This window comes from Gossypium arboreum, chromosome 6 (assembly GCF_025698485.1).
Source record: "Gossypium arboreum isolate Shixiya-1 chromosome 6, ASM2569848v2, whole genome shotgun sequence".
NCBI classification, from domain to species: domain Eukaryota; kingdom Viridiplantae; phylum Streptophyta; class Magnoliopsida; order Malvales; family Malvaceae; genus Gossypium; species Gossypium arboreum.
This window is the reverse complement of record NC_069075.1, coordinates 104,700,312-104,772,400: the sequence shown is the minus strand read 5'-3', so window position 1 is coordinate 104,772,400 and position 72,089 is coordinate 104,700,312. Positions and strand designations below refer to the sequence as shown.

General features: G+C 33.8%; 4 protein-coding genes across 5 annotated transcripts; 1 reads left to right on the top strand and 3 right to left on the bottom strand.

Moving 5' to 3' along the window:
• Positions 1-30,407: 30,407 nt before the first annotated feature.
• On the top strand, positions 30,408-36,071 carry LOC108486667 (transcription factor MYB3R-4-like). The gene is made up of 12 exons (XM_017790837.2): positions 30,408-30,817; positions 31,135-31,349; positions 31,504-31,558; positions 31,806-31,863; positions 31,946-32,040; positions 32,159-32,262; positions 32,595-32,723; positions 32,923-34,534; positions 34,749-35,080; positions 35,239-35,353; positions 35,439-35,660; positions 35,744-36,071. The coding sequence occupies exons 2-12, from the start codon at positions 31,267-31,269 to the stop codon at positions 35,876-35,878; spliced, it is 2,940 nt and encodes a 979-aa protein (XP_017646326.1). The 5' UTR covers positions 30,408-30,817; positions 31,135-31,266; the 3' UTR covers positions 35,879-36,071.
• Positions 36,072-37,189: 1,118 nt separating this feature from the next.
• LOC108485669 (tetraspanin-19-like) lies at positions 37,190-39,829 on the bottom strand. 2 transcript variants are annotated; one of them, XM_017789523.2, is made up of 5 exons: positions 39,479-39,829; positions 39,027-39,126; positions 38,559-38,639; positions 37,816-37,920; positions 37,190-37,661 (listed from the first exon to the last, which is right to left on the bottom strand). In XM_017789523.2, the coding sequence occupies exons 1-5, from the start codon at positions 39,640-39,642 to the stop codon at positions 37,407-37,409; spliced, it is 705 nt and encodes a 234-aa protein (XP_017645012.1). In that variant the 5' UTR covers positions 39,643-39,829; the 3' UTR covers positions 37,190-37,406. The 2 variants fall into 2 exon arrangements, with proteins under 2 accessions (XP_017645012.1, XP_017645013.1); XM_017789524.2 differs by lacking the exon at positions 37,816-37,920.
• Positions 39,830-45,037: 5,208 nt separating this feature from the next.
• On the bottom strand, positions 45,038-49,234 carry LOC108486501 (uncharacterized). Its single transcript, XM_017790588.2, has 8 exons — positions 48,732-49,234; positions 47,812-47,970; positions 47,385-47,716; positions 46,907-47,246; positions 46,163-46,311; positions 45,971-46,064; positions 45,610-45,681; positions 45,038-45,381 (listed from the first exon to the last, which is right to left on the bottom strand). The coding sequence occupies exons 1-8, from the start codon at positions 49,101-49,103 to the stop codon at positions 45,337-45,339; spliced, it is 1,563 nt and encodes a 520-aa protein (XP_017646077.1). The 5' UTR covers positions 49,104-49,234; the 3' UTR covers positions 45,038-45,336.
• A 643-nt stretch (positions 49,235-49,877) lies between these two features.
• Positions 49,878-53,673, bottom strand: LOC108484197 (uncharacterized). The gene is made up of 3 exons (XM_017787897.2): positions 52,891-53,673; positions 51,450-51,530; positions 49,878-50,887 (listed from the first exon to the last, which is right to left on the bottom strand). Exons 1-3 carry the CDS (start codon positions 53,273-53,275, stop codon positions 50,469-50,471), a joined length of 885 nt encoding a protein of 294 aa, XP_017643386.1. The 5' UTR covers positions 53,276-53,673; the 3' UTR covers positions 49,878-50,468.
• Between the last annotated feature and the right edge of the window lie 18,416 nt (positions 53,674-72,089).

Below are 72,089 nucleotides of genomic sequence, written 5' to 3'. Positions count from 1 at the left end.
GCATTGAATTCTCAGTGGCGCTAATACAAATTGAATTCAAAACAACAAAGTATGGACTAATTAAACATACAATAGGTTCCATTGTTTAATTCACAAGTTAAAGTCAATATTTCATAAACAATTCAAAAATAATTTCATCAAGTAAATATTGATCCATATTTCTAATGTTTCAAATGGTCTCATAGGCATGAAATTTCCTAGAACATTTCTCATCTCATTTTATAGTATCTCCTAAGTGAACATTACATATACAGATTTCAAATTCTCATACATGAAGCATATTAATATCAATTCTTTATTATCGTTCTTTGTAATTCATTATGAACTTATAATGCTTAGTTTCAATGAATCCATTTCTTGTTCATATTAATAATTTACCCTATATAACCTTAGTAAAAATGAACTCGAACACGCGGGTGAACTACATCACACTAGGATAGCTCGAATGAGCATGAACTGTACCACGCTAAAGCATATAAGTGTAAAGCCTGAGGCAAAATATACATATACTTATACAACTACATCCTTCCACCACACCAAGGTCTTCGAAGAAATAAAATAGATGTGATGATTCACAATAAATGTTGAATTATTTGATAGCTCTTAATCTATATCAAACCCATACAGAAATGCACAAGTGACCCTATGGCATGCTAATTGTGTTCTAATCTTTCTACCAAGTTTTTTATTAATCCTTTAAAAAGTATAAAGATATAGGCTAATCAAATGGTGAAATTGTATTTTTACTATCGTAAAAATTAAAATTTAATTTCGACCCCCTAAAAAAGTTTTTTGCCTAAACCCTTGCATGCTTCATATGCAACACCTATTCATTAAGTCATGTTCAATTAGATTGCTAGCCATTAATTTGGCTATCTTTCATTACATATCATAGATTCATATCAAATGCCATTAAGGCAACCTTTTACATGTATCATTATTTTTCCATATCATGTCACTATGATCATTTTGGTTAACTCTTTCAACTAAGGTCCTTAGACCATAAAAAAAAAAAGATAACTCATTCAAATTACCATAGCCATTCAAGTTATGCTTATAATACATTTCATCATAGCTTGCTTATTCATGATATATTACACCTTGTTTTATATTGAACTTTTAACATATCATGACATGTTTACTTAGTATAGTAGCTAGTATATTTATCATTGTTTATCCCACATGACTTTTATTCATTTAATTCATACTAGACTTAACCAATTGAATACAATTAATTTTCATATTCTACATATCATTGAGTCATTTCTCTCATGAAATTAATGCATCATAGACACCAACTAAGAAATGTAATAAGTCTCAAATAGACTTACTAATTGCTTGTTAATTCATCAAGTCGTACACGCGCGTGTGCGTGCACACACATAGTTGCATATATGTTAATCACTTATTGAACTAAACATATAATGGACTTATGAAATGAAATCAAATTGAGTTAGCACAAACCAAGTTCATTGTTCGTCACTCGATTTTGCCTTACACCTCAACATCCTAGCCTCGTCATTAGCTACGGACGATAGATTTGGTTACGAAAATAATGTTAGTTCTTCATTTAATAAAGTCATACTAACAACCAAGCATATTTGCACGTCTTTACATTTAGGCCTATTTTTAACCTTAAAATCTGAAATGCTCGTATCACAAAATTCATTCGATCAAATCTATATTGAAATTTGTATTTATCCTTTAGGGACCTCATACTACCATTATATATCCAAAAAATATTCATGGTTTTCAACTCTTACAAATAGGTCACTAATTTTTCAACAATTTTTTTCTTTTAGCAACCATGAAATCAAACCTTGTACCAATACTACTCACTTCAATACTAGCTAGTTTCTTACTTAACTAACTATACAACCAATTAGTTCATAAATTCTATTTTGATTTTTCCCTGTACTTCATCAATGAAAACTTAATCAAAATTTCACAATCATGAAAATTAACTATTGGGTTGAGTACACCAAATTCATTAAACTAAGAACTCATGAAAAGATTTAAAGATGATCTTCCTTACCTCATGTAATTTTGGATAGTGAAACTTAAACTTCTTCTTCTCTTAAAGGATGGCAAGGTGACGATAAAATTTTAAATACTCTCTTTCTCTTAACCACTTTAACACATATATGGCTATCACTTTCTAATTATTTATTAATACATATATATACATTTTTCTAATAGCCATATTCACTTAAGAATTTAATTAGTGGCAATGCATGGCATCAATTGTTGCCCACAAATGCATCCTATTTGGTGGTGGTTTATTAACCACTAAGGTCCTTGGGTTAACTTTCACCCAAGCCCATGGTCAATGAAATCCATTCATTAATTTTTATCTTTCTTGATTAAATCCTATATTACTCATTAATTTGTACAATTTGATTTTGGTGTCTTTTCTGTATCATAGCTAAATAATAATTTAACGACACTTAACACGATATTCAGATCTGAAAATTTAATTCAATTGGTCACCAATGTGACACGAGTTATTATATCAGGTATTTTGGAATATTACAACTATAACTTTTATTAAGTTTATTTGCTATCCAAAATTTATCGATTATTAAATTGCACCCTAGTCCACTACTTATCATCACTTTAGGGACATATTTACTTCCTACTTACTTTTCCTCTATTTTAATTACTTTATAATTTGGTCCCTATACTACCTAATTAATAAGCTTCCAACCTAGACCTTGTACTTTTATAATATTCTATCCATTGATTACTAAATAATTTAACTATTAATATTCCTATTTTTTAGTTTCATACTTGCTTCGAAATTGCATCAATTAAAATTTTAGATGGCTCAATTTAATAAATTCGATCCCACAACTAATTTTTCAAACAAAGACAAAAATTGGGTCGTTATAGGAAAACTATCAAATCAAAATATAAATCATGTCATAATTGAATCTCCAATTCGTTTAAAACATCTAATAATATAAGGAGATTCATAATTAATATATATTCCTGACATTCATTGAATAATCATTTTATGCATTGTGATAGAGCAACTTAAACATATACTGCATATTCAAAAATTCTAAAATGGGTTGATTTGGCTCCTGACCAAAAGTCAATTGTAATGAAGAGTACTTGTCACAACTTATTGGCATGTGTAAAAGTGTTTATTCATAAAATATCATATTCCTATATTCAAAAAAGTTTTGTTCTAAAAAATAATGGTTTCGCTACTAATTAGAGGCATTTAATTCATAATTTTGCTAAACCATTTTATACATATAAATAACAGGCTTTGCAATACTTATTCACACTAACAATCTATCATAAAATAATAATTAGAAGCTTGAGAAACAAACTCACCAGCATTAGCAAGAATTGTCTCGATTGCATAATTTGAAGGTTTTGTTCATAAACAAATCATTAAACAAGTAATCTCGCAAACTATAGGTTGCAAGTTGATAACTTACATATGATTAACTTGTAGATGCATCTACCAAAATTATATCAAAACACCACTTGTCGAATAAATGGGCCCATGTTTCTTTCAAAAATGCAAGAAATTTAATCTCAACTTTTTCCAATGAGGTTTAATAAATCTCTTAGAGAATAAGCAACACTTGAAAAATGAAGAATCTTCAAGTTTCAATGAATATCCATATAAATTCACATCTTGTCGCATCATTATTGATCAGGATAGTTTAACCGATCATACCAACTAGTTAGTATATTTGGACTAGTAAACTTCTAGTTTACCATGCACGTGATTCAATAATACTAATGTAAACTTCTAGTTTACTATTGTATGTTATTTAACTATACTAATAATTGCATAGTACGAACTAGAAGAAATTATATGATAGTTTTCTAATGCAAAATTCTCACCAAGGTCTAATAAATTTAATATGTAGAAATTATTCTTCTCCTCACCCATAGCCTTAATATGATATTCATTATAATGAATATCTTCTTAAAACATAATAATTTCTTTGAGATGACTACAACTTAATGCATTAATTATCACTTTATTTCTTCAAATAACAATGTCTTAGCTCTTTACTAAAACATAATAATTTCTTTGAGACTGACTAGAACTTAATGCATTAATTATCACTTTATTTCTTCAAATAACAATGTCTTAGCTCTTCTGGAGCCTTATATTAATTCGGTACCACTAAAAAATCATTTTATTATCAAACAAGAAAAATGATTTTTATCCCTAATGATAATATGCATTGTTGTATTGTCTAGTGGACTTATGTTTCCTTCCTTTAAAGGAATATTAATTGAATAATAAAATATTCAAGTGTATGATAGGTACATCAACAATTGGTTTTCATATCATACTTGATAACAAAAGTTATCTCCACTCATTAAAGGGATCTTCTTGAGATTTTTTGTTCCTTTCTTGCTTATCTTCATTTTTTTTCATTTCTGGTGGAGGGAAAAAAATATTATGTCCATTCTCTTTGGCTATTATTATAATCCAACTGCTTCTAGATCCAAGATTATGTCATTTGAATTTATTATATATTGTTGCATTCACTTCAAGGAATGGAGCAGATCCAATATGATGGGCTCCATGGTTTTGTCAATAACTCATTGTTTTGTTCAATCACAAGTAAATATGATATTCATTTAAAATATATCTTAAAATTTTGTTTCATAATTTTGCTATTACATGAGCACATTTAAAGCATGAAAAGTTTAAAAAAAATTCTCCAAAAAAATTCTCAAATAATTTTAATTGAGAACTCATCCTAAATACTTTAGAGTTATACTCACAGTTTTAAAATCTTGTAAAGTCAAGTGCATCCAACCGTAACAAGCTTTAGATAGAATTATCATATTTCGATGCTCGTGTCTATTATTTAATTATTCCATAATTCAAGTGGACCTTTTGCAGTCAAATATTCTATTTTGAACCCTTGATGAGGATGATGACAGAGGAAGACTACGAGGATAATCACAATCAGATTCAATTTAATAAAAAAAGTGATAAATAGAATTCAATCATCAATCTTTCCCTATCCTTTTCAAAATCAAAATAGATAAATTTTCATAGAAAGAGTGATTCATACCAAATATAATCTTTTCTTCATTCACAATCTTAATATGATATCCATTATAGTGAATATCTTTTAAAACTAATGCATTAATCATCACAAATTTTGTTCTTTCAGATATTGGCCTTGTTTGGCAATTGGCTGATAGCTTATTGCTGTGGCTGGTTTGACCAACTAATTCTATTTGCTGATTTGACCAACTGTTTAATTAAAAGTGCTTGGTAAAACTTAGCTTATAGTTGAAAGTTGAAATGTGTAAAATAACAAATAAGGGCATGGCACATTTTATTGTTAAGTATTTATTTATAATACTTTAGTCTTTATTGGTGAAATTATTGAAATAGAACACTATTACCAATGAATTAAAACAACCATTATGGAAATTAATTAGTGATATTTTTGAAATTTTAAATAAACAAATTTCTTAAGTTCCTTATTTGCAAATTTCTTAAGTTGCATAAGAAATCATTTTACATAAGTAAATTGAAAATAAATTAATAGTACATAAATTAATTAGTGAATATTTTTTTAGAATAGAGGCTATTGATATCTTGTCACCCCTATTAGGTTTAAGAGCATGTGGAAAAGGGAGTAATTTTTTAGCAAGCATAGTCGAATATGTTATTCCACATATCTCATTCCCAATCAGTTGTAAAAAAAGTTGCTCCATCCCTGTGTTTTTTATTTTGAAGGTTTTAGCTCAACAAGCTCTTCCAAACCTTCATTCACCAAACACTACAATTAGAGGGTTTGACTACTCAATCTTCTATTTGTGCCCAAATCAATTAAAAAATTCTTAGAACTATGTTTACCGAACACCCTCATTAATATTAGCTCTTCTAGAGTTTTCAACTAATTTTGTACTACTAAATAATTAGCTCTTCTAGAGCTTTCAACTAATTTTGTACTGCCAAATAATTAGCTCTTCTAGAGCTTTCAGCTAATTTTGAACTACCAAATATTACATTAATATTGGTTTGTTTCAGTACCAATTAAGATAAATATTTTCTATCTGTAATGATAGTATTCATTGTTACATTGTCAATAAGACATATTTTCTTCCTCAGAAAATTAATAGATTTTGAGAAAAATATTTGGGCATACGACTAGTATGTGACCAATGATCTTTTATGTTACATTGATAACATAAGTTATCTCTACTTTTTGAAAGGATATCTTGAGAACTTTTATTGTTCTCTAATTTATTACTATGTTTCCACTTTTGTGGTTATTTTTATGTCACTTATATTATATCCCTTATTTTTTATGCTTGCATTCACTTTAGGGCATTCACTTATTTTTTATTTTTTATGTCTAATACTTTCTTCTTCTTCTTTTTGTTATGAGCACAATACTCAAGTTTTTTTTTTCACACATTCCATCCCTATTTTTTTTAACCCTTTCTTTATTTTTATTTTACAACTTATTTTATTATTTGTTTTTCACAAATCCTCTTTTGGGCAAAAGAAGAAAAAAAAAACCCTTCTTTCATTCACCTCCCAAGAATTGAACTTTTAGATTTTAGATTTTACATGCAAAGAAATCAATGTAAGCAACCTTCAATTGTGTTTCAAAATGGAAATTTGGACCTAATTGGAATCAAACCAATGTCTTTCCACCTTATCCCTATTTCCTTAATCGCTTAGTTAACCTCAAATTTTTAATGATGTACACCAAGATATTTATAAACCCAAACAATTTTCTGTTGCATAGAAGAAAAGAGTCAAAATTAACGGGAAAAGACTCGAAGTTGTGCAAAGATTCGCAAGAAGTTTTTTTTAATATTTTATTTCTAGATTAATTTTAAATTTAATTCGTGATTAATTATGATTGATTTGATTAATTTGTTTTATTTCTATCTTTTTGAGGATGGTGAAAGATTTTATCTCTAAAATTGATTTTGGTTCTTGATTCTTAAATATCTTATTAGTAATAATTCTTCTCGCCACAAGAAGTGGAAATATAAAGATAAATAAGAGAATAACAAGAATTCTTGATATAACCTTTTAAAGAAGCAAGACAACTTACGAAAGTTGTTGGTTATATACTTGTCATGCACCTGAATATCTTATTATTCAATTAATATTCCTTAAAAGGAAGAAAGCATATGTCCAGTAGAAAATACAATAGTGCATACTATTCTTAGGGATAAAAGGCATTTTTCTTATTTGGTAACGAAACAAACTAATATTTGGTGGTACAAAATTAATTTAAGGCTCCAAAAGAGCTAATATATTGTTACCCTATATTCAATGTGGTAATAGAACATGTTAATATTTCATAGTACAAAATTAATTCAAGACTCTATAAGAGTTTAATACATTGTTATCCAAAAAAATAAAGCGATGATAATTAATGCACTATATTCTAGTCATCTCAAATAAATTATTTTGTTTTAAAATGATATACATTGTAAGGACTATCACAATGAGACTATGGATGAGGAGACGATTAATTAAATCTATTATATAGGGTAAGAAGTTTGTATTGGAAAACTATTATATTTTCCTCTAATTTGTACTATGTATATATTAGTATGGTTAAATTATATGAGATGGTGAACTAGAAGCTTACATTAGTATCATTGAATCATGAGCATAGTAAACTAGAAGTTTACTAATCCAAATATACTAATTAGTTGGCATGATCAATTAGACCATCTTGATCAATAATGATGCGACAAGATAAGAATTTACATGAATATTTATTAAAGAACCTGAAGATTCTTCATTTATTAAGTGTTGCTTGTTCTCAAAGAAGATCAAGCCTCACTAGCAAAAGTTGAGATTGAATCTCTTGTATTTTTGAAAGAAATATGAGTCCATTTATCCAACAAGTGGATGTTTTGATATTATTTTGGTAAATGCATCTATAATATAATCACATGTGAGTTATCAACTCACAATATGTAGTTTGTGAGATTACTTGTTTAATGATTAGTGTAAAAACAAAATTTTGAAATTATGCAATTGAGACAATTCTTGTTAATGTTTGTGAGTTAATTTCTTAGGCTTTAAAATATATTGTATGCTAGATTATTAGTGCAAATAACTATTGCAAAGCTTGTTGCTTATGTGAATAAGATGGTTTAGCAGAATTTATGAAGTAAATGTGTATGACCTAATTTTTTTCATTGGTGTCGAACAAAGATTCGAGATCACTAAATCCGACAAATGAGTAGGAAATATTATTAATTTGGTGAGTATAAGTTAAATGTGAAGTTAGGAAAAATTTTGAAATAGTGAAATGTACAAAATATATATATATTAAAATAATTAGAATTGAAAACGAGGTATCGAGACCTCGGGAATTTTAAATCGAGCCATAAATATTTTTATAAATATTTATGGAGTGTTAATAAGTTAGTATTAAAGTTTCGTCAAGAAATTTTAAAGTACTGATAGCTAATTGAACAAAAAGGACTAAATTGTATCAAATGCAAAATTATGGGAAATGATTAAATAGCTTAAATGATAAAAGAAAGAGGATTTAAAAGGCAAATAGACCCAAGGTCTATTTGGGCTGGACGGCAAGAGCATGAAATCACCAAGAAAATAAGGGTAAAATTGGAAAATTGTAAAATTTACTTAATAAAGCTAGGACTAAAGTGGAATTATCTAGCTTTCTCTTTATTTTTCTGCATTCTCATCAGCAAAAACACCATGGAAGAGTTCCCTTAAGCTGGTTTTTCATATTTTTACTGCAAGTAAGTTCAATTCTTGATTATTTCTTGAAATTTTTGTGTTTTTGTGACTTTTACAACTAGGTCCATTTGTTGAATTCATTAGTTCTTGATTCTATGAAAGAAATTGAAAGTTTCTATGAATATGTGCTGGAAGTATATGATGATTTGACATATAATTAGAGCTTTAAATTGTTTATATGTTGATTTTATTGAAAGAATTGAATAGAAAGTGAATGTTTGGGACCTAAATTGTAAAAGAGTTTGAAGTTAGAGTTTTATGTGGAAATTCTGAATTCCAATAGTTATGAAATAACTTATAATGTCTAGGAAAAGTATTAATTGAGAAAATGAGTTTAATTGAAGGGTTAATTAAGTAAGGACTGGATTGTATGAACTGTGAAATTTGGGGCAAAATGAAAATCGACATTTTGCACTAAAACAGTTTTGGACAGCAGCAATGGTCTAACTTTGAAAAATCTCCAAAAATTTTAGAAATATAATTAGAGGATGAATAAAATACTAAATTAAAGCTTATTGAGTCTAGTTTCTTATAGAAGAAACGGTGTAAGCAATGGAATTGTAAATCATGAGATATAATAAGTTTTGTGAGACAATGTCAGAATAATTTCGGGTTCCCCTGTTCTGACTTTGGAAAATCATAAAAAATTGGATAAAAATAATTAAGGGATTAAATTTATATGTTTAAAATCCTTAGAGAGTCTATTTTCAATAGAAATAAGCGGGAACATCATCCGAATCTCGTACAATGAGATAGTTAATTCTTAGTGAAGAAGGGTCGGAACTATCAGACAGCAGAAAATGGGCAACTTTAAAGAATAAACTGTACTTATTGGCTAAACAAAAAATTCTGAAAATTTTATGGTAATAAGATAAGTAAGTCTAGTTTCAGGGAAAATTAGCGGATCTTAATTTTGATTTCTGTAGCTTAATATATAAATAATTTAGTGACTATGACGCAAATGGACAGTTTTGAATATACATAAGTAAATAGTGAAATTATTGATAATGTTACTTGTTGCATGTTATATAAATTAAGGATGTGGAATGGAGAGGAGGAGGAGGAAAATATGTATGAATATTCAGCTAGCATGGCTAATTTGTATGTTTTAAGCTCATGGACTAAACTGAATAAAAGTAAAATTTTATGGGCAATTTTGTAAAAAATGTTAGAAATGACCAATTTGCATGAAATGGATTATTTTATTATTTAAATTACAAAATTGAATGAAATTATTAATTTAGCTCAAGATCGTGGAAAAACATGTTTTAAGGATTAAATTGAAAAGTGTTGAAATTATGAAAAATTCTGACATTTTATAGAATTCATAGGTTGTTATCAATTTGTGTGAGAATAACGGCTGGAAATAAGGATTAAATTGCAATAATTTTATTTTATTTTAACCTAAGGATGAAATCGTCATTAATTAAAAATTTAGGGGTAAAATGATAATTTTGTTTAGAGCATTAGTTGAATGTATTATAACATGAAATAAATGAAAACGACGATCAAATTTCTTTATAAAGATCCGGATGACTTGAATACGAGACTTGAACGTGGAAAAGAAAAGATATCGGATTAATGAAATATCTGATAAATGAATCGATAACTCCGGTAATGCTCCGTAACTCTATTCCAGTGACGGATTCGGGTTAGGGGCATTACAAAATGCCTCCAGTTAGTAGCTAAACCATATCTATTGAGAATGAATCTTTTTGTATTTATTTATAAAAATATGATATTTTGCATGAATCGTCACTTGTACACATCATGCCAACAAGTTATGATAAATAATCCTCATTACAATTGGTTTTTGGTCACGAGTCAAATAAAACCCATTTTAGAATTTTTTTTGAATGTACAATATATGTTTAAGTTGCTCCACCACAATGCATAAAATGAGTATCCAAAGAATGTTGGAAATATATATTAATTCTAAATCTCCTTGTATTATTAGATGTTTTGAATGAAGTGAAGATTCAATTATGACATTATATTTTAATTTAATAGTTTTCCCAACATTAGGTGGAGAGAAATAATAGCTGGATGAAATAATTACTTGGAATGAATTATCATTATCTAAATCCTTATAAAGATTAAATTCAACCAAAAGTTCAAAAAAATAATTCATTTTATGGCAAGTTAGATCAGAATAACCAAGTGTCATATACCAGTTGATGTTTTGAAGTCTCACTAGGATATCCTATTAGAATAAATGAAAGTAATGCATGCCTGGAGCATGGTTGATTGATTGGTTCCAAAGATGAAAATTCCCGTAAAAGAAAATAATGAATCAAGATGGTCATAAAGTGGAGGCAGGTGCTCCTAAAAAGACCCAAAGACATAACTAATGATTAAAACTCCAAAAGAGATTCAGGTACATGAAAATGAAGAAGAAAATAATGAACATAAAGAGATCTTAATAAGTTATGTCAGTACGAGAAAATATGGAATTGCGAAATGAAAAGTTATCGACAACGATTGTGAAATATAAACATGGAACATGCAATATTATTGTTGAAATAATGAAAGCAAATGAAGATATTAAATAAGTCTATTGAGGAATATAAACATGGAAGAACTTAGCTAAAATGGAAAGACGCAATTCAAATAGAATTAAATTTGTGAAGTTTCTGTAATAGTAGTCCAAACATTTAAAGTTATAAAGCTAGTGATGGTTCAAATGAGTAATTTTGAAAAAAAATGGAATAAGAAAAATAAAGTTTTTTGCTAAGTCTTGGTATTGATTATGAAATATATAAATTTTTTTGTTGATGGATGCAATAACCTTTAGATATCTCATTGGTTTAATAGTTCATGAAAGATTTGACATGCGTATTATGATTGTGGTTACAACATTTATATGAATCACTATATGATGAAGTTTATAATAGAATCCTTGAAGGATTTAGAATGCTAGAAGTATATAACTTTTTTAGGAAATTGTTCAATATATTTACGTAAATATTTATTGATTTGATTGGAACATATGTATTATTATAGAATGATCATGATTAAAGTTTGCTATGATTATAGTTGCGACTCCTAAAGAGATCAAAATATATTTCCCCAAAATTTTTCATCACTCATGACTTCTAGAAGTATGCATATATCAAACTCGTTCAAGTGATCATTTGAAAAGTTGGTATTGATTATTGAATATGTAAAATATGAGATATTATGTGATGTTGTCATGTGGGGGAGTAAATACATCTTGTACTCTTTTTCCTTTAACCGAAGTTTTGTCCCATTAGGTTTTACTAGTAAGATTTTTAATGAAGCAAGTCATGCATATTACTGATAAGTGTACAATTTTCCTTCGTTAATAATTTTTTTCCACAGGGTTTTTGTCTTAATAAAAGTTTAACGAGGCACATTATCAACCAATGAACATCTAATGTTATGAATATTTTATTATTAAATAGATATACATCAAGATCAAGATAAATTTGATATACTTTAGGATTTTAATAGTCATTAGAAATAGATGTTTATATCATGTATATTTCTTATGTCTATAAATATAGACTTCAATAAGGTTTATGTTAGAATTAAGTGACCCAAATTCTTATTTAAATAAAATACGATGGAAAATAAAATAAAAGTAAAATCCATATAGAACTAGACTTCTTTTATTTTATTTTAGAATAAGGTTTTTAAACCTTATTAAACTCCATCTATTTTATATTGATTAGGATAAGGTGTTTCAATCCTACTAGAATATGGCTTTACAAGCCTATAATAGACATAGTCTATTCCTCTTGTATTGATTCAAATTTTCGACATAGTGAATTTTCTTCTCCTCTGCCCATGGTTTTTTCCCCGAAAGGTTTCCACGTAAAATTTGTGTGTTATTTTATTTTTTCTTTATTTTATTTTATTTTATTTTTTTCACAAATTGGTATCGGAGCTTCCGGGTTGTTTATCTCAATCACAGTAATGGCATCTTTGAAGTACGAAATTCCGCTGTTGGATCGCAACACCAGATTTACATTGTGGCAGATTAAGATGCAAGCAGTTCTTGCGCAGATGGATCTGGAGGATGCCCTGCTAGGGATAGATAAGATGCCTTCGATATTAACAGATGAAGAGAAGAAGTGTAAGGATCGAAAGGCGTTAACACAATTACATCTGCATTTGTCCAACGAAATTTTGTAAGATGTAATGAAAGAGAAGACTGCCGTTGCATTATGGAAGAGGCTAGAACAAATATGTATTTCGAAAACTCTAACAAGCAAGTTGCATATGAAGCAGCGTCTTTATGCTTATCGTTTGGAGGAAGGTGCGTCTGTACACGAACACTTAACAGTGTTTAAAGAAATTCTCTCAAACTTGGAGGCCATGGAGGTTCAGTATGATAAAGAAGATTTAGGGTTGATTCTACTTTGTTCGTTGCCCCTGTCTTATTCAACCTTTAGAGACACGATTCTATATAGCCGCGAGTCTCTCACAGTTGATGAGGTTTATGATTCTTTAACCTCGTATGATAAGATGAAACATCTTGTGGTTAAACCCGACTCTCAGGGAGAGGGTCTCATTGTTCGTGGGAGACAAGATCGGAATGCTGATAATGATCGTGGTAGGACACAGGAACGGAATCCTCGTGGTAAATCTAAGGGTAGATCGAAGTCTTCAAATAGAAGTAAAACTTGTAACTTCTACAAGAAGAAAAACTTGTAACTTCTGCAAGAAGAAAGGGCACATTAAATCTGAGTGTTATAAGCTACAAAATAAGATTAAAAGAGAGGCTGCGAATCAAAAGGGAAAACAACCAGAAAATTCCGGTGAAGCTGATGTTGTAGAAGACTACAGCGATGGTGAACTTCTAGTCGCTTCTGTCAATGATTCTAAAGTAAGTAAGGAGTAGATACTTGATTCAGGTTGCACCTTCCACATGAGTCCCAATTGGGATTGGTTTACAACTTACGAAACAGTGTCTGAAGGTATTGTTTTGATGGGAAATAATGCTTCGTGTAAAATCGCAGGTATTGGAACAATTAAAGTTAAGATGTTTGATGGAGTTGTCAGAACACTTAGCGACGTACGGCATGTTCCAGAATTGAAAAGAAATTTAATTTCGTTAAGTACTCTTGATTCAAAAGGGTACAGATACACAACTGAAAGTGGGGTTTTAAAGATTTTCAAAGGGTCCTTGTTGTGATGAAAGGCGAGAAAAATTGCCAAGTTATATGTTTTGCGGGTTCTCTCATTATCGGTGATGCAAATTGCCGCTTCCTCTTCCTTGTCAGATGATGATATTACTAAACTTTGGCATATGCTCCTAGGACATATGAGTGAGAATGGCATGGCTGAATTGAGCAAAAGAGGACTTCTTGATGGGCAAGGAATTTGCAAACTGAATTTCTGTGAGCACTGTGTTTTGGGGAAGTAAAAGAGAGTTCGATTCACTAGAGGAATCCATAACACGAAGGAAACGTTGGAGTATATTCATTTTGATCTGTGGGGGCCATCCAGAGTGCCTTCGAGAGGTGGAGCTAATTATATGCTAACCTTTATTGATGATTTTTCCAGAAAAGTTTGGGCGTTCTTCCCGAAGCGAAAAGCGATGTGTTTTCCGCATTTAAGTCTTAGAAAATTATGATTAAAAATAGACGGAAAAGCAGATAAAATACCTCCGCATGCACAATGGCTTAGAGTTACGCTCGATGAGTTTAATAGATTGTGCAAGTCGGAAGGATCATGAGACACTTGACGATTCGTCATACTCCACAAAAAAATGGCGTTGCGAACGAATGAACAGAACGATCATGGAGAAGGTTCGATGTATGTTGTCAAATGCCAACTTATCGAAGTCATTTTGGGCGTATGACCTCATCGTGCATGTTTTTTATCAACCGATCTCCATCCGTTGCCATTGAGAAAAGACTCCACAAGAGGTATGGTCCGTAATCCCGCTAATTATTCGATTTAAAGATTTTGGGTGTCTGCGATGCTCATGTTGATAATGGAAAATTGGAACCGAGATCCATTAAATGCGTTTTTCTTGGTTATAAAGTCGGTGTAAAAGGCTATAAGTTATGGTGTCCTAAAAATAGAAAAGTTGTGATTAGCGAGATGTTGTTTTGATGAAACTACTATGCTACCTAACTTATCTCTTAAAGACTCTTCCAATAAAGAAAACCAAAAGCGTGTGGAGCATCGATTAATCGTAATCAACTCCTCAAGCTAGTACAAAAATTGAGAATAGAGTTGCTTCTTCACCGCAATACTCTATCGCCAAAAACAGAACAAGAAGAGAAATTAAACCTCCAAAGAAGTATGCCGAGGCTAATCTAGTTACTTATGCTTTAAATGTGGCTGAAGATATAGATGCGAATCAAGAGCCATTTAATTATTCTGAGGCGATTAGCTGTGAAGACTCAGAAAAGTGGATGTTTGCTATGCAAGAGGAGATAGAATCACTCCACAAAAACAGAACATGGGATCTTGTAAAACTTCCTAAAGGTAAAAAGGTTGTTCGTTGTAAATAAGTGTTTAAAAAGAAAGAAGGGACTCCAGGAGTTGAAGAACCCAGAAATAAAGCAAGGCTTGTTGCAAAGGGTTGCAGTCAAATTCCAGGAGTGGACTTCACAGATGTGTTCTCCCAGCTTGTTAAGCATAGTTCGATTCGAGCTTTGCTTGGTATTGTGGCCATGCATGATTTGGAGCTTGAGCGGTTAGATGTAAAACCGCATTGCATGGAGAACTTGAGGAGGATATTTACATGCAACAACCGAGAGGGTTTTACGATCTCGAAAAAAGAGGACTATGTTTGCTTGTGAAAAAGTCCCTTTACGGTTTGAAACAATCACCAAGACAAGGGTACAAGAGGTTTGATTCCTTTATGACTTCTCATGATTTCAAAAGAAGTAGTTTTGATATTCTGTCTACTTTAAGAAAAACAATGATGGTTCTTTTGTGTATCTACTTTTTATGTTGATGACATGTTGATAGCAACAAAAGATAAAGTAGAGATAAGAAAGGTCAAAGCCCAACTAAGTGAAGAATTTGAGATGAAAGATTTAGGACCAAAGAAAGAAGATACTTGGTATGGAGATTCTTAGAGATAGAAAAGCAAGTAAATTGTACCTAAGTCGGAAGGGTACATTGAGAAAGTTCTTTGCAGGTTCAATATGTAGAGTGCTAAGCCTGTTAGTACTCCTTTAGCAGCTCATTTCAGACTTTCATCAGCTTTGTCTCCACAATCAGATAATGAGATTAAGTACATGTCACATGTTCCATACTCTAGTGCAGTAGGATCTCTCATGTATGCTATGGTTTGTTCACGTCCAGATTTATCATATGCAGCCAGTGCAGTTAGCAGATACATGGCGAATCCTGGTAAAGAACACTAGAAAGCAGTTCAGTGGATTTTAAGATACTTACGAGGTACTACTGATATTTGCTTACAGTTTGGAAGAACTAGAGATGGAGTCATTGGGTATGTTGATGCTGATTTTGCTAGAGACCTTGATAGAAGAAGATCTCTCACAGGTTATGTCTTTATAATCGGAATGTAACAGCCCAAAATTGACCCTAGTCGGAATGTGGTTTCGGGACCACAAAACCGAGGCATAAAAATAATTAAAAATTTATTTTGATGCCTATAATATGTGTGTGCTCATGTATGACATTTTATGATGATTGATTTAGTGTTATAAAGGTGAATTTCACTAGAAAGGACTTGTGTGAGAAAATTTAGAATTGAGATAGGCAAATGTGGAAGTGGTCTATTGATGCACACTAGGAAATGTTGTCCTTGCATGTCAAATTCCCCAAATTTGACTATAGTGGCCGCCAAGGTGGGCATGATGGGCAAGGAAAACATGTTTCCAACATGTTTGGCTAGTGAGTTATGTAGGAAGTATTATAATAAAAATAAGCATAAAAATGAAAAAAAAGAGAAAGATGAGCTTGGATGCCCTTGTTGCCGTGAGTGTGGAGAAAGAAAGAAGAATTTTGTTCATCATTTTCATTTCCTTTGGGCTGAAAATTCTAAGGAGGAAGGAAGGAATTCTTGTTTCATGTTGGTTTGGAAGAGGTTTAGGAGGAGGTTTGGCCATACTTGTACCTAGATTAAGGTAAGTTTGATGTTTTGCCATGAGATTCATGTATATTTTAGTTGCTAGCTTGATGTTCTTGTTAGCCCATGGTTCAAATCTTTGTTATGTCATGGGAATGAAATTCGGCCAAAGTGAATATGGTGTTAATGCCATTGCATGCTAAATATCAAACTTGATAATGATTCAAGTGATGGTAGATTGAGGATTCTTAGATTTTCTTTTAGCATTTTTGAATGAGATACTAAGTTCTTTGTTTAACCATGACCAAATTGAAACGGTATGGTGTTGTGGTATTCGGCCATGTTGTATCCATAAGTATGATTCATGCATGTTGCATGGTAAGTAAGATTTAAGCTTTGGATATGTGTGTATATTTGGATATAAGCCACTTGAGAATTCGGCCATTGCACCTACATGAATATATGTTTGCACATGATGAATTGGTATGACATGTATACTATTTTAAAGTGTCTATTTGCTTGTGATGTTGTTTCGGTTATGAAATAAATGAGAGATGTGTATAGAACTACAATATGTAATGCGTTAATTAGGAAAATGTATGCTGTTTTTTTGTGTAGTATTAAGTGTAAAATTAGCCTCCACATAGACATGCATATTCGCCAAAGGAAGTAGATTGGTGTGCATGTATTCGGTTAGAGGCAACCATATTGAAGCCTTATCTTGGCTTAGATTGTTGACCAAATGGGTAATAAGTGAGGATGGTTGCGAATATAAAACATACATATGCATGTGTAATTGAATTATGAATGTTTAGCAAGAGGGTTAAACTAGTTGATTTATTGATTAAGCTCAAGGAGTTAAAGAAGGAGAATCAAGCAAGGGAAAGACGAAGGTCATCGAGTAGCCGACTTGGACTGCTTTTACCCAACACAAGGTAAGTCATTAAGCGTATATTTGGTGTTGATTTAAATGATCAATATATATATGCAAATGTGTTTAAATGAGTTGGTGTGTAAATGGAAATGTATGTGTATGGAATGATGCCATTGTTGAATGTATAAAGGCAGCAAAATACATAAGGTATTGGTCTCGCACTAAGTGTGCGGGTATAAATGGACACGGTGACAAGATTGGCACTAAGTGTGCGGGTTTAAAATTGTACAGCACTAAGTGTGCGAGTTTGATTATATAGCACTAAGTGTGCGAGTTGAATACATATAGCACTAAGTGTGCGGATTCACTATATGTTCTTGCATTACAATTGGCACCGAGTGTGCGACATTATCGAGCTAATCCCGCATAATGGATCGGGTAAGTACCTCGAGCTCTTGACGAATAGAAAATATGTTCATGCTCGGGGTTGAATTTGGTAAGCCTTAAATCTATGTGATGATTGAAATTGTATGATTGTGGTGGAAATGAGTTAGTGTGTGAAAATGCCTCAAATATCTTGTTGTGTAGAATATGAAATGTGGATGTATGACTTGGTATGAGATTGGACCGAAAGGTCCGAGGAATTATGGTATAGATTCGATATGGATGAGTACCTAGCCTCGCTTATTGTTTCATGTTGTAGTAACTTTATCGGTGGATTGATGAATGCTTATGACTTCTCGAGTTGTAAACTCACTCGGTGTTTTTCTTGTCACCCATTTTAGGTCTCTCGACTCGTATTGTTTGCGTGATCGGGACCGTCGTTGAAGTCATCACACCGCTGAAATCTTGTGGTATTGTTTTTGTTGTTGAAGAACATTTGGCATGTATAGGCTATTATATTTTGTCGAATTGTGGGTTGTAAACTTTAAGCCATGTGAAAATGGCCTATGTGGTCGTCGAGTGGGATGCTAGAACCTATATCCACGAGTCTTAGAAACTCAAATCTTGATAAGGTGGCCATAATTTGTGTCATGTATGATGGATGATTAAGGCCAAGGAAAAATTCATGAAATTGGCATAGTTCATCGCAGAATCTGTTGCGGACAGCAGCAGTGAGATGAGATTGAAAATCACTAAAAATAGTAGAAGTAGAATTAAATAGTGAGTAAATTATGGAACTGAACCTTGATGAATCTATTTTATATGGACGAAACGAAACGACCATATGAGCGGTATACTGAGAAATATTATGGTTCTCGTGAGACAGGGCCAGAACGGTTTCTGGGTCCCCTGTCGCGACTTTGAAAATTTACCATAAATTATCCAGAAAGAATTAGGAGTCATACCTTATATTTAGAGATTCCATTTTGAGTCTAGTTTCATTAGAAACAAACGGCACCAGTATTAAAGCCCTGTACAGGGAGATATTCAAGTTGTAACGCGCGAAGGTCAGAGCAGTCAGTCCCTGTAACATGGGTAACTTTAACTAATAAACTGTACCAATTGGCCCAACCAAAAATTCTAAAAATAAATCCATGGATGGGTATGTGAGTCTAAATTCAGGAAAATTCACGAAACCAGTTTCCGAGTTTTGAAACTCGAGATATGATTTTAAGGAGACGGTGACGCAGTTTTCCAGCCGACCGGTAATGTCAAATTGGTTGGTATCTTGAGAGGTTTGGTTGTTAACCCTCGTGTCCGACATCGGCGTCGGTCACGAGTTAGGGTGTTACAATTTTATTGGTATCAGAGCTATGGTTTAGTCGGTTCTAGGACTACCATAGCGTGTGAGTCTAGCTATACATGCCAAATTGTTAGCGCTTAATAATGTGATGACTTCGACGGTTGGAATTTTTGTTTTGATTAGCAATGGAACCCGGTAGAGAGACCCTTGGCGGATGATGTTGAAAGTGTAGCGGCTGCTCCTGCGCAAGGGACACCGCCTGCTGAGCCTCGATCATCCGCGAATAATCAAAATGAAGGCGAAACAAGCCTTCTTCACCATGATGAATGAGTGGGTCGCGAATATGCCCGAACCAACCCGGCTGTCCAACCATTCCCAATTTAAATACTCCACCCCAAGAGCCCGCAATGCCTCCATTCTCGATCCTGTGAGGTCGAGTAAACCACCGTGGACTTGATTAGGAAGCGTGGGGAGGAGTTCAAGGCCATAGTTACCGATGATGCCGAAAAGGCCGAGTTCGCTCGATAACACCATTAGAGTGTTAGATGAACTGCATGCACACCCGATGAATGTCTTAAGTGTGCTATATCCTTGTTATGAGACTCACTTACTATTGGTGGAGGACTTTAATTTCCATAGTCCCAAATGAACGAGTTACTTGGGATTTCTTCCAATCCAATTTCGAAAGAAACACATTAGTCAACGGTTCATCGATCGAAGCGTAAGGAATTCTTGGAACTCAAGCAAGGCCGGATGATCAGATTCGAATCGAACATGAGTTCGTAAGACTTAGTCGGTATGCTCGGGAGTGTGTGGCTGATGAGGTTACGATGTGCAAAAGATTTGAAGAAGGATTGAATGAAGAGTTAAAGTTACTAGTGGGAATTTTGGAGATAAAGGAGTTCGTGACACTAGTCGAACGAGCTCGCAAGGCGGAAGAACTTGGGAAGGAGAAGAAGAAGGCTGAATTTGAAACAAGAGATTACCATAAAAGATCGACGAGTAAAGCTCCGCTTCTCGGTGTAAAGAGGTTCGGGAGGACACCAAGAAGTCGAGGACGATCGCGGAATCTCCATTAGAGCCCGACCATTGACGGACTCCCGAGCTACTTCAAGAGCTAGTGTGGGCAATAATCGTTAAGAGAGACCAATGCCCCAATGTGGAAGACGACACCTAGGTGAATATTGGGGTAAGTCTGTTAATAGGGCTGTTATGGATGCGATTCAAGGACCACTTCATTAGAGATTGCACGGAGCTAGATGAGAGGAATAAGACGCAAGGTGCAAGACCTAGTGGAACGACGGTGGAGGTAGGCCCCGAGAATCTCTGGAGGTAGGGGTGGTAATCGAGAGGAGCCTCTAATACGGCTGTCCGATCCGAGACCCGTACTCTGCTAGAGCATATGCCATCCGCGCACGAGAGGAGGCATCCTCCCTAACGTTATCACCGGTACTTTTACTCTCTTTGATACTATTGTGATTGCATTGATTGACCCCGCTCTACTCACTCATATGTATGTGAAACCTTAGCATCCAAGAAGACTCTACCGTTGAGTCTCTCGAGTTCGTAATTCGAGTGTCAAACCCTTTGGGTCAATACGTGCTCGTTGATAAAGTGTGCAAGAGATGCCCCTAACAATTCGATAATCCTGCTTTCCTACCGATCCGATGCTTCTACCATTTAATGAATTCGATGTTATTCTTGGTATGGATTGGTGATCAGTAGATGATGCAAAGGTGGACCGCAAAGGAAAACCATTGATTTAAGGAGTGCAAATAATGAGGTAGTCCGAGTCGAGTCTCATCGATTTAAAAGGAGCGCCAATGATAATATCTTCTATGACCGTCAAGGTATGTGAAAAGGGTGTGAAACATACCTTGCGTATGTGTTTGGAAGTAAAGAGATGGAAAGGAAACTCGAATCGGTACCAGTGGTTTGTGAGTATTCAGATGTTTTTCCTGAGGAGTTACTGGATTGCCACCGGTTCGAGAAGTGGAATTCGACATCGAAGTTGTACCGGGTACTACGCCGATTTCAATAGCCCCGTGTCGTATGGCATTAACGGAATTAAAGGAATTGAAGGTTCAATTGCAAGAATTGAAGGATAGAGGTTTCGCTCGACCGAGTTTTTCTCCATGGGCGCTTTTGTATTGTTTGTGAAGAAGAAGGACGGAACCATGAGGTTGTGCATCGACTATCGTCAACTCAATAAAGTGACGATAAAGAATAAATATCCATTGCCACGAATTGACGATTTGTTTGATCAATTAAAGGGAGCCTCGGTGTTTTCAAAGATAGATTTGAGGTCGGGTACTATCGGTTGAGGTCCGAGAATCGGACATACCCAAAACCGCTTTTAGAACGAGGTACGGTCACTACGAATTCTTGGTGATGCCGTTTGGGCTCACTAATGCCCTCGGTGTTTATGGATTTAATGAATAGAATTTTCAGGCCATACTTGGATCGGTTCGTAGTTGTATTTATCGATGACATTTTGGTCTATTCGAGAGATGAAACCGAGCATGTTTGAACACGAGGCTAGTGTTGCAAATCTTACGAGATAAGCAATTATACGCAAAGTTCAAGAAATGTGAATTTTGGTTGAAAGAGGTTAGCTTTTTGGGGCACGTGGTGTTCGTGACGGTGTCGTGGTGGACCCGAACAAAATTCGCCATAGTCGATTGGAAACCACCAAGGAATGTTACCGGGTTAGAGCTTTTTGGGGCTTGCGGTTATTACCGACGATTTGTAAAAGGTTTCTCGATGATAGCCACGCCAATGACGGCTTACTCCAAAAGGATGTTAAGTTCGAATGGACGGAGAAATGTCGAAAAGTTTCGATCAATCGAAAGCTTATTTGATCGAAGCCCCAATTCTAGTGTAACCCGAATCGGGCAAAGAGTTTGTCATTTATAGTGACGATCTCTACTTGGGTTAGGTTATGTATTAATGCAAGAAGGTCGAGTTGTGGCCTATCGCGTCGAGGCAATTAAAGCCACATGAGAAAAATTATCCGACTCATGATCTCGAATTGGCGCCATCGTATTCGCTTTAAAGATTTGGCGACATTACTTATTTGGTGAAAGGTGCCATGTATACTCGGATCACAAAAGTCTCAAATATTTGATGACCCAAAGAGACTTAAATCTGCGACAAAGACGTTGGCTCGAGTTGTTAAAGGATTATGAGTGATCATTGACTATCACCCGGAAAGGCGAATGTGGTTGCGGATGCCTTGAGTCGTAAATCGTTATTCACTTTACGAGCGATGAATGTGCACTTGTCCGTCCGATCCGACGGTGTGTTAGTGGTGAATTGAAAGCCAAACCATTATTGACACACCAAATTCGAGAAGCTCGAGAAAGTCGACGACGAGTTGGTTGCAAAACGGGCTGCATGTGTTCGAACAAGGACTCGGAGTTTCAAATCGACGATGACGATTGTTTGAGGTTCAAAAGTCGTCTGTGTGTCCCAAAGAATTGAACTCATTTCGATAATTCAATGAAGCCCATTGTAGCCGAATGGCAATCCACCCGGGGAGTATGAAGATGTACAATGAATTGAAACGTCGGTTTTGGTGGCATGGTATGAAGCGAGACATCTCCGACTTTGTTTCGAGATGTCTAATATGTCAACAAGTGAAAGCGAACATCGTGCCTTCAGATTACTTGACCAATCACGATACCCGAGTGGAAATGGGATCGAGTCACAATGGACTTTGTATCCGGACCGCCATTGTCGCAAGTAAGAAGGATGCGGTTTGGGTCGTGGTAGATCGATTGACTAAGTCGGCCCACTTTGTCCCCGTAACGAACGGATTTTTCAATGGACAAATTAGCGGAATTGTACGTTTCTCAGATTGTGAGATTACATGGGGTGCCTATTTCTATCGTGTCGGATAGAGATCCGAGATTTACCTCGCGATTTTGGAAAAAGTTGCAAGAAGCTTTGGGTACCAAGTTGCATTTCAAAGACCGCCTTTCACCCCAAACCGATGGTCAATCCGGCGGATAATTCGGATACTTGAGGATATGTTAAGATGTTGCGTCCTCGAGTTTAGTGGTTCATGGGAACGGTATTTGCCGTTGATTGAATTCGCTTACAACAACAGCTTTCAAACAAGTATTAAGATGGCACCCTACGAGGCCTTGTACGGTCGTAAATGCCGTACGCCATTGTTTTGGACTGAGCTCGGTGAAAGCAAGATTTTCGGTGGATTTGATTAGGGATGCTGAATGAAAGTGAAAGTAATCCGTGAAAGTCTCAAGATAGCCTCCGATCGTCGAAGTCGACGCGGATCTGAAGCGTAAGGATGTCGAGTATCGTGGGTGATAAAGTGTTTCTCAAGGTATCACATTGGAAAAAGATACTCGTGTTCTACCGTAAGGGCAAGTTGAGCCCGAGGTTCATTGGACCATATGAGATATCGAGCGAGTCGGTCCAATGGCATATCGCTTGATTTTGCCCCCGAACTCAAAAGGTTCACGATGTCTTTCACGCTTCGATGCTTCGACGCTATAGATCCGATCCATCGCACGTGATTAGTCCATCGAAATTGAAATTCAAGCTAATATGAGTTATGAGGAAGAACCGATTCGTATCCTATCACGAGAAGTGAAAGAGTTATGAAACAAGCGGTTCCGCTAGTGAAAGTGTTATGGCTCAAGCACGGGATAGAAGAAGCTACTTGGGAGACCGAGAACTCTATGAAAGAACGATATCCAAACCTATTTACGGTAAGATTTTCGGGACGAAAATTTCTTAAGTGGGGAGAGTTGTAACACCCAAAATTGACCCTAGTCGGAATGTGGTTTCGGGACCACAAAACCGAGGCATAAAAATAATTAAAATTTATTTTGATGCCTATAATATGTGTGCTCATGTATGACATTTTATGATGATTGATTTAGTGTTATAAAGGTGAATTTCACTAGAAAGGACTTGTGTGAGAAAATTTAGAATTGAGATAGGCAAATGTGGAAGTGGTCTATTGATGCACACTAGGAAATGTTGTCCTTGCATGTCAAATTCCCCAAATTTGACTATAGTGGCCGGCCAAGGTGGGCATGATGGGCAAGGAAAACATGTTTCCAACATGTTTGGCTAGTGAGTTATGTAGGAAGTATTATAATAAAAATAAGCATAAAAAATGAAAAAAAAAGAGAAAGATGAGCTTGGATGCCCTTGTTGCCGTGAGTGTGGAGAAAGAAAGAAGAATTTTTGTTCATCATTTTCATTTCCTTTGGGCTGAAAATTCTAAGGAGGAAGGAAGGAATTCTTATTTCATGTTGGTTTGGAAGAGGTTTAGGAGGAGGTTTGGCCATACTTGTACCTAGATTAAGGTAAGTTTGATGTTTTGCCATGAGATTCATGTATATTTTAGTTGCTAGCTTGATGTTCTTGTTAGCCCATGGTTCAAATCTTTGTTATGTCATGGGAATGAAATTCGCCAAAGTGAATATGGTGTTAATGCCATTGCATGCTAAATATCAAGCTTGATAATGATTCATGTGATGGTAGATTGAGGATTCTTAGATTTTCTTTTAGCATTTTGAATGAGATACTAAGTTCTTTGTTTAACCATGACCAAATTGAAACGGTATGGTGTTGTGGTATTCGCCATGTTGTATCCATAAGTATGATTCATGCATGTTGCATGGTAAGTAAGATTTAAGCTTTGGATATGTGTGTATATTTGGATATAAGCCACTTGAGAATTCGCCATTGCACCTACATGAATATATGTTTGCACATGATGAATTGGTATGACATGTATACTATTTTAAGGTGTCTATTTGCTTGTGATGTTGTTTCGGTTATGAAATAAATGAGAGATGTGTATAGAACTACAATATGTAATCGTTAATTAGGAAAATGTATGCTGTTTTTTTGTGTAGTATTAAGTGTAAAATTAGCCTCCACATAGACATGCATATTCGCCAAAGGAAGTAGATTGGTGTGCATGTATTCGGTTAGAGGCAACCATATTGAAGCCTTATCTTGGCTTAGATTGTTGACCAAATGGGTAATAAGTGAGGATGGTTGCGAATATACAAACATACATATGCATGTGTAATTGAATTATGAATGTTTAGCAAGAGGGTTAAACTAGTTGATTTATTGATTAAGCTCAAGGAGTTAAAGAAGGAGAATCAAGCAAGGGAAAGACGAAGGTCATCGAGTAGCCGACTTGGACTGTTTTACCCAACACAAGGTAAGTCATTAAGCGTATATTTGGTGTTGATTTAAATGATCAATATATATATGCAAATGTGTTTAAATGAGTTGGTGTGTAAATGGAAATGTATGTGTATGGAATGATGCCATTGTTGAATGTATAAAGGCAGCAAAATACATAAGGTATTGGTCTCGGCACTAAGTGTGCGGGTATAAATGGACACGGTGACAAGATTGGCACTAAGTGTGCGGGTTTAAAATTGTACAGCACTAAGTGTGCGAGTTTGATTATATAGCACTAAGTGTGCGAGTTGAATACATATAGCACTAAGTGTGCGGATTCACTATATGTTCTTGCATTACAATTGGCACTGAGTGTGCGACATTATCGAGCTAATCCCGGACAGCGGATCGGGTAAGTACCTCGAGCTCTTGACGAATAGAAAATATGTTCATGCTCGGGGTTGAATTTGGTAAGCCTTAAATCTATGTGATGATTGAAATTGTATGATTGTGGTGGAAATGAGTTAGTGTGTGAAAATGCCTCAAATATCTTGTTGTGTAGAATATGAAATGTGGATGTATGACTTGGTATGAGATTGGACCGAAAGGTCCGAGGAATTATGGTATAGATTCGATATGGATGAGTACCTAGCCTCGCTTATTGTTTCATGTTGTAGTAACTTTATCGATGGATTGATGAATGCTTATGACTTCTTGAGTTGTAAACTCACTCGGTGTTTTTCTTGTCACCCATTTTAGGTCTCTCGGACTCGTATTGTTTGCGTGATCGGGACCGTCGTTGAAGTCATCACACCGCTGAAATCTTGTGGTATTGTTTTTGTTGTTGAAGAACATTTGGCATGTATAGGCTATTATATTTTGTCGAATTGTGGGTTGTAAACTTTAAGCCATGTGAAAATGGCCTATGTGGTCGCCGAGTGGGATGCTAGAACCTATAGCCACGAGTCTTAGAAACTCAAATCTTGATAAGGTGGCCATAATTTGTGTCATGTATGATGGATGATTAAGGCCAAGGAAAAATTCATGAAATTGGCATAGTTCATGCAGTAACTGTTGCGGACAGCAGCAGTGAGATGAGATTGAAAAATCACTAAAAATAGTAGAAGTAGAATTAAATAGTGAGTAAATTATGGAACTGAACCTTGATGAATCTATTTTTATATGGACGAAACGAAACAACCATATGAGCGGTATACTGAGAAATATTAAGGTTCTCGTGAGACAGGGCCAGAACGGTTTCTGGGTCCCCTGTCGCGACTTTGAAAATTTACCATAAATTATCTAGAAAGAATTAGGAGTCATACCTTATATTTAGAGATTCCATTTTGAGTCTAGTTTCATTAGAAACAAACGGCACCAGTATTAAAGCCCTGTACAGGGAGATATTCAAGTTGTAACGCGCGAAGGTCAGAGCAGTCGGTCCCTGTAACATGGGTGACTTTAACTAATAAACTGTACCAATTGGCCCAACCAAAAATTCTAAAAATAAATCCATGGATGGGTATGTGAGTCTAAATTCAGGGAAAATTCACGAAACCAGTTTCCGAGTTTTGAAACTCGAGATATGATTTTTAAGGCGACGGTGACGCAGTTTTCCAGCCTGACTGGTAATGTCAAATTGGTTGGTATCTTGAGAGGGTTTGGCCGTTAACCCCTCGTGTCCGACACCGGCATCGGTCACGAGTTAGGGGTGTTACACGGAAGTTGTGCAATCAGTTGGAAAGCCACTTTGCAAACTACGATCGCTTTGTCTACCAATCGTCGAGTACATGGCGATTCATCGAGGCTTGTAAAGAAGTCGTTGGTTGAAGGGACTCTTTAGTGAACTTAATAAAGACCTTCAAATCAAGACAAGATTTTGTGACAATCAGTGCCATCTTTCTTACAAAAGATCAAATGTTTCATGAGAGAACAAAACACATTGATGTTCGGTATCATTTTGTTCGTGATATTATTGCTCGTGGTGATATTGTTGTGAGCAAAATTAGTACTCATGAAAATCCTGCAGATATGATGACTAAGTCACTTCCTATAACCAAGTTTGAGCATTGCTTAGACTTGGTTGGTGTTCATTGTTGAAGTTAAACCCTTAAGGGGTTTTATGGAAGAGGTGGAGAACTTATTTATTGAAAGTTCGCAATGAAGAACCTGTTCATTGAGAATTTGTGTCAAGGTGGAGATTGTTAGAATTAAGTGACCCAAATTCTTATTTAAATAAAATACGATGGAAAATAAAATAAAAGTAAAATCCATATAGAACTATACTTCTTTTATTTTATTTTAGAATAAGGTTTTTTAAACCTTATTAAACTCCATCTATTTTATATTGATTAAGATAAAGTGTTTCAATCCTACTAGAATATGGCTTTACAAGCCTATAAATAGATATAGTCTATTCCTCTTGTATTGATTCAAATTTTCGACATAGTGAATTTTCTTCTCCTCTGCCCGTGTTTTTTCCCCGAAAGAGTTTCCACGTAAAATTTGTGTGTTATTTTATTTTTTCTTTATTTTATTTTATTTTATTTTTTTCACAGTTTACGCACTTCTCTTTTGTTCTTCTAGTTCTTTTGATTTTACTCCTTCATTCCTTTATTTTGTAACATATATAATAATTTTAAGATATTTTTATAAGGATTAATTCATTTTAATATTTATTTATAATAATAAAAGGGAAATTTTGAAAAAAAATCAAATATGACAAATTTATTGTAACAAAATGAGTAATATTTATCTCGCATTTCAACTTAAGAATGTATATTTGTTGGCGGTGCTGCTAGGATTTCGTGGCTATAATTACATATCACGAAAAGTGAATCAGAATTTACTTTTAGATTCACCTTTTAATTAGGGTCAAATTTTCCTTTAGTCCCTGTATATTGGTAAAGTCTAAATTTAATCCCTAACTTAAAAAGTTTAAAAATTAAATTAAATTATTTTTCGATTTAAATATTTTACTCCACAATTAGGATTTTCCTTCACAATTTGTTTAGTATCGCACATGCTTATCGAGTTCGTAATAATTTAATTTTAAATTTAATTAAAATCGTATGAGTATATTAATACCAAATTTTAATAGTAAATAATAACAATGTCAACAACTAAATTATTATTTTCCTTAACTTAAGTTGGTTTGATTTAAGATTTTTTTTTAAATTTTCAACTAAATACATTTTTTAATGTTTCATTTTTCATTTGTCAAAAGAGAATGAGAATGAAAATGAAAATAAGCTTATTTTTTGAAAATAACCTTATTTTTGAAAATAAATATACTTTTTAAAATAAATTATAAATAAATTATAAATTTAAATCATAAATACAATACAATTACAATTAATACATATATGAGTAATTATAACTAAAATCAATTTAGTATAAACTATAAAGCAGAACTAGATAAAAAAACTATAATTAAAATCAACTTAGTACGAAAAACAGAACTGGACTAAATTCAAACTCAAAAGTAAAATAAACCCAAGAAGCATCTTTCTTAAAACCTCTACCTTACCTGTAATCCAACTCCTCCCTAGCAAATCAAACATGCTTATATGTAAAATGCTTATATGTAAAAAAACTCTTAAAAATGTAAAAAAAATAATTAAGTTCCTACAGTAAATTTGTGTCTAATTAAGTTCTTGTCGTTATCAAAACATCATTCTTGTCGTTAACGGTTTCCATTATTGACTATGTTGACCATTAAAGTAAATTGAAAGATTAATCAGATGGTGACACATGGTAGCTTTTGATTTAATATAATATTTTTCCATTAAAATGATTAAAATTATAAAACTTATAAATATTAAAAATATATAAAAATATAATAAGTTATAAAAATATTAAATTAATAAAACTTATTTAAAATATATAAATTTTAAAATTTAAAATTCTTAAAAACTAATAAAATTGTAAAAAGTATTAAAAATATTAAAATTGATATAAACTTATAAAAATTATATAAAAAAAATACAAACTTGAATTGAAGTGGTTAGCCTGAAATTGGCAAGGATAACGGTTCAGGGACATTAGACCTGTTGACTAGGGAATCGGACGATTGAACCAATTTTTTATTTTTTAATATTTTTATCAAACCAAAAATTTTATTATCCAACTATTAGCAAATATTGGAATGAAATACTTTAGCCAATGTTTTTAGACCCAGATCGATAGTCGAATTGATCAGGCCATTGGTTTGCAAGTTCAACTGATTTATCTAATTCAATTAAATAAAACATTAAAAAAAAGTAAAAAAACAAATCGGTTCAATCATTTGGTTCCATATCAGCAACTTTAGTGGCTTTCTTCATATAGATACCCTTGTCTATTTTGGTCTAATCAATCCAACCAACTTATCTAGCCTAGTTTTTATGATTTTCTAACAACTTTTATAAGTTTATATTATTTTATATTATTTTTATAATTTTTATGATTTTTATAGAATTTTAATATGTTTTTATAAAAATTTAAACATTTTAACTATGTTTTATCAATTTTTATAATTTATTAGAATTTTTATATTTTGTAATATTTATAAATTTTTAAGTAGATATAGTTTTTATATTTTTTAAAATATTTAATAATTTTATATATATATTTTGTGATTTTTATAATAATTTTAATGATTCTTTAATCATTTTATAAAAAAATTAGATTGAACACGGTTACTACACATGTCACCATGATTGTCCATTAATTTATTTTAGCAATCAACTTGGTCAATGATAAAAACAGTTAACGGAGGAGGTTTAAATTGATTTGTTTTTGTATTTTCTTAAATTTTTTTTTTTTTACATATAAGCTATTTTAAAGTTTTCAAACATAAGGATTAAATATAAAACTTTATTTAAATGCAGGAACTGGAAGCAAATTTAACCTTTAATTATTAATTTCAAATAAAGAAGAACAAAAATGGTTGTTGAAATTTGAAAAAGAAAGAACGAAAAGAAAAGAAGAGGTCGTACCAAAACGTTGACGACAGTGATTCCAACGTGGAAAAATCTGGACCGTTAAATCCGAAACAAGTCGATCTTAAACCATAGGGTTTGAAATACACCATTCGTCCGCCCCTTTATGTTTGAATATCTCTCTTTGTACCGTTTCATCTTCTCTCCCGCAACACTTCGCTTTGTCTTTTTTTTTTTTCGCATTTGCATTTGCAGATCTAAAAAAAAAAAACACCTTAAATATCTCTTCATAATCTTCGCTTTGAATCTGCTAAAGCGTTCCGTTTTTACTTCCCCTTTAGACCGGTTCTCCATTTCTCCGTTTTCGAATCTGGGTTTGGTGCGTAGTACTTTCTTTTTCTTCTTTTAGGGTTTTTCTTTTTAAAATCTTATAAACTTTAAATAACTTCAATTGTTCTTGTTGTTCAAGTTAAATGTTGAATTTTCAAGTTGTTAGAAACTAATTTTGATTTTGGTCATGATCTAGGGTTTGAATTTTAGAGAATTTATTCTAAATTTCAATTTTTAAATTTTTTTTGGTTAAATTACTCGAATTTTGTACAAAAAATTCAAATTCGTTGACTTCTGACTTTTTAGTTATAAGTATAAAAGTTATTCGATATATTTTTTTTTATTTTTTTTTCTCTTTTATGTTAGTTTGTTCTGTAGTTTGGCGGGGAGGAACTTTCTAGTTAGGTTTGATTATAATGATTTTGAGAGCATATTGCGGACAGAAGCGTTGTAGAGTTGGGATTGGGGTATGCTGCTTTATTCATCTGTAAACAAACTATGGAAAGTGACATTAAAGTATCAACTCTATCGGTTGGGCTCGGCAGCAGTGATGGTGCTCAGAGAATTCGACCTGTTCATGGGTATTTTTCTTTTAATAGCATAGTGATTCTTATTTTCAGTAACTCTTATTTGAAAATTTTAATACCATTATTGATGTTCTTGGCTGTTCTTCCTCTCCCCCTATAATGCTTTTTTTTCTTATGTTGAGTTTCGTGACATTGCTTCATGCTATAGGAGGACTAGTGGTCCTACAAGGCGATCTACAAAAGGACAATGGACAGCTGAAGAGGTATTATTATCTTTTTTTGTTATGTTTTTTCTATTCTGTTTCAAGTCTATACCTTTTTGTACCTTTTCCCTTTTTGTGTCATGTATTGTAGTATCCGTTAATTCTAGTCCTGTGGCTCCTGCCCTTAAATATGATCTGTATTGGTGTCCATATATAGATGTGTGTATGCTTTGTGTGTCTATCAGTATATGTATGTATATATTCCTAAATGATTTTCAATTTGACAACATAATTGATGGCCCTCCAGGATGACATTCTGAGCAAAGCTGTTCAACGTTTTAAAGGAAAAAATTGGAAAAAGATAGGTATGATTTCGAATTGAAGTGGCATGATAACCCTTCTTGCTTCAATTTGCATGTTCTGATTGTAAGGCTGGTTCATCTGCAGCGGAGTGTTTCAAGGATAGGACTGATGTACAGTGCTTACATAGGTGGCAAAAGGTTTTGAACCCGGAACTTGTTAAAGGGCCTTGGTCAAAAGAGGTGATTGATTTTACTTATTTCTTTCTTGCAATTCCTTGAAGTGTTTGTTCTTGACAAAACAGAATATTTTCTTTATACTATTAGGACATTCTGAGCTTCTTTTGTTAAATATAAGCAGGAGGATGAGCTGATTATTGAGTTGGTGAACAAATATGGGCCAAAAAAGTGGTCAACCATTGCTCAGCACTTACCTGGACGTATTGGAAAGCAATGCAGGGAAAGGTGTGATAGTGGAGCTGTTAATTTTGATAGTTTTAACCCTACCTACATTTAGAACATTGGAGAAGGCCATGAATAGGGTAATGTTGAACCTTGGAATGTGTCCTTTCCCAGGATGGATGAGAACAGCTGGGCAAAGCCTGGTTGCATTGGTTAATCCTGTTGAATTTAACAGTTTGCCAGGGGTTATCCTTCTTGGATATTATTGTAGACATCTCTTGGGTTTTATGAAAGTATTTTGCTGTTGCAGTGCTCCCTTCTTTCTGCCTAAATTAAGAAAAGAAAATCTGTTCCTGTTTTTACACTTGTGCTCATAGAACTAATTGCTTATGCAGGTGGCACAATCATCTCAATCCTTCCATAAACAGGGAGGCGTGGACTCAGGAAGAAGAGCTGGCTCTAGTCCGTGCTCATCAGATTTTTGGAAACAGATGGGCAGAGCTCACAAAGTTCTTGCCAGGAAGGTATGTTGTTATCACTAAGGGAAGCTACACCTTTCCATCAATGTTATGTTAAGGTTGCCTATTATCTCTTTTATTCTTTTAACTACTGCTTCTCCCTATTCCTGCAAGTCATCCTCTCATTTTTGTCTTAACTCTATTGTTCTGTTAATTAAAAGCTAACATATTTTGTTCTGTTATTTCCATCTTTGTATGGGAACAGGACAGACAATGCAATAAAAAATCACTGGAACAGTTCAGTAAAAAAGAAGTTGGATTCTTACATTGCATCAGGCCTTCTAGAACAACTTCAATTCCCGGTTCTTGCAAATCAAAGCCAGCCTATGCCTTCATCTTCTATGAGGATGCAGAGCATTGTAGATGATAGTGGTGCCAAATGTAGGAAAGAATCAGAGGACATATCAGAATGCAGCCAAGAGTCAAATATGATTGGCTGTTCTCAATCAGCAAGTGATTTAACTACTGCTGCTGTACATACAAGAGAGCAATTCCACTTGGCTGAAATGCCTGGTGTGTCAAAAGAGAGGAATTCCAGTTCAGCACCTTGTTCAGAAGAATATTACCCATCTTTTGAAGATGTTAACTTCTCCATTCCAGAAATACCTTGTGAAGTAGGGTACTCTTCCAGTGGGGATTACCAGTTCGGTGAGCATATGTTGATAACCGATGATGAATGTTGTAGGGTCCTATTCTCGGAAGCAGTGAATGATGGGTGCTTTGCCTCTGAAAACTTTACACAGGGATCTAATATTGTTGAATTGGGTGGCTGCACAAACACATCTCTTTGTCAGCCTTCAGACATCCAACCGTCTGAAACTAGAAAAACTCCAGCTTCACAATCTAGTCTTCCTTCAAGGTCTGAGGTATTACAGACCTCATGCTGTCAATCTTTCGCATCTCCTTCTTTTCTTTCAGTTGAGGATGGTACACTTATGCATGGCCAAGAGCAGAGTCAATTAAATTGTCAACCTTTTGGAACTCAAGAGCAAGAATTTACAATGAATGCACATGATGGCTTCATCTTTACTAATGATGATCATACAAATGATACTGACCTACAAGAGCAGACATACCTTGCAAAGGATTCTCAGAAGTTGGTTTCAGTTAATAGTATTGGTTCAGAGTTAAGTGCCATGCTAACTTGTCCTATTGCGGATGATAAGCGAAACTTGCCTGCAGAGCAAGATGTCAGAGGTCTATGTTACGAGCCTCCTCGATTTCCAAGCTTGGATGTCCCTTTTTTCAGCTGTGATCTTATACCATCAGGCGGTAATATGCAGCAAGAATATAGCCCCCTTGGTATTCGCCAGGTGATGATGTCTTCTATGAACTGCATCTCTCCATTTAGGTTGTGGGATTCGCCATCTTGGGATGGCAGTCCAGATGCTGTGCTGAAAAGTGCTGCCAAAACTTTTACTGGGACACCATCCATATTGAAAAAGCGCCATCGTGACCTTCTATCACCTTTATCAGAAAGACGAAGGGAGAAAAAGCTGGAAATTGATATGACATCCAGTTTGACCAGAGACTTCTCTCGCTTGGATGTGGTGTTTGATGAAAGTGTTACTGGCAACACATCTCAGGTGTCTCCATCTAAACGTAAAACCAATGCTAGAGCCTCCATTGAAGAAAAAGAAAACGTTTGTCAAGAATTTCATGGGTCACTAGACAATGGGGGAGATCACACTGAGGCATTAGATGATGAAGCTCAGAAGAAAGATTCTAATGGAACTAATTCCCCAGGAAACATAAAAAAGGAAGCCTGGAGAACTGATATCGAGGACAAAACTGATGCTCATGCTTCAGAAAAGATTGTGAGTTCTTCCTTCTTCCCTTTAATGATTTTGATGTTTTCTAGCTCAAGGTGAAGTTGCCAGATTAAATCCATGTCAAATTTTTATCCAAGTTCTATATGATGCTGATAGTATGTACAACTTATGCTGTTTTCTCTTGTGGCCTTGTTTTGGCAATCTTAGGCTGAATTGATTGATTTATCATATGAATTTATGCAAACTCTACTCTTGACAGATCAAACAGCCTTCGGCAGTGCTTATTGAGCATAATGTAAATGATCTACTATTGTTTTCTCCTGATCGTGTTGGTCTTAAAGCAGACCAGCCATTATTGTCTTCAAGCATACGAACTCCACGAAATCAGTGTCATAAGAGCTTTAGAGCTATATCAAATCAAGGTTTATCAGGAAATGCATGCTTAATTGTTAGCTCTCCCACTCTGAAAGTAAAGAACAGCGACGGCCACTCAATCTCTGTTACTGCAGTACAGTGTACCAATTCACCTGCAACCCTTGAGAATTTGGCTGATGATGCTGGGATTGATACTTCTATTGAAAATTATAATATGTGAGTTTTGGCTGCTCCCCAGAGTGATTACAAGTGTTATAATACTTCCTTGCTATTCGTTGTCTTTTTTGTTTAAGAGCTGCTTTGCTTTTATTTCAATGTCAAATGCTAGGACAAATTGATTGGTTCTTATGTGTTGCTTGCTTGTGGATTGCCAGATTTGGTGGAACTCCATTCAGAAGAAGTATCGAATCCCCATCGGCATGGAAGTCTCCTTGGTTTATTAACTCTTTCATTCCAGGCCCAAGGATCGACACAGAAATAACAATTGAGGTATAACTCTACTTCAGCCGTAAGCAAGTTTTTGCAGAATTTAACCTTTTTCTAGTGCTTCCTAATAACCGGATTTTCTTTCCAGGACATAGGATATGTTATGAGCCCCGCAGAAAGAAGCTATGACGCCATTGGATTGATGAAACAATTAAGTGAGCATACTGCTGCTGCTTATGCTGATGCCTTGGAGGTTTTGGGAAATGAAACTCCAAAATCAATTGTAAAAGGAAGACTCCCCAACAATCGTAACATGGACAAAGAGAATAACGGGGTTGAGAATCGTTCACATTTGACTTCAAATATATTGGTATTACTGAAAAACCATGTTTTAATCATCATCCTTTGTTACTAAGAGCAATTTGTTGAAAGTAGTGTGCAATTTGTGTGCAGGCCGAGCGCCGCATCCTTGATTTTAGCGACTGTGAAACACCAAGAAAGGAAACCGAAAATGGAAAATCCTCAACAACAGCAGCAGCCGTGAGTTTCTCAAGCCCCTCTTCCTATCTTTTGAAAGGTTGCAGATAGTGCCTTTTATTATTATTTTTTGACTAAAAATCCCTCATGTTTGTAGTTTATATCATATATGTATGCCAATTTTTTTTTTTTTTCAAATTTCTTCAATTTGTTGTGGAAAGGGAACGGAATCAATTAATTAAATTGATAAAAGAGTGTATGAAGTGCACATAGATTCTTCAGCTCTTCTCACCAACTTTTTGCACATCCAATTCTAAAATCATGGTTCCATTTTCTTTTTTACAACATTTAATAGCTTTCATTTTAGCCACCATTACAACGCATGATGAGGCGGTAAAGGTGTGGACTTTTTCAATAGGACCATGTTTAGAAATAACTTTTCTAAAATTGAACTCTACCCGTCCAATTAACAAGTTTCCGATAAGTCTTGATTCTATATATGTGGACCAGATCTTTTAGCAAATTCTTTGTGAGTTTTTAAAAATATTTTATTATGTCTTTATAGAATATTTGTCAACTTTTTAAGTGTATCAAATATTTTTATTGTAATAATTTTAAGGCTAAATAAAGAAATTGTAATAATTTTGACATTTTATTGTGTTCTTACAACAAAAATTTAACATTTGACATTTCATTGTGTTCTTAAAATTATTTCTTCTTGTTTGGAATTACATTCCTAATAATAAATTTAATCCATAATAATTGTCTATTTTTGTCATTTTATTTTTATATTTTTATGGAGGAATGTGATAATATGGTTTGAATTAAGTATCAAATAGGTGTTTAACAATAGCTTTAAAATGTTTGATAATAGCTTAAACTGTCGTTCCATGATATTGACTTTTAAAAAAATTTAAAATCTTTATTTTTAAAATATTCAAAGTACTTGTGAGCTATCATGTAATTGCCAATAAATTTTTAACAGCTCAATCAATTTTTCATCTAAAAAAGTATGATTAAACTAAATTTGTCATTATGCCATTACACTTCACAAGGGTAAATATTAGGAGTTAGAAGCCATCTTTTAGCTAACAATAATTGTCTCAGGCTATAAATTTGGAGTTAAAATAAAAAAATCAAATTTGTTTAACTCAAATCAATATAATTAAATCTTAATTGATCATAAAAAGAAAACAATCTAAAATTATCTAAATCCAAAATGATCCGAACAAGTAATTTAAAATAACTCATACTTAAGTGCTAAATATTATTTGAAGAACTTAAATGGCATAAGCCTAAAAAAAACCTTAACTTGAAATAAAACGAAAAATTTAAATCTGAAATTACCTAACTCAAATTAACCCAAATTAAAACTGATTCAACCTACTTAATTAAAAATCAACCATCAAATCCCATTCAAAGTTATTTAACAATTTATTCCAATCCTCTTTAAGATATGCACATTAAAACCAAAAGTTTTACAATTAAAAAAATAAAAATAAAAGAGAGGCCAACAACCTGTTAATTTAATGACCAGCATTAAATTGAGAGGCATGAGAGAATGAATTGGATCTTAAATAATCTCATCCCCACCCTCAATTATGTTTATTTTTAAGAATTGAGACAAAAAGTAATTTTGTTAAGTGAGAAAAGGCCTTGCTTGTAAATGCATTCTAAAAAGCATATTTAGATATGAAAAGAAGGTTGGTCTCCTTGGATTCACTAAGCGTAAAACCTCACATCTCCCGCAAAGGATAGTGGTGTTGTTATTGAGAATGGGCCCTGTTCCCACAAGGAACGATGTCGTAAAATCCCCTATTCCTGATTGCTCCCTCTCCGATATTCTTTCAATCCCAACCCTCCATAAAATTATTGCTAATGCTATTACACCAACCTGCAATAAAACAGTCATCTCTATATTTCAACACTAATCTAAACTGATATCAACTTATAACGATGCAATTGAAAAGGTTTCAACTTAAGCTATTAATATGATAGATTAGGAGCAAAAGAAATTATTATTGGCTATCTTAGAAAATAAAACCTACCTGTGGGACTAGAATCAAAAGAGTAATCAAGCGACACATCTTTTCATGGAAGACAACAAAGTTCTTGAAATATTCATGATTCTCATCAATGTATTTTGAAATTAGCTGTCATTGTGGAAATAATAGCACATATCAAATATAGTAAATAATCAAACTCAACTCAACTTATTTCTATTTCTGTACCTACTTTAACAACAATAACTCCTATCCTATCATCTCTTAATAAAACAAAACTGAAAGAAAGGCTGTCTAATTGGGAGTAGCAACTTTAAGACAAAGAAAATTGACTTCAAAGACGTAATCATAACTAATCTACCCGTCCTATATGTCCTTAAATGAAAAATCTAACCTTAAATTATACTATTTTTTTTATTTAAGTTTCATAAGTATTATCTAAATTATTAATCTCATCTATTTTTATCCTAAAACACGATACCAACTAATAAGAATGTGATACGTTACACATTCTTATTAGATGTTGTACACTTCTGAGAAAAATAAGACAGAAAGAGATAACTTAGGTCCAATTTTTTACCAACAAAAACTTTAGATAGCTATATGAAAAGAAGAAGAAGATTTAATGGTTGGCAGATTTTTCAATTCCAGAATAGGTTGATTGAGAATAAGATGAAGTGTACATATTAGACTAAAATAGTTTGTAGTTATATGAGATAAATGTTAAATTGCAAGTGGAAACGAGGCTAACAATATAATGAGATATATGGGTGTTAGAGTAGGCATACCGAACTCCAGTCGTTCTTGAAGAAAATGGTGACAATCACGGCAATTTCCAGAAGAAGAAGGGAGCAAACGCTGAAAATATACTAATTAAACCTTGGTTCAGGAAACTTACAATATGGGCTTTTATTCTAAAACCTTAAACCCAATTACTGAATCAATGATTGCTTATAAGCATGAAATGGAAATCTCACAATCCAATTATTTTACCGTTTACCATAATTTGACTTTAACCCCATTTTGGTTAAAATGTTAATCTATTTAAATAAGAAACAACAACAAAAAACCTTTACATCTCATGGAGTAGGAACGTCAACATTTTAACGGTGTAACTAATGACATTGTGAAAGTGGAATGACCAAATTATAGGGACTAAACATCAATTTGCGTATAGTTGAGGGGCCAAAATCATAAATTTGACTGATAATGATGACAAGGAATAAACTGAAATCTGAGGTCAGGGCAAAGGATACAATACAAAGTATAGATGTGCTGATACAATTACAGACAATGAAACTGAATAGTGAGCTCAAGCACACTGCAATTCCCACACCAAAACACGTATATATAAACCTGTTTTATACAAAGGCAACACACAATTTTATTCAAAGTTAACAGAAAACTGAAAAAAAGAAAGAGGTCTAATTTCACCCCAGTCCCTGCACTTTCTAAACTTTTTAAATTGAGTCCCTCTACTTGTTTGATTAAAAAAAATAATTGAAGTCCACATATTGAACTTGGATGTGTTATCAATTGTACTATAACTTTTAAAATCAGAGCTTTTAACATTAAAATGCCACATGAAAATTCGTTAACAATGGAATTTAATTTTTAAAGCAGAGAAGTTGAGGGACTAAAATTCAAAAATGGGAAGAAAAGAACCCCTGGGGGGCATATTTAAACTTGCAAAAAGAAAGAAAATTACCAAGGGTTGGGAATTGAAGGAAAAGAAACCAATTGAGCAACACCAATATTCCACTTCTTTTGGAGCCAAAGGGAGTAAACAATGATTGCAATCCCAAGAAAATTCATGATGAGATTCACTATTTTCATGGAGTAGTGCAAGCAACACCTGCTGCACCTTGTCATGGCAGTGGTGATTGGAGATGAATAAGCTTAAGTTATGGAAAGCGCTGTGGATTTGCATTTAAATGTGAGACAAAAATGAGAGGAATATGGTGGTGACCGCAATTTGGGTGGTTTTAGGCAAAGCTGAGCGTAGAGGTGAAGAGCATGTGTTTAACGGGGCCTGAAAAAGCATTAATATAGAACGTTGAAAGTTAGATGGTTCTAAGTTGGTAGTCTTATAATGACTGTACACAAAATGGGATTTGATCATTGAAGTTAAGGAGGCAAGTGTAACTGCCATTCAAACTTACTTTGAAGAAAGTTGCCTCTCTGTCTCACCCAATTTGGAATTTCCCATTGCCATTCAAACTTACTTTGAAGAAAGTTGCCTCTCTGTCTCACCCAATTTGGAATTTCCCATTCTGTTATTTTTTTCTTAAGTTACCTAACACTTATCCAATTAGTCCCCCTGGGATAAAATTAAATGGATAAATTTAAGAAAACCAAATAATGTTAAACTTTAAAATTAACATTTATGGTTTAAATATATATATTTTTTGAGTTGGAATTATAAATAAAAAATTAAAATAAAAAATTTCAAAACATTTCAGTGCTATTCGAACTTGAATCATTTTCAATTATTTCATATCAATAGAAAGTTTAATATATTCAAGGGTAAATTATACCAACAGTCACTCAACTTTGAAGTAGCTAACAAAACAGTTACTCAACTTTCGAAAAATAATAAAACAATACTTTTAACCATTTTCCATTACAGACCTAATGGAAAAGTGACATGGCAATTAACTGACCACCATGATATTTCCAACCAAAAAAATATATAGGGGTAAATAACAAAACAGTCACTCAACTTTAAAAAAATAACAAATTAGTCCTACTAAACTTAAAAAATCAGACACCCAAAAAGAAGGAAAAATAATACCCTTGAATGAGTTCTTCTTGTTTAGGAAGAAAACAGAGAACCATGGCTTTCTCATTGTCATTAACCCAAAATACCATTTTCAATATCCTTTCTAGATTACCCCTTAGGTCCGTGACTCGATTCAAATCCCTTTCCAATGACTGGGCTTACCTCACCTTGACCCCAACTTTCGTTGTCAACCATCTCCACCGCTCTCCTTCTGATCCATCTGTCATCCTCCTTTGCTACAATACCTAGTCCAATTTTGACTTTGGGATCTTGCTAATCATTGACCCGACTCAGAATTTCACTTGTCGACATTTGGTTGTCCTTTTGGAGGAACTGCTTCCTTTGTTCCCAAAAATCATGAGTTCTATCAATTGTTTAGTTTGTATGGATATTCCCCTTGTTTTGCTTTTGATTTTGTTTTAGGCAACTTGATAATGTTGGCAATGGAGTTAGTGTTGTTTAGCTCAATCAATGATTCTTTTGTTTATATCACCATATCCTATGAAGATCTCGACAAATCTGAGTCGTTTTGGTTCTTGAATCACTTGAATGTTGCTGTAACACCCCGAACCCGAGACCGTTGCCGGTGTCGGACACGAGGGGTTAACAAGCCAAAACCACTTATGGCACCGACCAATTTGACATTCCCAGGCAAGCTGGAAAACTGCGTCGCTGTCGCCTTAAAAAGCATATCTCGAGTTTCACAACTCGGAAACTGATTCCGTAAATTTTACCTGAATTTAGACTCATATATCCATCCATGGATTTATTTCTAGAATTTTTGGTGAGGCCAATTGGTACAGTTTATTAGTTAAAGTCGCCCATGTTACAGGGGTCGACTACACTGACCTTCGCGCGTTACAACTTGAATATCTCTCTGTACAGGGTTTCAATACTGATACCGTTTGTTTCCAATGAAACTAGACTCAAAAAAGAATCTGCACATATAAGGCATGACTTCTAATTCATTCTGGATAATTTATGGAAAATTTTCAAAGCCGCGACAGGGGACCCACAAACCGTTCCGGCCCTGTCTCACGAGAACTTTAATATCTCTCGGTATACTGATCATATGATCATTTCGTTACTTTCATATGAAAATAGACTCGTCAAGGTTCGATCACATAATTTATTCACTATTTAACACCATTTCTACAAATTTTGGTGATTTTTCACATCCACATCACTGCAGCTGGCAGCCTCTGTTTTTAAGGTAGGCTTTACCTATATTGTAGTTCCCATGGACCAACTATAGTCTAGTCATACTTAGGTCCACATGTGATCATATTTAGCCATTCCAATGGCTGATCATGTGACCAAATCTCTCATTCCAAACCATAATCACATCATGAAACCAAATATAATTACAAACCACATATGGTCAAATTCCATACTCCACTTTTACGAACCATTTTCGCATGGCCGTACACATATACATCACAAGTACTTAAAACAACCGAGGGTGGTCCTATACATGCCATATCCGAACTCAACTAAAGGAGTACCAAAAGGGCTTTGATAGTGTGGTTGACTTCAACTTCTATGATCCCGAATCCGATCGCTAACGAGCAAAATCTATAACAGAGAAACAAAGAAACGGAGTAAGCAATTTATGCTTAGTAAGTTTGAGCCATAATATACACACAACCAAAGCATAGCATTCAAGTAGCTAAACAATAATTCATATGCACAATTTCTCAAAGACATGCTTACTTCACAATCTCAACTCTTATTTTCATACACAAACAACGGCTTAGTTAAGGCCGATAGCTCGTTTATCATTGGAGCGAATATTCAACGCACTTACTCATAGTGTGCAAAGCACACAAAACATACCTTGTTGGGAATTTCACAAGTGCATTAACTGAAAATTTTCCAGCAGCTTATAAATTTCGAATCACATACCTTCGGAGTTTATCCGGATATAGCTACTCGTTCAAAACACCTTCGGGACATAGCCCGGTTATGGTAACCCGCACAAATGCCTTCGGGACTTAACCCGGATATCACAACTCGCACAATTGCCTTCGGGCTTAGCCCTGATATCAACATCTTTGTTTCATTTTCACAACAAAACTTTTATGCACAATTCACTTAACAAAAATATCATTTCGGCTCAATGGCCATATACAAGGGCAGAATTTCGATTGCTTATTACTTCATTCAATCGAATCAAAATCTAAGTTTCGATACTCGAAAACTTACCTCGGATGTTGTCGAGCGATTCGATGGCTATTCAACTACTTTTTCCTTCCCTTTATCGGATTTGGTCCCCTTTGCTCTTGAGCTTAATTTAACAAATAATTTGATTCAATCATTTGAGTATCGAAAAGAAGAACTCAAGGCACTTAGCCCACATATACTCACTAGACATTAAAGTCACATAAGTACGAATTCATGAATCGACTTAACACACAAAGCCTTCAACATGCTTACTCATGGCGAACAACTCAACCTCTTAGGCACTCATTCATGGCCGATTATGCATGTTGATGTTGAGACCAATTACATGTTTAACACCACACATGAATGGCACACATTTTACTAGCTAATGCTTTACATATTGTAGCTCAATACTTATAATATAGCATCAAGCACTCATATGGCCGATTATACTTAGTCATACTTGCACCAAATCAACAATAAATTCCAAGATTTTCACATCATATGTGTACTAGGCGAATGTACTTGCAATTTCACAACCATTCTTCAACATTTTCTTCTTTAAGCAAACATATTTATCACTTACTTCATAACCAAAACATCATGTTCAAACATATACACATATAGGTGCATGGCGAATCTCAAGGTGTTCATAACCATCTAAAACACAAATTTTTTACCATTCAAGTAACAAGCATAAATCATGCTCATGAATGCACCATGGCGAATACATCACAACCATACCCTTTCAACTTCGGTCATGGTTAAACAAAGATTTCAATGCCCTACTCAAGAATACTAAAAAGAAATTTCAAGAGTAGTCAATCCATCATTACATGCATCATCAACAAGCTTCACATTTAGCATGCAATGGCTTTAACACAATATCAACCTTGGCCAAATACCATTTTCATGGCATAACAAGGATTTGAACCATGGCTAACATGCACATCAAGTTAGCAACCAAAACAAGCATGAACTTCATGACACAACCTCAAACATACCTTAATCTTGATACAAGTATAGCCAAATCTCCTTCTTGTTCTCTTCCAAACCAAGCATGAAGCAAAACTCCTATCTCCTCCCTTAGTATTTTCGGCCAAAAGGAAAGAACAAGGATGAACAATTTTTTCTTGTTCTTCTTTCACTTGCACGGCAATGGGGGGAATGCCACACTCACACACATTTTTTATTTCTCATCCAACATCATTAATTTTTTATCATTTAATACATCATGCATTAACAAAACATGTTTCAACATGTTTTCTTTGCCCATAAACCATGTCATGGCCGGCCACTATGCCATCTTTGGGGAATTTGACATGCAAATCCCTTAATTTTGCATGCATTTTCAACTAGTCATCACACATTTCCCCATCATACTTTCAAAGTTTACTACTAGGTCCTTTCTAGTGAAATTCACCTTTATAACACTAAATCGAACCATCAAAAATGCCACACATGAATACACACATATTATAAGCATCAAAATAAATTTTAAATTATTTTTACGCCTCGGTTTTGTGGTCCCGAAACCACATTCCGACTAGGGTCAATTTTGGGCTGTCACAGTTGCTTTGGAGGATTTTCTCCTCACTAGTTTTGGTTGTGGATGCTAATAATTTGACCCAAAATTGTCATCAATCCCATTTCAATCTAGTTTTTTCAGAGTTAATAGCTTTGTGGCTTCAGGTAATAGAAAAAGGCAGTTGGATCCCAACCGTGTGGCTTCTCTATTAGGGGGTTGAAAAATACAAAAAGTATAAACATATTGAGTTATTTACACAAAAAGTAAAAATATTGGGCCATTTATGAAAAACGAAAAAAGGATGACGAAAAAAATAGTCACTCAACTTTGCCTCGTCTAACATGGCAAGTTAATTAACCACATTAGCTAATTTACCGGCCACGTCACCTGTTTCATTAGACTTGTGACAGAAAATGTTAATGAGTGACTAATTTGTCACTTTTCGATAACGTTAATAACTGATTTGTCACTTTTTGAAAATATTAGTAAATGATTTGTTATTTTTTTAAAGTTGAGTGACTGAATTAAAACTTTACCTACCAAGTTAATTAGTTAACTGGCCACATCACCTATTCTATTAGGCCTGTAACAAAAAATATTAATAGGTGACTAATTTTTCATTTTTTGATATCGTTAATGACTGTTTTGTTATTTTATAAAAACTGAGTGACTGAATTAAAACTAAAGTGACTGTTCTATCAGTTACTTCAAAGTTGAGACTCAAAGTTGAGACTGTTGATATAATTTACCCTGTATTCAAGTACATTCAAGTTTTTAACTCTTTTGTGGTCCAATTTTCACTTGAAAGGTTCTTCATTAACTTGTTCACTATGATCCATCACATCAATATTTTGTATATAGGGCTAACCCAAAGTTAAAGAATAACAAACAAAGCAACAGTCGCAACAAAAATTTTCTGGCAAGCCCGCAAATGCATAAATCCCCTCTCACAGTGCTCTCAAAAAGGAACCATTTATATATCTTAACGTGAGATTCTACCCATTCCAAAACAAAATGGGCATCAAAATGCCATTTAAATAAAATAAATCCTTCGCTAAAGTAGTACAAGTAATAAAACAATCAAGTAGGTCATCTATTCCAGCTTTATCCGATCCATGTCATTGATAACTCCTTCAAGCTGTTATTTAGAAAAAAAAAAGTCAAAAAGGGGTTAACCAAAGTAATAAGTGAAATATCCCTCACTTATGTTGTTCGGACTTCAACTGCATGTGTCCCACACATAAATATGGGGTTATGACCACCAAAAATATGAAAAAAAAAATTTACATCTATCCGACACACACACATAGCCCATCGCCATTTTGGTCATGCAAGCATATAAAAGAAATAGAAATATATACCATACCTTGACAATCTGTCGAAGGAAATAATCACCATATCTTTTCACTGCCTTGGATTCAACAACATGAATCATGTCCTGCAGCAAAGCAAAGTGTTACTTCCAATGCCGAATAATGCAGTTATTCTTTCAAACTAACCTCCAAAGACAAAAGAAATGTAATCTTATCAATAACCTTCTCTAGATACAACTTCAAATTTTATATGCATTAGCTAGCCTGAGAATAATTGAGATTTGTTTTTCAAGAGATTGCTAGTAGGTGCTATCTGTATCTGGAACTAAGAAGCTCTAATATAAGGCATGGTAACTTAAACCACATTCTGTTAGAAGCTCATAGATACGTGCATGAGCTAAAAATGAAACCTACATCATCAATGTAGAAGTCCACATCAGCATTAGAGATAATCTTTCCATCAGAATCAACAGCATGAGTTTTGTGCTTGTATGTCAATAAGATGGTCCTATAAAACAAGAAACAACTTCAGTACATATACAACAAGATAAGCATACAATTGAATCAAATACAATGAAACCAGAGGAAGAAAATATAAATGTCGACCTCAGAGTGGGCTCATCCACTTCCATGTAATTTGCGAGCTTCCCAAGAGATATAGTTGAATACACTTTAAGAAATGTCCGAACACCTGATAACAACTGCTGTTGCTTCACTTCATATAGAAACAGCTTCAACTGAAGTCTATAAGCATCCTGCATAAAATCAAATCGAATTAGGTAAAACACATATAACGCTTACACAATATGCCTAATGATCATATTATTTCCCTCCCTCAACCATAAATAAGTATATGAACCTAAGATCTACACTATCTTTCAACACCTAATGTCACATAAGTCTTGCGTGGGGGCTGGAGCTCCATCCATATGTAAGCTGGAACAGACAGACAGAATGCGCGTAACCATCTACTAAAATATACTGAACCAACATCAACTCTGCATCAACCTAAATCTTGAATCTAGCAAGAAATAATTGCAGGTATATTCAGCCTAAGGCAAGCTCTTTAAACCATGGAGAAGGGAAGCAGTAGGAGTAGCACTTATCACTCTTCCTCCCATACCAACACTTGGGTGCAGATGTTTCAGTTCAATGGATTAATTCCCAACATGTGGCCATTGTTACGACGGCAAGTATGAGCAATAAAAGAAATATGAATAAGCCTAACTACAGAAAGCTAGAAACATGGACTATGGATGTAAATAATGAAAAGAACAACCATATATTATCTGTTTAATCTACTTCCACCAAAATCATTCTAAAATTGCATAGAACAATAAACCCATTTACCTGGTTGTAATTTACAAGGGGCTCCTCAAAGCTCGGTGCTGAAGGTGTAATGAACTTGGGACATGCATATGAGAAGAGCTCATCATAGATGACAAAAGCTTCATCATCATATCTTTGCATCCTAGCCATCTTTTCACCATATTTCTCTCGCAGCTGAGAGTTCACAGTCTCATCAACAAGTTTCACTTGGGGACAAAGTGAAAGACAAATTGCCAGCAAGGCATACATCTGTTCATTCTTTTTCAATATTTGATCATACTGTGGAGATTTCTGATGATATTGCTTTGTCTTGTAAATATACAGGAGCATCTTATTGAATTCACGAATAGCCTCCACATACCTTTAATTAAAAACAATATTATATTATTATCAAGCTCAGCCGAAAATGGAGAAAGAATTAAAAACAGAATAGAACTTTAGTAAATACATTAAAAAAGGCTAACTTATTACATGGAAAAGTAGCAAAATGAAAACATACCTCCGCAACATAAGATTGGCAAAACCGTAATGATATATGGTTGCGATATGACTTCCTATAACACTGGTGTAAACACCTTGTTGACTGATGTCAATAGGAAGCAAGCACTTCAACCCGGTTTGGTAATCACCCAAAAGACAATGAACTCGCAACAAACCCACCATACTGAAGTACCCCAACACCTTCAACACATTGCTTCCACCACTGTAATCATATCCATCAGTAGCAGTAAATTGCTCAAGACCCTCCTTCTCTTGCTTCAATATCTGAATAATATTTGACTTCTCCACAAATGCTTGCAAGTAATTAAGCACCCCATACACATTCCATGCCTACAAAGAGAAGTAACTTCGGATAGCAATTACAACTACTTGAAATTACATTCTGCTTTAAGTAGCTATCACTGAATCAGCAGGAATTGGATTACCTGATCATATTGACGGAGAAGAGCGATTTCTTGCTCGGTTTTATTCTTCATTTTAGCTCTGTATTGACAAAAACTCTGGAATTGGTACACAAACTCATCCACCATGTCCCACAACCACTGATTAGGTAACTGCATGTTAACTACCCTATGCAACACAACCTGAGCCAAAACCAAACCAATAAAATCTAGGATGAGCAAAATCTATCCAAACTAACTAACTTAACTGATAGCCTCAAGTCAAGTCAGTTATAATTCGATTATGTAAGCCATTAAATAGGTTAAGTCGATCAGTAATCAATTATGAACTTTGGTAACTAAACAGACCCCTTAGTCAACTAATATATATTATTTTAATTTTCTAAATATGTATAATTTATAATAAACATATCATATATAAACTTTTAACCAAAGCCCCCAACTGATTCCGTATTTCATTTCTCATGCTTAGAAGAAAAACAAGAGAAAAAGGAAAAAAAATAAATTTTCAGTTTAACCGACTGAAACAATCCAAGTTAAGACAATACAGTCGATGGGCTTCTTGATTATGAGATTGATCAATAAGGATAAGTCAATCGGTTAGTCGAATAAAGTATCAAATTCATAAGTTAAGTCGATTTTCGACAACTGAACCTATCAATTGCACTTCCATAATCAAATTAATCGGCGTCACCAAATCACAGATACTGATACATAGTTTAATCGACCGAACGATCGAAGTTAAGGCAGTGTAGTCTATGAGTTAGTTGATTAGGAGATTGATCAGTTAATTCGATCGGTTGGTTGATTAATGTATGAAATTGACCAGTTAAGTCGATTTTCGATTTTTTAACCGAACCTCTCAGTTGCTCTTCGAACTCCATAATCAAATTAATCGGCGTCACCAAATCACAGATATTCATACACAATTTATAAGTAATTACCTGAAAGAGGCTACAATAATTATCCCAAGAATCGATCCTCTGCTTAAGAGTGGGAGAAAGGCGAGCATAGAGATGGCGGAACCACATCTCACGGTAAAGGAGGCAAAAGACTTGGTCGTTGTCGACGTAATGAGCGACGGCGTCAACGGAGGGCCAAGGAGTGTCTTTGAAGAGGCGGTCGGAGAGGGTTTGGAATGAGATCTCGTACATTTGGTGAATCTCGTACACATTTTTCTCGCGAATGTGACGGTATAAATGGACGACGAACGACTTAACGGAGTCGGGAACGAAGTTCGGGTCGTAGACAAGGTCTTGGTGGCGGCCTTCGTCGTAGGTGGCGGGAGCCTCCTCGTAATCATAGGTGGTTGCCATTGCTGAAGTCGAGGACCACGATGAAGGAACTCGAGAGCATGGACCGTCGACTGTGAAACGAGAGTGGGGGAGAAATTAGGGTTTAGTGAAGAAAGAATATTATAAAATTTGTTGGGCTCAATTTGTGGCCCATTCCCATGATATAAATCTAATCAAACCCACCAATTCTAAGATATTAAATGCAAAAAAGAATTTATATATTTTAATATATATACAGTACCAAGTTGATTAAGATAAGCAATTTGATACAAATAATTTATATCCAATCATTTACCAATTTAACCCTTTCAAAATTCAATTTGTATAAACTTTTGCTTGCCCAAAAGACACTCAAATTATTAAAAGAAAATATAATTTTACATTTATTTTCCTATTTTAGTTGATTGCACAAAACATTCTAAAATTATATCAAAATAGTAATACCTCATAATTGAGTTATCAAATTATCAATAATGCTCATAACTCCTGAATTATCAACAATGCTAATTTGAATCTAACATAAAACATTCGTAGATCATAGTTTAAATACACGTGTATCTAGTGAATTTTTTTTAATGTCATGTCCAAATAATAAATACATCTGTTTAAAATATCATTTTAAACTATTAATTGACCATCAAGATAACATATAAAAACTTAATTGATATTGTATTTTTTTGAATACTTTTTCATGTCCATTTTACAGTGTTTATGTTCGCTAATAATGTCATCTCCAAAATTTAAATCCCATTCTCTCTGAGCTGAGTGTAATGTAACTTAAACAGTATCCAATACTTGGTTTAATTGATACTATATTAATCATAACAACATAGCTCGAACTTTTCATATTTACTTTAAGTACCCATATCCAACACTCATGTCTGACACATGAATGTGGAGACTAGATCTCCAAAAATCCTCCAAATACATGAAAAGCTTCGAACAAAATTCAAACATACTTGTATCCGACACTCATGAGTCGAGTAATATAAAAATCAAGTAATACTCACACTTAGGATGATGGAAGGCACAATCAGGTGAATAACTTTGAGTGATTTTTTTTTTCTTTCAATTACTGAATTTTGAAGTTTTGAGGACCTAGTCCGGCAAGTAAACAAGCTATACAAGAAAGTCCAGTTAAAACGCTCTTTCATGGCTAGGGCTCAAAACACAAAAGGACAACAGCTCACCGTGGCTGGTGAACATTTCACAAGCTATCAAAGTCGGTTACTGTGCCCGATCAACCGGACATCATGATTGTTGCTACAGTTAAAAGCTGTTCTGCTCATGAGCTATTGGTATTTGGTTCAATGGCTCTTAGGCTTGAGCTTCCACACTCCAAAATTTCCCCAAAAAGGTGTGTACACTGGAGACTTGATACATGAATCACACTCTCTGCCTGTTAGAACTTGCACGTGTTTCGTGAGGCACTTCGTGATAACTCTCAGGTTCATCTTCTTCATCAGATGATAGAAGGGATGATCCCATCCACGCTTTGAAGCCTTCATTAACACGCCTTTCCACATCTGGGGTGACTTCCAAGGGGTTAGCCTCCAACATTTCTAAACCAAGGGTTCGACTACCAAATTCTCCTTCATCAAGAATTATGGCTGCTCTCCTTCTTAGGAAGATGGCAGTTCCTCCATATAGAATCACCAACCCCCATGAAGCAATCTCGTAGCACCAAAACAGGGGCAAAGAGCAGCTACTTCCTAATGTGAGGAGGCTTGAGCCCAAGAACAAAGCAAGAAGACCAAAAATGAGAGCAAAAACCGCATTCAAAATAGACAAGCAGCGAACTCCACCTGTAGATTGGAATAAAGTTACTATGGCATCTCAACATTTATGTTGCTCAGACTCTTCATTTTTCTTGAAATACTCATGTCTGACATAGCCAACACACGAATATGGAGATATAACTTCCAAAGATCCTCCAAATACAAGGAAAAACTTTTAAAACTAACCATATCTGATCTATGAAATCTATACATCCATACATGGGGAAAAAAGAGGCAAAATAGTAGTTATATGGAAGCAAGAAAATATTAGCAGTTAGGTGACCTCGAAGAAAACCTAACATATGGATAAGTATTCAAGCTGCTAATTCTGTTCATAGCTTAATAGGATCAAAGTTTCAATTTATACTTGCGAAAGGATGAACCCAAGAAAGAAGATGCTAACTAGAAACAAATTCAAATTACATTCCCGTTTCGATTCGTAATACAACACAGTTCACAAACTAGAACTTGCCTGACAAGTCACAACTTATACTTCATCACGCAGTAAAGAAGGTTGCTTTCAATCTCCAATTTGCAAGCAGTGAGAAAACAGTTATTCTCAACTCAATAAATGAGAAATAGAGCATACCTCTTTTTGAAGCACAGTAATTATTTTCAACCACCTTTAAACATCCATGCGTAGTTGGAGCAGAATAAGCAACAACAATTCCTGAATCATCAGTAAAACCATTAGGGACTGAAACAACAGAAAGAGAAGTCATATAAAGATTGCACACCAGCAAGCCAGGATAATTACTTTATGGAAAAATGACAAAGACATTAAACACATATAGAAGAAAATTCAAAGACCCAAGATCAAAGCAATTCTCACAAAATCTAGCACTAGACAAACCAGAGATATAACATCAAGCAAAAAGAAACAATAGCCATTAATGAAGCAAACATAATAATCAAAATAACATACATGAAAAACACAATTCTAGAATCAGGTTCCAACATTCTCAGGCCAGTTTTAACCCAATGTTACTAAGAACGCAGATTAGTTTAGGACAACGAAAATTAGAACACAAATCACTATTTATGAAACATAGTTCGATACATGTAGTCTTTTTCGGTTTAGTAGAAACAAAATACAAATATTTTCTGAAACTTATAAACATAGTTTTTGAGTTTATATAAATTCATAATTCTAAATAAATAATTCTGAAGTTAGTGAATTGCTTGGTTTATTCAATAACTTTATAATAAACTATATGCTAATGATATCGTTAGTCTTACTAAATTGGATCGCTAGCATTCCTTGATTAGGATCATGCATGCTAATTCAAAAATGGATAGGAAGATAGCGATTTCTAGAAATAAAGTTTTAACCAGGATATTCATCTCCTACTAAATTTTCCAATTCACAATGTATAACTAAAGGAAAGATAATCTTTAAATTTCTTTGTCATGATACTCATCTCCTACTAAAATTTCCAGTCAAAATTTTCTGATACTGAAAATAATAAACAATGAGAGAACTTTATAGCCTCTCTAATTCAAGATTCAATGCCCATCTTCACCTTTCTATTATTATTATTATTTTTAACAATCTCATTATAAGTTCTGATTATACTTGTTCTTTTTGAAACAATACTTAGAACTACTCGTAGCCCTTCTCCAACAGATATAATAAGATAATGCGCTTGCAAAAGTCAAATCCCTTTTTACACAATACTTAAAACTACTCATTTCCCCTCCCCAAATCGATAAATAGTAAGACAACATGCTTCAGCACAAACGAACCCCTTTTTACACAATGCTTAAAACTACTCGTTACCCCTCCCCAACCGATAAATAATAACATAATGCGCTTCAGCGCACTCGAACACTCGTGTTACTACAGTGGCAACAATATATATGCAAATTGAACTAAAACTTAATCAACCAAAACCTTACTTTTTAGAATATGCAATTATTGTGTACCCTCCATTCATTTCTAAATAAGATCTAGAAAGAAAATTTAATACTCGCTAAATAATTTCCTCTTAAAGGAAATCAAAGAGTAAATGCACCGAATTCATACTGACCTGCCACCAGATACGCAGCTGAAGCCAAAAAAATGATCATAGATGGAATGAACACAACCATCCAATAGTAATCTACGGTTTCTTGATCAGTCAAATAGAATGCTCCGGGAAACAGATCTGGATCGTCGACACCTCCACCTTTCGGATTCAACGGCAAAGGCTGCAGTCTCCGGTCATCGCAAAACGGTCGCTTCAAATCATCTCCCGGAAACACAATCTTCAAGCTTATAATCATGCCAACGAAGATCGCAACACAAATGATCACTATGGAACCGATTAAGATCGGCCTTTGTAGCTTCGTCCAAGCTTTATCTTCCTCCCGTAGGCTCTCGTACTCGTGCTTCGGCATAAACGCTTGCCGTAGCGCGTCGCCTAAAAACGCCATTGGAAGCTTTAAAAACCCCTACCTCAGATTGAAATTCTAAATTACCCTCTCTAAGTATTTTCTTCAAAAATGTGAATAATGCAAAAAAGGGAAATATCAAACCCTGATTGCGGTAATTTGAAAATTAAGAAATAAACTTTTTTGTTTTGAAAGGATGGAGAACGAATTGATTGGAATTAATTTTAACTAGGGTTTATAACTTTGGGTTCTTCAATTGGAGATGGAGAGGTGGTTGGCGGTGCGGCGTTGTTTTCAGTTATGGATAGGCAATTTTACGCCGTCTTTTTCTGGTATTAGACGCGATTTCCCAGCGCGGTGGACAGGTACGGTTCACAACAGTACGATTCGTGAAGTTTATGTAATTAAGATGTTCCAGCATTTTTTTCAAAAAAAAAAAAATACAGTATTTTTATGGCATAATTTAAAACAATAATAATTTATTCTTACATTTAAATTTTCTCTCTTTAACAAAGTTATATTTTTATCATCTCATTTTAAAATTGATAAAAATCAACCTTCATTAATTTTGTTAATGTGAAAGGTAAGCATTAATTAACTTTTTATAATTTTATATTTTTAAATAATTTAAATAATTTTAATTTTTAAAAATATGTTTTGATCCCTAAAAATTAATCAAATGCTTCCATATTATTCATGTGGCAATTTACATGTATGACACATTAATAAAGTTAAAAATGGTAACTTTTTATTCATTCTTAGATAATTTGACAAAATACACAAGTTTAAGAGTTAAAAAATTGCTGAAATGACTTTTTTTATAAAATTGAAAGACCAAAAAATCATTATGTCTATTTGTATTGAAATTTTATTAATCACGTAATTTTAATTCTTTCAAATTAATTAATTTATTATTTGCTTAAAGTTTAAATCGAGTTTATTTCTCTTTGATATAATTCAAGGTAAATTACATTAAAAATCATTCAATTATTATCCCATTTTTTTTAGTCACCCAACTATCAAATCTTTTAATTCGGTCACTCAACTATTGCCCTTTTCTTTTTTAGTTACTCAACTATCAATTCTTTTAATTTGGTCACCAACTATTGCTCTTTTTCTTTTTTTGTCACCTAACTATCATTTTTTTTAATTTGGTCACCCAACTAATCAAAATTGTTTTTTTTTTTCCATTTCCATTAAAGTGTCATTAATGTTTGATGGAAGTATAACGTGACAGTCAAAAATTGATGTAATAATAAATTTAATTATCAACTTTTACATATTATATCGATTTAGTCATAATTTTAAAAAATTAACCCTAAAAATTTATAAATAATCTCAATTTAATCATCAAAATTTATCCTTTCCCACAGCAACTAACATAAGTGCCTCCACCTCCTCCACCTTTCTCAAAAAAAAAAAAAAAATTTCCCTTTTATCTTTTTAAAAGGTTGTCTATTTCTTTATATCTAATTTATCTCGTTTCTAGTCCGTGATGCCTTTAACATCCTTAATGTATGTCGTGTCTTCTTGTTTAGACTCAGGATTGTTAACATATATTATAAGGCTATGTTGACTATCAAAATCTTTAACGAACTGCTTCATTTTCTTCTTCGAACCCGAACCTGAACTTGTTTCTTCTTCATGTAATAAACCCTTGATTGCTTCATGCATAGGTTGGTCTTTCATCACACTTTTCTAGTATTCTCTTGGTTCTTTTCTAGCATGGTTGAGATTCGTAAACTGTCCAAAAAACAACATAATTAATAAACGGGGAAATTTTTAAAAAAAATTATTTTTAATGAATATTTTGATTGAAAATATAACTACACCAGGAGAACAAAGCAGAAAATGAGAGTGGCAATGAAAGTCTTCATTAGCTTTTTTGGTAGATTAATGGAAAACAAGATTAGATTTTTTTTTTTTTTTTGGCTATTTTGATTGAAAAGGGTTTGATCCGAATTCAGAAACTCTCTTCCCCAACCAAGTTTTTTGAAGTACTAGATATCAAACACTCTAGGAAATAGAAAAGAGTAGTGGACTATTTGTATTTGTATTTTTTTTTTAGAAGAAGGGGACGATGGAAAAAGAAAAAAAAGGGTAAATTCCACTAAAAGTCATCATAAAATAACGTTATTTTTATTTTGGTCATTCTAAAATTATTTTTTTCAATTTAGTCATTATCGTTAGAAAAATTGACCAAATTGACCACTTAGCCGTTAAACCCTTAATGGATTGTTGATTGAACCTGCAAAAAAAGAGAAAAATTATTCTTTTCGTCTCTTTAAAAATTACAAAATTTCAATTAATACTATTGCTATACCCGTGAAGTTTTAATTTTTTATGCTTAGATCAAGGAAAAGACAACAATTTACCATAGCTCCACCCTCTTTGACATTGTCACTGTATTTGCTCCATTGTCTTTCAACTGAACAAGAAAAAATCTGTCATGGTTCCCGCCCTAAAAAACATCATCATTTGTTCAATACATTCTTTTCCCTCTGATACGTGCTAAAAGTAACATGTTTTAGTCACATTCTTAATGCGTTTTTGGGTGATTATTCAATGTAAATTGTGAATTTTATGCTCCTAATATTTTAAATTCATGTTTTTATACATAGGAGAACATTTGGGAGCAAAAGGAGTGAAAACCAAAAAACACACACACCCCTAAAAATTAAATGGCCTATTTTCATGTTGACTTGACACGACCCAAAAGCTTATTTTAGTATTAAAAAATTAATAAAATATTAAAAATATAGTTTAGTTGCTATTTAAATATTTTTATAATTAAATTCAAATTTTCAAAAAATATTATTTAAATTGAATTTGGGTTGGGCTAGCATAAGATGCAAAAATATTTGTCCAAACCCAACTCAAGTCGGGCCAAACAGGCTAGGAGTACTTTATTGTCAGAAGACTGACTTTGAAGGATTGTGCGCCATTATTGGAAAAGGTTTTGGCAAGAGTGGATGGGTGGGCAATAAAGGTTTTATTCTATGCAGGAAGAGCTCAATTGATTTAGTCTACTCTTTTCCATATTTAGGAATTATTGAGCTCAACAATTCATTTTGCCAAAGGCTCTAATATAAAAAGTGAATCAAAGATGTACGAGGCTTTTCTGGAAGGGGAAAATGAAAAAGTTAAAGGGGAAATGATAAGTTGTTTCAAGTAAAGAGATGGTTAATTAGTTGGAATAAAGCTTGGGTAATGCAACAATTGTGGGCAATTGTGGTGCAAATATGTTCTTTGTGGACTGTCTGGGTGAAGGCCTATATTTTTATAGGAAGGTTGATTTTACAACTACCTATTTCTCAAGCTAATAGTTGGAGTCAAAAGAATTTGCTAGGCTTACAGTCTGTTGCTAATAAATTGTTTCAAGTAAAGAGATGGTTAGCGCAATGGAAGAAATCTCTAGTGAGTAAGGTTTGACAAAGAGATAAGGCCAAAAGCAGAAAAGGTTAAATGGCTTTGACTTATTTGGTGTCTATTTATGTGCCAAAAAAATCTTGTATTACTTGTATGAATTTGCTTAATAAGTTACCTACAAAAGATAGATTAAATGTGTAGGGGGATTGAAGTTGACAAAAAATGTCATTTTTGTTAGATAGCTCAAGAAATAAGAGATCATTTGTTTTTAGAGTGCTCTTTTTCTAAACCGTTTTCTAGAGAAATATTGCAACTATGTATGTTGCATAGATCTCAATTTCTTAGTTGCAGGAACAATGTTGGTTAATTGCAAAATTGAAAGGAATATATTTAATCAAAGTTCTTGGATTGGCTTCGAATGCTCGTATCTATTGGACATTGAGGGAGAGGAATAACAAATTGTTTGGTGTAAGGAAACAACAAATATGGATTTGTTGAGACAAATAAAGGCTCAAATCTGGAGGATTACATCGGCCACTAAAGTGGCCCGGTAAGCTATTAGGGTTTTTAAAGCAGTCATATTAAAACATTTGTTTAGAAGAAAATTTAGTTAATTTCCAATTTACTCAATACTCAAAATTTGTTTATAGTCTAGCAGCAGAAAAGTGATATTTGTTTAGTTTTAATAAAATCTATATTCCATGCATAATGAATTAAAATTCATATTTCAACATTTAAAAAAAAATTAAATATCATGCATTGCATATAAAATCAAAACCTAAATCCCATGCCATAGTTTCATAATAAAACAATACAGTCTCTGAATAACAGAAAATGCAGATAATAAACCTAAATCACTTTAACTAACAAAAACATTCCAAGTCGAGACCCTTCGGATGCCATGTCCACGTCCTAATCTGGTGGGTTATCTATAGAGATGAAAATAAAAGGGGATGAGCCATGAAGCTATAACAACCCAAATTCTCAAGTCAACGTTCAAGCGTTGACCCTAGTTGGCAATGAACTCAATAAGGTGACAGTGAAGAACAGGTACCCACTTCCTAGGATTGATGACCTGTTTGACCAGTTGAGAGGTGCTTGCGTGTTTTCTAAGATTGATTTAAGATTGAGGTACCATCAGTTGAAAGTTAAGGAAGGGGATATCCTGAAGATAACTTTTAGAGCTAGATATGGCTATTATGAGTTATTGGTGATGTTGTTTGGGCTCACAAATACTCCGGCAGCCTTTATGGATTTGATGAATCATATTTTCCAACCCTACTTAGATTAGTTTGTGGTGGTCTTCATTGATGATATATTGGTGTATTCGTGATCTAAGGATGAGCATGATCACCATCTTGGAGATGCTTCAAACTCTTCAAGAGAGACAACTTTTTGCCAAATTAGTAAGTGTGAATTCTGGCTTTCTAATGTGGCATTTTTGGGTTACATTGTGGTGAAGAATGGTATCTAAGTGGATCTGTAGAAGATTCAGGTAGTGGTAGATTGGAAGCCACCGCATAATGTTTCTGAAATTTGTAGTTTTTTGAACCTCATTAGGTATTATCGACGGTTTGTTAAAAGCTTTTCGATGATTGTTGCTCTGTTGACCAAGTTGCTACAGAAGGGAGTTTCATTTGAGTGGAATGAGAAGTGCCAATAGAGTTTTGATCGGCTTAAGGAAATTTTGACAGAGGCACCAATTTTGACCCAGTCGGAGTTAGGCAAAGACTATATAGTGTTTAGTGATGCGTCCTTGAATGGACTTGGCTGCTTTTTTATCCAAGAAGGTATGGTAGTTGCTTATGCATCTAGGTAGCTTAAGCAGCATGAGCGTAACTATCCTACCCATGATTTGAAGTTAGCAGTAGTGGTTTTTGCATTAAAGATTTGGAGGCACTATCTCATTGGGAAGAAGTGTTATATCTATGCCAACCACAAGAGTCTTAAGTATTTGCTTACCCAGAAGGAGCTAAATTTGAGGCAGTGTAGATGGATCAAGCTACTTAAGGACTATGATTGCATCATTGACTACCATCTAGGTAAAGCTAATGTGGTAGCGAATGCATTAAGTCGTAAATCAATGGCAGCGTTGTGAGCGATGTTTACGAGTTTGAGCTTGTCAGAGCACGGTGGGTTATTAGCGGAGCTTTAGGTTGAACCGATATTGGTGTGAGAGGTAAAAGAGAAGTAGAAGTTTGATGATAGTTTAGCTGCCAGAGCAGACAGGGTGAGGCAAGGAGAAGCATCAGGCTTTGAATTGCAAGATGGTGATGTATTGTATTTCAAAGGTAGACTTTATGTTCCAGTAGGTGAGTTGAGGGATAAGATCCTTTGTGAGGCACATAGTAGTCCGTTTACTATGCACCCAGGTAGTAACAAGATGTATCAGAAGCTTTGTTCATTTTATTGGTGGCCAAGGATGAAGAGAGATGTGTTAGAGTTTGTGACTCGATGCTTAGCTTGTCATCAATAGAAGGTAGAGAATCAAGTTCCTTTAGGTCTTCTTCAGCCTATCCAGATTTTATAGTGGAAATGGGATAGAGTCACTATGGATTTTGTGATCGGGTTACCTATGTCTCGGTACAGGCACGACGCAATTTGCGTAATCATGGACAAATTGACGAAGACTGTTCATTTTCTGCCAGTGAGCATGGACTTCACTCTTGGGAAGTTGGCCAGATTGTATATTGGTGAAATAGTGAGGCTTCACAGGGTGTCGACTTTGATTATTTCAGACAGAGATCTGCGATTCACTTCGAGATTTTGGAGAGCCCTTCATAAGGTGTTAGGTACTCGCTTGTACTTCAGTACAACTTTTCATCCGCAGACTGATGGTTAGTCAAAGCTAGTCATTCAGATTCTTGAGGATATCCTTCATTATTATATCATTGAGTTTGAGAGAGATTAGGAGGATCACTTTCCTTGGTCAAGTTCGCATATAACAACAATTATTAGTCTAGCATTCAGATGGCTCCTTTTGAGGCATTATATGGTCGCAAGTACAGGACTCCATTATGTTGGACAGAACTTAATGAAAGGAAGATTGTTGGTCTAAAGTTGATCAGGGAGATTAAGGATAAGGTTTGGATGATCCAGGACAATCTGAAAGCAGCTTTCGATCGTCAGAAGTCATATGCAGATTTGAAGTGCAAAGAGATAGAGTTTGCGGTGGGTGACAAGTCATCCTTAAGATTTCACCTTGGAAGAAAGTTTTGCGCTTCGAATGCAAAGGGAAATTGAGTCCCCGGTTCATTGGACCTTATGAAGTTCTAGAGAGAGTTGGACTAGTGGCATATCAGTTAGCCTTACCGCCAGAGTTAGAGTGTATTCATAATGTGTTCCACATGTCCATGCTTAGGAATAGAGGTGTTCATGGGCCGGGCCGGGCCAACTTCAGACCGGGCCCAAAAACAGGCCTAAAATTTTGCCCAAGCTCGACCCAGATAAAAATACTAAAACCCTAGCCCGACTCAGCTCGCCCATATTAATTTTTATATTATTTTTAGATATATATAATACATCAAAAATACTAAAAACATCAAAATAAATATTTCCCAACAAATTGAAAATAAATTTTAAAAAATATGTAGACTTAAATAACACTAAGATAAATGCAACTTAACAAGAAAATGCCTCTAAAATAATAAAAAAATTTAACAAATGCCTTTAAAATAATAACAAAATTAATAAGAAAATAAGTTTTATTCAATATCCAAACAATAACAACAAAATAGTAGCAACATAATTGTAAAATGGTAGCAAAATAGGGAGAAAACAACAAGAAACTAACATTCAAAAAAAAAATGCACATTTATTTTGTCCTTTAGTGAATTCGGGCCGAGCAGGGTTAGGCCCGGGCTAAAAATACCTTACCCGAGGCCCAACCCATTTTTTAAACTGGCCTAAATTTTTTGTCCAAGCCTATTTTTTGGGCCTATATTTTTGTCCAAACCCTCCCACATTTCGGGCGGGCCTTTGGGCCAGGCCGGGCATGAACACCTTTACTTAGGAGGTACCATTTTGATCCTTCCCATATCTTACTGCTTGAGTAGATTGAGGTGAATCCAGACTTGTCATAAGAAGAAAAGTCAATTTAAATTTTGGCCCGAGATATCAAAAAGCTTAGGAATAAGAAGATCCCTTTAGTAAAGGTCCTGTTGAGGAATCACGGAGCTGAGGAGATGACATGGGAGCCAGAGGAGTCCATGACATTACAGTATCTGCACCTTTTTTATTCAGGTAAATTTCAAGGATAAAATTTCTTTTTAAGAGGGGAGAGTTGTAACGGCCCAAATTCTCGAGTCAACGTTCGAACGTTGATCCGGGTTGGCGATGGATAAATTTATAATGACTAAATCGTAAAAATGGTAAAAGTTAAATTACTATAAATTTTTATTATTTAATTAATTATATAGCAATTACACTAAAGTCCAAAATGGAAAAAAAAATACCATTTTGGAATATAGTGGATGGTTGGTGTAAGATTTTGTAACACCCTTTAACCCGTATCTGTCGCTAGAACAGGGTTACGGAGCATTACCAGAACTTTTAGAATATTTTTCAAATAATTCAAGTAAATTACTATTCATTAACTGAGGTTATTTATATCGTCCCTTAAACGGACCCTCGAGACCCAAAACGAGCATTAGAATCAAGTCGGGACTTAATTGGAAACTCTAAAGATTTTTCGTGAATTTTTAAAAATTTTCTAGGGTGCAAGGCTCACACGCCCGTGTGGTCTAAGGGACACGCTCGTGTGATCCTAGGACATGCCCGTGCTACAGGCCATGTTCAATCCCGAGTAACTCTCTGACTTGTGCCACACAGCCGGCCACACGTCGATGTGAGTAGGCCGTTTGATTAATTTAATTTTTTGAATTTAGGTACAGGTTTCATACGGCAAAGACACACGCCCATGTTCTAGGCCGTGTAGCACACACGGCTGAGACACGCCCGTGTGCTTAATTCTGAGCATTCTGTTTCTCAAATTTAAGGTGCAAGGGGCATACGGCCTAACCACACGCCCATGTACCAAGCCGTGTGTCAAACACGGTCTAGACACACTCCTATATGTCTACCTGTGTGCACAAAATGTAGCCATTTTTAGCTTCATTTCTCACCCAAAATCATACCAATAACCTGCATTTAAACTCACATCCAAATACCAACCATTTCAAGCATTCAAATTAAGCAAACTCTATCATTCAACATGGCATATCATTACAAGCATACATGTTATAATCTTACCCTGGTATATTCCATATGTTAGACATAATTTGATCAACCATTTAACATTTATGTAGCTACCATAATGACAGTACAAGTATATCAAAAACAACCACTACTAGCCATTCCAATGGGTAGATTACAAACCACATATTTTAGCCATCTAAGGGTAGGATAGCCTATACATGCCATTATACCAAAATGATGTTACTATATATACCCAAGATAAGCTACTGGATAGTGTGACGATGCTTCAATGACTTCCAACCTTCGCGAGCTTCTGAGCACTATAAAATAGGGGAAAATAAGACAGAGTGTAACACCCCTCACCCGTATCCAACTCTGGGACAGGGTTCGAGGCGTTGCCGGACTTAAACATTCATAAACATGCAAAACCAGGTCACCAAATTTCGCCCAAAATTAAAACTTTTCAGACACATGCATATCGTTTATTATATAGGCCTTCGAGGCCTAAAACATACATTAGGGAGGTTCGGGACAAAATCGAAAATATTTGATAAACTTTGGGCAACTTAATAAATTTTCTTGCTTTGGAGAGCCACACGCTTATGTGGGTAGGGCCGTGTGGTCACACACGCCCATGTCTTTAGCTCGTGTAACTCTCTGTTTATGATATCAGTAAAATAATTTATACTACACGGCCAGGCCACATGCTCGTGTACTAGGCCGTGTCCTCCACACGGTTGAGACACAAGGCCGTGTCTCTGCCCGTGTAGTTAACACTTAGGCTATTTTCCAAGCCTTATGTTGATCTTATTTTTTTCCCATACTTTTACACATCATAGAAACAAATTATAACGTCAATTTAATGTTTAAACAACCTTTGGTGAAATTCAATTAAATAATTTGCATGTTGTCATACATGTGTTTATTACCCAACACTTAATATCTACACATTCAACAATTGTTCATGTTCAATCATTATCATCTTACTACCATGCCACATATTCACTCTATGGCCACGACCATCTCGAATGGTCCTGGGGCATTCATCATGTACATGTGCCATATACTTCTCATACATAGTGAACAAGCATAATCATATAACCACATCACAAGACATTAACACATACCATGGACAAATAGGCTTACAAGCCAAAATCATTATAAGCCACATCTCATGGCTATATACAATGAATTAATATAAGCCAACATCTTAGCCAAAACATAAAAACACATATCGATAATTAAGTCCCTATACATGCCACTCACTTGAAGAAATTAAGTTCCAACAATACTCCAAAGATGGTAGCTTGATAGTGTGAGGTTGCCTTCGACGATCTCCGACCCCAACCTGAAGGCACTAGAAGAAATGGAAGGGGGAGTAAGCTTTATGCTTAGTAAGTCCATATGAAAATAATAAGCATTATAACAACATGTCTCCTTAGGTAAAACAACTATAATTACACTTTTATTCGTATTCTGGTCAAGTTGTCTACTCGAGTCATAGTCGATAAATTATTTATATCTCGAGCTAGAAGACTCTAAATTAAGATCCGTTAATTTCTCCTGAAACTAGACTCATATATCTTCTTACCATAAAATTTATAGAATTTTTGGTCCAACCAATAAGTACAGTTTATTCTTTAAACTCTCCCCTATTTTGCTGTCTAACAGCTTCGACCTCTATCTACTAAAAATCAAATATCTCATAGTACGAGACTTGGATAATGTTCCCATCTATTTATATTGAAAATAGACTCATTAAGGATTTCATTAATATTAATTTTAACTCATAATTATTGTTTTTACAATTTATAGTGATTTTCAAAATTTAAGACAGGGGAGTCTGGAATCACTCCAACTCTATCTCACAAGAATTCAAATATCTCATAATATATAGTTCTTTTACTTACATCATTTCATTTATGTAGAACTAGACTCATTAATATTTAATTTCATATATTATTTAGCCTTTAATTCGACTTCCACCATTTATGGTGATTTTTCAAAGTCGGGCTATTGCTACTATTCAACACTGTTTCGGTGCAAAATCACAATAGCTATCATAATTTCATTGTCACATTGATCATGGACTCATTATTTCATAAATCCCATATTCAATTGCACAATGTAAGTTAACATGATATTGCAACACAATTCATAATCATAAGCATAAGGATGGTATGTCTTTCAAATCTTTTCACTTGTTCATCATGTATACACATACACATGCATGAATTCGCTTTACTCATCATTTATCACATTTCAATAAGGCATCACTTATAAGTATAATGTACATACCTGTACATATCCATAGCATATCGATTAACTTTACCTTTATCACCATGCCCATCTCGGGACTTTCATCGTGTTATTCATTATAATACCCGTTGAATTTCTCGGAAATCTCGATGGATAATCTATTTACCTTCAAGTCATACAAGTGATCATCTCAAGTACGCACTCCTGTGAACCTCACATCTTTCGGCGGGATTACCAGTCCAGGCTAAATCCCCCGTAATATAAACTCATAGAGTATTGTTGGGATTACCAGTCCAGGCTAAATCCCCTACGACGACATATACTCAAATGAGATTGGATCTGAATTACCAGTCCAAGCTAAATTCAGATCCTAATCGGATTACCCGTCCATGCTAAATCCATAATGCACACATATTATTCGGGAGGCTCAATCACTCAAGGAACACCCGTCCGGGCTAGATCCTTTCTATATTTGAGATCAATGGATTACCCGTCTGGGCTAAATCCTTTTCTGCAACACATGCAGGATCTCAAGTCATGTAAGCTATGGTTTATCCATCGGATTTCCGTTTTTATTCAACCGGGATTTTTCTCTTTTCATCAAGTATCTCATTATGCATAGCTGATCATGCAATGTACATCCAATTCAACACATTTCCATGTTTATTTAGACATTAGTCCATGAAATAAACATAGTATTGCATACAATTATATTTAGACATTTTTTACAATATATAATCTTTGTATAAACTAAATAAATATCCATCACACAATGCTAACACATCAATTTAAGTTCAAGTATGAACAATAATATCATTGCATTATCATTGACATATGAACTTACCTCGGTTTCTAATACGACTATTTATTTCGAGTTTGTGCTTAACCTTGTTCAACCTCGTTCTAAGCCCTAATCTTGTTTTCCTTGATCTATAATATCACATTTAGCCTAATAATTAGTCACATTATATTCATATGTGTCCAAAATTATATTTTTACAAATTTACATTTTGACCCCTAAACTTTCACATTTTTCACTTTTGCCTCAATACTCGTAAAATGATTTTTATTTAATTTCCTTGCATTTCAAGCCTAGAAGAATCATTTTCATAACTATGGCAACCCCTAATTTCCACTAAATCACCCTTTAATGTCCAATTTTACAATTTTTACAAAACTGTCCTTTCGGACGTTTTCATCAAAAACTGCTTAGTAAAAGTCATTTATTACACACCGAGCCTTCTTCTACCATTAAACATAAAAATACATGCATATCATTCGTGGGTAAATTTTTAAACACAAACCCTAGCTCAAATAAATGGTAGAAATAACTAGAACATGTTACCGGGACTTCAAAAATGCATAGAACGTTAAAAATGGAGCTCAGAATCACTTACTATTGAGCTTGGAAGCTTGGCCAAACCCTAACCATGGCTGCTCTTGGTACATTCGGCTGAAGCAAGAAGAAAGGGACACATTTGGGTTTTAAAATATGCCTTTTAATTCATTCTACCCCTAAATGACCAAAATGCCATTTTTACTATTCTTTCAAATTTTACCCAACCAAGGCTATTTTTGTCCAAAAAGTTATAAAATGGTCTAATTAGCATTTAAGGACCTCCCATTTAAAATTTCATAACAATTAGACACCTATAACATGTAGAACTCAACTTTTGCACTTTTTACAATTTAGTCCTTTTGACCAAATTGAGTGTCCAAACGTCGAAATTTTTGAACGAAATTTTCACGAAATCATTCTGTGAAATCGTAGACCATAAAAATATAATAAAAATAAATTTTCTTACATCAGATTTGTGGTCCCGAAACCACTGTTCTGACTAGGCCCTAATTTAGGATGTTATATTTCTCCCCCTTTAGGGATTTTCGTCCCCAAAAATCTTACCAAAAAAGTGTTTTTGGTTTTTCACTTGGATTCCTCAGTTCTATAATCGATTTCAAGGAACTTTCGCTCAAGCTGAGCTCTTACTACCTATCTCTTTAAATTCCACATACAAAAATCATGAGTGGTATTCACTTTACAACACTTTCACTGAAACTTAATCTCTATTAGAAAAATCATGTTATTCATTATAATACCCGTTGAATTTCTCGGAAATCTCGATGGATAATCTATTTACCTTCAAGTCATACAAGTGATCATCTCAAGTACGCACTCCCGTGAACCTCATATCTTTCAAGGGGATTACCACCAGCTAAATCCCCGTAATATAAACTCATAGAGTATTGTTGGGATTACCGGTCAAAGCTAAATCCCTACGACGACATATACTCAAATGAGATTGGATCCAATTACCAGTCAAGCTAAATTCAGATCCTAATCGGATTACCCGTCCATGCTAAATCCATAATGCACACATATTATTCGGGAGGCTCAATCACTCAAGGAACACCCGTCCGGGCTAGATCCTTTCTATATTTGAGATCAATGGATTACCCGTCTGGGCTAAATCCTTTTCGCAACACATGCAGGATCTCAAGTCATGTAAGCTATGGTTTATCCATCGGATTTCGCTTTTATTCAACCGGATTTTTCTTTTCATCAAGTATCTCATTATGCATAGCTGATCATGCAATGTACATCCAATTCAACACATTTCCATGTTTATTTAGACATTAGTCCATGAAATAAACATAGTATTGCATACAATTATATTTAGACATTTTTTACAATATATAATCTTTGTATAAACTAAATAAATATCCATCACACAATGCTAACACATCAATTTAAGTTCAAGTATGAACAATAATATCATTGCATTATCATTGACATATGAACTTACCTCGGTTTCTAGTACGACTATTTATTTCGAGTTTGTGCTTAACCTTGTTCAACCTCGTTCTAAGCCTGAATCTTGTTTTCCTTGATCTATAATATCACATTTAGCCTAATAATTAGTCACATTATATTCATATGTGTCCAAAAATTATATTTTTACAAATTTACATTTTGACCCCTAAACTTTCACATTTTTCACTTTTGCCTCAATACTCGTAAAATGATTTTTATTTAATTTCCTTGCATTTCAAGCCTAGAAGAATCATTTTCATAACTATGGCAACCCCTAATTTCCACTAAATCACCCTTTAATGTCCAATTTTACAATTTTTACAAAACTGTCCTTTCGGACGTTTTCATCAAAAACTGCTTAGTAAAAGTCATTTATTACACACCGAGCCTTCTTCTACCATTAAACATAAAAATACATGCATATCATTCGTGGGTAAATTTTTAAACACAAACCCTAGCTCAAATAAATGGTAGAAATAACTAGAACATGTTACCGGGACTTCAAAAATGCATAGAACGTTAAAAATGGAGCTCAGAATCACTTACTATTGAGCTTGGAAGCTTGGCCAAACCCTAACCATGGCTGCTCTTGGTACATTCGGCTGAAGCAAGAAGAAAGGGACACATTTGGGTTTTAAAATATGCCTTTTAATTCATTCTACCCCTAAATGACCAAAATGCCATTTTTACTATTCTTTCAAATTTTACCCAACCAAGGCTATTTTTGTCCAAAAAGTTATAAAATGGTATAATTGTCATTTAAAGACCTCCCATTTAAAATTTCATAACAATTAGACACCTCTAACATGTAGAACTCAACTTTTGCACTTTTTACAATTTAGTCCTTTTGACCAAATTGAGTGCCCAAACGTCGAGATTTTCAAATGAAATTTTCATGAAATTGTTTCGTGAAATCGTAGACCATAAAAATATAATAAAATAAATTTTCTTACGTCTAATTTGTGGTCCCGAAACCACTGTTCCGACTAGGCCCTAATTCGGGATGTTACATAGAGTAAGCATTACATGCTTAGTAAGTTCGCATAACAGAAACTAAACTTACCAATCCAATTTATTAAATCTAAGCATACAATATCATGTTTCCCATCAACTTGGCAAAATTGCCTAAACACATGCATTCAATCAAACACGTTAGTCACAAAATTTTCATATACATCAAGTAAACATAAATGAGCTCATCATACAATTTTCCTTCAAGACATTACTCATTTCATCCCATAATTCTCTTATCATGCCAAGATTTTTGTCCCTTGAATCATTGAAATTCCGATGGATACTCGAGTAGTACACTCAAGCTGTACAATTCAATAACCCATCAATTCTTATTCGGAGGTACCCATTAGGGCACTTAATTAAAGAACACACTCTCGAGCCACATATCATGTTACAGGATTACTAGTCCAGGCTAAATCCTTTATGTAACATATGCTCAAAAGAGCTCAATTAGGATTACCAGTCTAGGCTAAATCCTAATTGTAACATATGCTCGAGAGGGATTATATCAGGATTACCCGTCCGGGCTAAATCCTTTCTATAACGAGGGATTACTCGTCAGAGCTAAATCCCGTCAGCAACAAATGCAGGACCTCATTTCTTTCGAAAAAGCACATATATTCATCGTAATTCAATATTCAAACGGAGCTTAACCCTTTTTTCACCGTTTTAAACATGTATTTAGTTCTCATCGTAGCAATCAAAAAATTCACATCAATATAAGTCATATTCCATACAAACACAACATACAATTTAACATATTTACACGCTCGATTAAGGTACACGAACTTACCTCGACACTTGTTCGCGTAAATAATCTACTAATCCGAAATCTTTATTTTCCTCAATCTAACCTCGAATTTGTGTTGTTCGGATCTATATGAATAACTTTAATCATTAATTTCACACATTTCATATTTATTTGGACTCAATTTACATCCTAGGCAAAATTACCATTTTACCCTAACTTTTCCATAAATTCTAATTTCGTCCCTAGGCCCGGAAAATGGAATTCATGCAAGCTGCTCCCTATTCCAAGCCTAACCAAAATTTTAACATAAAATTTACAGCACATATTTTCTATAAATTTTAGAATTTTTCATCAATTTTCATAACTTTACATTTTAGTCCCTAAATCATGTTTTCATCAAAAATCACTTTGTAAAAGTTGTTTATCTATCAACAACCTTTCATTTTCTACCATAAATTTCAAATTTTCAGCATATATGTCCATGAGCTAATTTCCATACTTTGATAACTCTTCAAATTGATCCCCCAAATAGATAGATTAAGCTATCTCGGTTTCAAAAATATCAAAATTACTAAAAACGAGACAAGAAAACTTACCCAATTAAGCCATGAAAGTTTCTTATCTCTCTCCTATGGTTTTCATGTATTTTTGGGGAAAAAGATGAGTAAATAAGATGATATTTTCTTTTTCATCTTTTAATTAATTAAATTATTTCAAATTCCAATTTAGTCTTTGCCCTTTTTCTAAATTTCCATGGATGAGTCGCCAAAATATCTACATACTTTTCTTTAATGGTTTAATTACCATATAAGGACCTCTAGATTTAAATTCCATAGCTATTTAATCCTTTTAGCTACTAGAATTCAATTTTTGCATTTTATGCTATTTAGTCCATCCCGTAATTAAGCACTTAATCAATAAAATTTTCTTATCATAATTTTCACATGACAATTCTAACATAATACGGACCATGTAATAAAATTAAAATAAAATTTATTTTCGGATCGAATTTGTAGTCCCGAAACCATTGTTCTGATTTCACTGAAAAATAGACTATTACAGATTTGTTACAAATAACATTAAAATTTTAGTATTAAAATAATGTAATAATGGTTTATAACATAAAAAAGTAAAAGAAACAAAGCCACATTTCTTTTCATCTTCTTTCATCTCCACAAAACACCCAAAGAAAACCAAGCATCCATTTTCTTTGATTCAAAGCATTTGGCGCTCTTGCATGGTAAGATAATTTATACCCGTTTTTCGTAAATTTTATATTTTTGTAATCACAGAAGCTCAATATAGTTAATCCGAGTGTTATTTATCAAAACTATTAAAGTTTCAAAATGTTGCCATTGATGAATGCTTGAAGTTTTTGATGTTATTTGGTTAGGTTTGAAGCTTAGATATATAAAAAAAGGAGCTTGTAAAGTGAAAATTGTTAATTTTGAACATAGGGACTAAGGTGTAAATATTTTAAAATTAGTACAAAATTTCTTTAATAATAGATAATATAGGGCTATATAAGTGTGTAATTGAGATCTATTTGAAATTGAGTTTCAAATTTGAAAGTTATAGCAATTTTGGTTATATAGGCTAAATTGAATAAAATGTGAAACTTTAGGAACTTTTGTAAAATGATAAATTGACTGATAAATGGAATATGGTGAATTGAAATTTTAGATATTTAATAAATTGACTGATAAATGGAATATGATGAATTGAAATTTTAGATATTTAATAAATTATTATTTGATTATGATTGATCGAACAATATTAGTATGAATTTGATCGATTATTGAAAATAAAGGATTAAATTGAATAATTTACAAAGTATGTATGATCTTGTAATTGATTGTAATTTGGATAGATTTTCACATTATATTATTATTGAATTATTATTCGTAGCTAAAAATGACATAGGATCGTCGAAAGGGAAAGGAAAAACAAAAGTCGATGACAAGTGACGTGAACTTTCAATTTGTATTTCTATGACTCGAAACTAATTTAGCTACTATTTATTCATGATTTAATGTATTGTACAATATTGAGGTAAGCTAATAATAATTATTGAGTGAAATGGTATAGTTTGAAATTGATTATCGAAATAGGGGTTAAATGAGAAAAGAATAGAAAGTTTTATAATTTAATTGTTATATAAAATGGGATATGAATCTCAATAGTATATAATAGAATATGTACTTGGTTTCATATTTTTCTATGTTTGGAATGTTTAGATAAGTGAACTGATAAAAGGTTGAATATTAAGATTTAGAAAAACTAGGTAAGAATAAGTAAACTTAAATGATTTTCACTAATTGTTAGTAATGATAATGATTTAGGGTTGTTGTATGTGATTAATATGCCTTGAATTGTATATGCTAGAATGGATATGGGATTGGAATTGGTTCTGAGGAAAGAAATGGTCATTGTGTATAATTGAACATGTTTTGTATAGGATAACGCTGACTTGAAATGGAATATGTACCAAATGTAATACATTTCTTCGTTATAGTATGATTATGATTTTTTATGGATGGTTATATAGTGTGTACATAAGTATGAATGATGGTAATATGTTAAGTTATAGTTGAAATTATGAATGGTGAATTTTGTGATGTTTTGTTATTTTAATGACATTTACTTAAAGGAGTCTTATGTTTATATTATACTAAGTTGATGGATGATTTGATATGTTGGTATAGTTTGTATTTATGTAATGTTATTTGATAATAGTATAAATTATGTGTATAAAATGTGCTATGATATGCTTGAAGTATGAAATGAGTATGATATAATAAGGTAGGTGAACATTAAATGGTGTTTTGGTAGTAGTATTGTTGAATAAGGGAGGAACAAAATTGTTATTAGGTATGTGAAATGGATATACAAATAGCATGCTAATAATGTCATGAGTTGGTAAAGAAAATGTTTGGATATATGGTAGATATGGTTAGGTTATGATTGAATGAATTGAGTTATATCTTTGAAGGGTTAAGTTGAATTGATAATTGATGAATGAACATAATCAAACATGCTTGTAGATGATCAATTAGGTTAGTAAGCATTTATGGTTTGATTAGTGAATTGGATATGATTTGGTAGAACTTGTGATTGAAGTAGAAATGTTATGTTTTGAACTTGTTATTTTTTGAGTTAAATGGTAGGTTTTTAGGTGCCTTAAGTCACCATTTGAAATGTTTTAAGTTTAGGCATGAAATGGACTTGTATTGGGAATTTTTGACCATTTTGGCAAGAAATTATCGATACTCGACCATTTAAATTGATTTATTAAACAAATAGAATGCCAAAAAGGTATCGATACTTAAATGGGTATTGATACTTTCGAAATAGTTATTAATACCACATGACATGTATTGATACCTACGACTTAAATGAGGTATTTTAATACATCAAAGCTAAAAACGGTATCGATACCTACCTAAGGGTATCGA

What these genes read in the sequence shown, in the direction of transcription:
- LOC108486667 (XM_017790837.2), top strand. Translation starts at nt 31,267, where the DNA reads ATGGAAAGTGACATTAAAGTATCAACTCTATCGGTTGGGCTCGGCAGC. An exon ending in AGAATTCGACCTGTTCATGG is followed by an intron (nt 31,350 to 31,503) that starts GTATTTTTCTTT and finishes TTCATGCTATAG; the next exon opens with GAGGACTAGTGGTCCTACAA. An exon ending in AAAAAATTGGAAAAAGATAG is followed by an intron (nt 31,864 to 31,945) that starts GTATGATTTCGA and finishes GTTCATCTGCAG; the next exon opens with CGGAGTGTTTCAAGGATAGG.
- LOC108485669 (XM_017789523.2), bottom strand. Translation starts at nt 39,642, where the DNA reads ATGACAAGGTGCAGCAGGTGTTGCTTGCACTACTCCATGAAAATAGTG. An exon ending in CCTTCAATTCCCAACCCTTG is followed by an intron (nt 39,127 to 39,478) that starts GTAATTTTCTTT and finishes TGTATAAAACAG; the next exon opens with GTTTATATATACGTGTTTTG. An exon ending in TTTTGATTCTAGTCCCACAG is followed by an intron (nt 37,662 to 37,815) that starts GTAGGTTTTATT and finishes GTTTTATTGCAG; the next exon opens with GTTGGTGTAATAGCATTAGC.
- LOC108486501 (XM_017790588.2), bottom strand. Translation starts at nt 49,103, where the DNA reads ATGGCAACCACCTATGATTACGAGGAGGCTCCCGCCACCTACGACGAA. An exon ending in TTCTCCGTCAATATGATCAG is followed by an intron (nt 47,717 to 47,811) that starts GTAATCCAATTC and finishes TTCTCTTTGTAG; the next exon opens with GCATGGAATGTGTATGGGGT. An exon ending in TCCTTCGACAGATTGTCAAG is followed by an intron (nt 45,382 to 45,609) that starts GTATGGTATATA and finishes TCTAAATAACAG; the next exon opens with CTTGAAGGAGTTATCAATGA.
- LOC108484197 (XM_017787897.2), bottom strand. Translation starts at nt 53,275, where the DNA reads ATGGCGTTTTTAGGCGACGCGCTACGGCAAGCGTTTATGCCGAAGCAC. An exon ending in AGCTGCGTATCTGGTGGCAG is followed by an intron (nt 51,531 to 52,890) that starts GTCAGTATGAAT and finishes CTGATGATTCAG; the next exon opens with GAATTGTTGTTGCTTATTCT. An exon ending in TTACTGTGCTTCAAAAAGAG is followed by an intron (nt 50,888 to 51,449) that starts GTATGCTCTATT and finishes TCCAATCTACAG; the next exon opens with GTGGAGTTCGCTGCTTGTCT.